We start from the raw sequence: 60,948 nt of genomic DNA, 5'->3' as shown, positions 1-60,948 counted from the left end.
GGATACGAAAAGGGGTACAATAGTTAGACAGGAGCCCGAAGTGATTTTCCTGGGCAGCTCTATTGTGAAGGGGGTAGAATTGCAGGGGGTGGGGAAAGGAAGTATATATAAAGCTGCGTTTGGAGGTGCAAAGATTAGGAACTTGGGGGAGAGGGTAGGCTGCATGAAAGGAAGCAGTAAAGTTAAGGTGGTGGTTGTTCATGTAGGGGGAAATGATGTGGCTGGTAGAGTGGTGGGGAGGGAAGTAGAGGAGGATATGAGGGGGCTAGTGGGCAAGGTGAAGGAGAAGTTCCCTGTAGCCAGAGTTGTGGTCAGTGGGGTACTAGTAAGGAGGGGTATAAACTATGTCAAGGCTGCGGCGGTCAGCGAGGTGTATGAGAGGGTGTGTAGGGACTTGGGAGCCATGTTGGTAGATAGCAGGAAATGGGTGGGGCAGGACTGTGTGGGCAGGGATCAGGTTCACCTAACAGAGAGGGGAAAATGGATGCTAGGAGACCTGCTAGGAAGGGAGACTTCTGGCCATTTGGAAAGGGCAAGGTTTGAGCAGCAGGGAAGAAGATAGCAACTAGATAGTGAGGAAGGTGGAGAGAAGGGGGGTGATTGTGAATATAGAGCCGATAGCAATGCTAGGGAGGAGGTGACAGCTAAAGTCAACAAAACTCAGATTGGTTGGACGGGGAGCGAGGAAGGAGGAAAGAGGGGGGTGGAGTTGGATAGGGCTGCAAGAGTGCTGGAAATCGGGGTTCTAAGGGGAAGGGGCACTCGTATCAGGGCGGAAGGGACAGAGGCGCAAAGGGGAAAATGCCAATATGTAAAAGTCGCAGTTATAAACTGTAGAAGTATATATAAGAAGGTGGAGGAGTTCTGGGGCAGGGTGGAAGCCTATGGGGCGGATATCATTGTAGCGGTGGAGACATGGTTGGACGAGGAAATTAGAGATGGGGAACTGAAGAGAGCACACTTTGAAATATTTAGAAGGGACAGGAACAGGAATGGAGGAGGGGTAATGGTGTGCATGCGAGAGGGACTCTGTGGTAGGGTTGTATGGGTTGGGGGGAGAGCGGAGTTATTGGAGATGCAGTTCCAGGTAGGAGAGAAAAATGTACGGCTGATTGCGGTGTACCGGCCACCAGGGCAAGGGGATGAAGCCATACGGGAGGTGCAGGACAGGTTGGACATGCTAGGGGAAGGCAAGTGGGTGATAGTGGCGGGGGATCTGAACATGCCAGGGGTGGCATGGGAAAAGGGGCCGGAGGGGATGGGGTCAAGGGAACAGAGATGGGCATCTCAACTGGCAAACAGAGGACTGGAGCAGGTGGTGACTGAAAGCACCAGAAAAGGTGCCAGGAGAGGAGAGCAGGATGACGGGAACCTGTTGGATGTGGTACTTGTGAGACCAATGGAGGCGGTCAGGGGAAGTGTGGTAATGGAGGGCATCAGTGATCACAGGATCCCAGTAGTGGAGTTAGACGTGGGCTGGAGGGAGAAAAGGGTAAGGAGGGGAAACGTGGTAAACTGTTGGGGTAAGGCTGATAGAGTGGGGGCAGAGGCATTCCTGAAGGGGGAATACAGTAGATGGGTAGATATAGAGGACCTCGAAGGTAGATGGGCTGCCTTAAGAAATATTCTGCTGCAGATGGCTACACGTTTTGTACCTCAGAGGAGGGTAGGCCAAGGAGGTGACCCTCCCTACTATGGAAGGGAGTTGAAAGTGTTGAAAAGGAAATGTAGGAGGCTGCATGCGAGGGCAAGGAAGCTTGGGGGAGAGGAGATAGAGGCGGAAATGAAGGCGCTTGGGAAGGAACTAGGGAGGAAATCGCGGGAAGCAAGGGATGCTTACATGGAACAGCTGATGGGGGAAGGGGGGACGGTAAATGGGGCGGAGCTCTACAGATACATAAGAAGAGTGAAGGGTGAGGAGGGAATAGGGGTTCTCAGAGGAGGAGGGGGGCAGGAATATACAGAGGACAGGGAAAAGGCAGACTTACTGCAGGAGCAATATCTGGCAGTATTTACAAAGGGGGAGGCATGGGAGGGTAAAGAGGACGACAGTTTAATGGGCAGGAAGGCCTTTGAGCTGCGACTGACAGATGTAATTAAGGTGATCAGGAGGTTGAAAGGGAGAAAGGCAGCTGGGCCAGATGGTATAGGGAATAGTCATTTGAAGTTGGGTGATAGGGAGATTGGGAAGTACCTGTTGGAGGTTTTCAAGCAGTCTCTGGAGGAGGGGAAACTACCAATGGAATGGAAGGAGGCAGTGGTAGTTCCCATCTACAAGGGGGGAAATGATAAGGCGGAGCCAGGAAGTTACAGGCCGGTCAGTTTGACGTCCTGTGTAGGAAAAGTGATGGAGAGGTTGGTAGGAAGGTACGTAAAGGGGGAAATGGAAGATCTGGGGTGGGTGGATAACAGGCAGCATGGATTCAGGATGGGGTTCTCATGCGAGACCCAGATGGCTGGGCTGTTGGAAGACCTGGTGGAAGCGGTGGACGGGGGGAAGCAGATAGATGCAATCTTTATAGATTTTGAAAAGGCGTTTGATAAGGTCCCCCATAGGAGGTTAATGGAAAAGGTTGAGTTGCTGGTGAGGGATGGAAGGGTGGTAAACTGGGTGGGTGATTTCCTGAGGAATAGAAGACAAAGAGTGAGAGTGGGTGAGGAAAGCTCCGAGGAGGGGGAAGTGACGTCGGGGGTGCCACAGGGGAGTGTGCTGGGGCCTCTGTTGTTCACAATTATGATAAACGATCTGGGGGAGGGCATGAAAGCCAGATGGAGGCTATTTGCAGATGACTGTGTAGTGTATGAGGTTGTGGGGGAAGGGGGATGTTTAACAGAGGACTTGATAAGGTTGGAGCAATGGACGGAGAAAAATGGAATGTCCTTGAATGTTGGTAAGACAAAAGTTGTCAGATTTACAAAGAGGAGGAAAGTCACACGAAATGTATATTACTGGAAGGGGCAGGAGATAAGAGAGGCAGCAGGATATAAGTACCTGGGGGTGACACTGAAAAATGACCTAGGATGGGCGGAGCACATAGAGGGGGTGGTCAGGAGGGGAAGGCAGGCGCTGGGGTTGCTTGGTAGGACCCTGCAGGGAGCTGGGAGGAGGACAAAGGAGAAGGCATACTCCACATTGGTCAGGCCAATGTTGGAGTATGCGGCGGCGGTCTGGGACCCCTACCTGGTGACTGAGGTGAAGGAGCTGGAAGGGGTGCAGCGCAGAGCGGCTAGGTGGGTGATGGGAATGTGGAGAAGGAGGGAGGGGCAGGATGGGAAACTGCATAGCCCAACGGAAATGATTAAGGAGTTGGGGTGGGAAACGTTACAGAGGAGAAGAAGAGTGGAAAGGTTGGTCAGGATGTTCAAGGTGCTGAAGGGGGAAGGGGGATGGGGGCAATTGGGAAGCAAAGTACATAGAGGGGAGTACAGAGGACGAAGAGACCACAGATGTAAGCTCCAGAGGGTGTGGAGGCGGACAGAGAGAGGGCGGAACACCTTCCTGGTGAGGACGGGGAGGGAGTGGAATGGGCTGGGGGAGGAAATGGTGGAGGTCAGGGATGGGAGGGAGCTGAGGAGAAAGCTGATGGAGGGGGGGGGGGAGAGGGGAGTGAGTGGGAGTTCTTGCCACCGGGTGAAAGCCCAATTGCAGGTTAAGTAATAATAATAATTACTTAAAAACTTTTGAAACCAATATGACGTCTTTCTGTTCTTAACTCTTCGCTTAAAAATGAAACGTTTATAAGCGCTCTACCTTAATTGTGTTCTATCGTTTTATCTTCACGTTTGGCTTTTTTCTGCTCTTTGAACTGAATGGAGTTTTTTTCTTGTGGTAGTTGTAAATAAACAAGGGAAAAAATGAAATTCTAATTTGGTTTATAGAGCATCTAAGATTATTCAAAAATGTTTAATTGTTGGCTAAGTTTGTTGAGGAATTGTTCATCAAGTAGGTAAAATAATACTATTAGTTTTAAAAATGTTTTTTCTTGGATGACTGAGATCAATGTAATGTTCAATTAGGTATTTTGTTAGGAAAAGATCTTAAGCGAAAAAAAAAAAAAAAATTCTGAAATCGGGTGGTAGAGTTAACAATCTTTGGTATACAAGAAACATGTAATGTTATCAACCTAGCAGCCTACACTATTTTACAGTATTATTAATATAGCTAACCTAACCTGGCTAACCATTGACACGATTTTACATCCATCCGTTCACTAAATTATAAACTCATCTTGGAAATTGATGTAAGTGACCAGAAGGAGGTTGTAACTGTATTAACATAAACAAGACAATGAAAAAATTTTCTGTAATCACATTTTGTTTGACTACAAGGCACCAGATAGCCTATATCACTGTACATTGTTCATTCCACATTCCTGTTTTTTCAATATTTTAAATGTCATTATTCTAAACTAACTAACCGGTCATTTTTCTGGCAGGTAACAAAATACTTAGAATTTTGAAATGCCACCATCACAGCAACAACACTGTACATAAAAAATAAAACACTAAGAATTTTTTCACGTGGAGAAGTTGCTGCTCTGGAAAATTATTGAAGCGTCATCTGAGTGACTTTGTGGCTTTGTAATTACTTTTTATTGTAACACTACTTTTAAACTTAGAATATGTTGTACCGTTATACGAAACTGTAAAATATAGCTTTATATGCAAATATTTGTTTAAAAAAATTGTCCATGTGCTTAAATTTCAGATTTCAAGGTGTATGGGTCCCATATTGCTTCAGTTCGTCAACATCACAGATGTGGACTCAGTGTCATAAGAAATCCTAGAAATATCCAATGCCTTCAGTTGGAACAAGCAAAGCTGGTTAACAAGTTGATACCACTTGTTAAATGCACAAGTGGAATTGAATTTCCACGTGTGCCAGTCAGTAACAAGATCGATATATCAGACGTTTTAGGTATCTGTAAGTCGGGTGTGTATCTTCCCACTGTTGGCAACGAAGTGGAGAAAATTGACAGAATCCCTCCCGATGTTTACGTGGAGGATCCAGACGTGGGGACAGCCCCCGCGAAGCAGGCGGCTCGACTGGTCGTGATCCGGCGCCGGAAGATGAAGAAGCACAAGCTCAGGAAGCTGCGCAAGCGCATGAAGTTCGAGTGGGCCAAAGTGCGGCAGCGCAGGGAGTTCAAGAAGGAGAAGGTGTTCCAGGCAGAGCTGATCGCCCAGATTAAAGAGGCGGAGAAGTTCGACGCGGCGAGCTACGTGGCAGAGAGGCTGGAGAAGGCGACCACCGTCCCGGGGAAGAAGAGGACGCATGTGTACAGACTATCCGACTGAGCAGGAAAGAGAAGCTTTATTTAGTGTGGACTTACTGGAAGCGTGAAATGAAAATGAAGTTAGATTTTTGGGTATGCGTAATCAACTTTCACGTAGTCTACGGGGTGTTTTCAAGTCATGGAACTGACTAAAAAAGTAAGGAAATCGGAGGATTGGTCAAGAAAGTCAAGAAAAACTTCCAAAATAAACAGAAACGGAGCCAGAAATCATGTAATGTTTAATTTGCAGCTGCATTTTGCTAAATTGCATTTTTGTTTTTTGATGCCTTACTTCAGTTTATAGCCATACGTTAAAAATAATTATTTGGAAACTGTCCACTTCAGTAAAGTTGAAGTTTTCTCATTAACTGTTTTAGCTCTGTAGAAAAAAAATCCTCACGTCTCAATGAATGGTGTTAGATCTATTTCATATTAGGTATGTTTAATTTTGCGTAGATACATAATCTGAGCCAGTGATATAAAAGAAAGGTAAGAAAATTTTAGTAAAAGGTCCTAAAAAGTCTTGAAATTGGTTCACAAGTTATTTGTAGACACACTAGTCTACCAGTTTCAATCTAGAGTAAATATGTAGTTGGGCGGTATTAGTGAAAAAAAATGTTAAAAATCTGAAAATACTTTTATTCTATGCTCTTTAACTTCTTCTTTTCATTAAACCCGACGGAGATAAGAAATTCCAAATACTTTAGGAGGTATCGCCGTTCTTATTTTGCAATACAAGACCTGTGCAATCATTCGACTGTTACCATGTTTTTATTTTGCCGTGTGTTCGTGAATGCCTAATTAATTAAAATGGTCGATTAGGTCAGGTCAGTTACATTATAAATACTTTCAAACTAAGCAGACATTAAAAATAATATGAATTAATTTTAATGGTTGTTTAGTTTTAAAGTATTTATAATGTAACTGACCTGACCTAACAAACCATAACAAAGAATGAACAGTAGGAACTCACATAATTTTTTTTTTATTTATTTATTACTTGCGCAACAAAATTCAAATAACAAATAAAACATTAAAATTTGAAACGTTAAAAACTCACCTTAAGTTAGAGGCGGGTACTATTCCTTTGCCATTAGTAGAAAATGATGTAGTCGTTCTTCACCTACGTCGTGGAAAAAAAAAAAAAAAAAAAAAATCTTACTCGCAAACAAGAAACAATTTTAAATGCTGCATGAATGCACAGGTATTGTGATGAAAATTAAAAATTTTGATATCTCCTAAAGTATTTGGAATTTCTTATCTCCACCAGGTTTAATGAAAAGAGGAAGTTAAAGAGCATAGAATAAAAGTATTTTCGGAATTTTAAAATTTTTTTTTAACAAATATTGCTCAACTATGATATTTTAAAATTCGATATCTCCTAAAGTATTTGGAATTTCTTATCTCCGCCGGGTTTAATGAAAAGAGGAAGATAAAGAGCATATAATAAAAGTATTTTCGGATTTTTAACCTTTTATTTTCGCAAATACCTCCCAACTACATATTTACCCAATCCAGTGCAAGCTAAAAAATAATTTTTTAAAAATTCAAAATAAAATTGTGTTTTTTTTTTTTTTTTTTGTTGTAGTGCAAGATGTAGAGAGAGTCCCATGTTGTCAATTGGTAATAAATCTTCATCATACAAGCTATTTTAAAACAGAACATTTAGTTAGTGAATTTGTCAATAAACACAGAAGAAGGTTCAATTTGTGTTTAGAGACTTGAATTCTTTTGTCATCTTGGGACTGATGCTGATTTCCTCAGGAATGTTTGGAGACAAGAGTTTAGTATACGTTAATCAGCTATTCATTTTATGTGATTCACGAAGCCTTAGAAAGAGAAGTCCACAAATTGGCTGCATTCATTTGAAAGTGAAGTGTTACAGTTTATATTTCAACATCGCTAAAACGTGACTAAAAATCCATAGATTGTACTTCGTAATTATTCAGCTTGCAATATTGAAATCATATTTGCTTCCCTGATTTTGTCACTTTCCTAAAAACTGCATGTTAACAACACCCTTTGAATGAAACTGCTTATCATGTAGACACATTGTTATAGTTTTTACTTTTCTGTGAATTATGATCAGAATGTAAGGTAAGATCACTTCAACTTTCAGACAGTAAAAATTGTGTAGTAACGTTTGATGTGTTTCAATCAAGAGTTAGAACAGTAATCATTTACAGCAGTTTCACACATTTTATCACTCTATGGGTGATTTGTTTTAGTTATTTTTTACCTAACTTAACAGGTTTTTCTCAATTCTTAATGACCAAACTTTACAGTTCAAAAACACCTTAAAAAAAAAAATTTCATTCAGGAGATATTTCACATTTTGAATGTTTTCAAATATGCTAATAGTTGTAAATATTTTGAGGATACTGCAAATCTGATTGTACCATTTTTAAAGCGAGTAAGATTAAATGTCAGTCTTTTTTTTTTCCAATCTTTAAGAGTTCAAATAATTATTCTTAATTAAAACAATTGAAAATATCAAAAAATTATATATTGTGAAATTTTTTTTACATTTACTGGATTAAAAAAAAATTACTATTCAAATTCCACAATAACTTCTTTTCCTTTTTAAAATATTTCGATTTCAACCCTTATTTATTACGTTCAATTGTTTTGTCACACTACTAAAACATTATTTTCGTATATGGGTATAGAAATTTAAAAATATGTAGATGGACGTTGTATTAGCTGGCTGGCTGTATTTCAAGAATTTTGGATTTCAATCATGTAATTTTTTCTGTGGGATCAATCCGACAAGAATTGAGTGGTGCTTCTAGCAGTAAAGAGTGAAGTTATATAGTCAGTGTGTTTTACAATACCAAAAATGTATTTATTTAAAATGTAAGCTCATTATATATTCATGAATCACCACGATAGTTGAAGTTGGAAAAGTGCATACCTAAATGAAATGCAGAAGCTGTGAGTGAAGTAGCATGTGGTATGTTATTCCATAGTAACGACCACAGCTGCTCAAACAAAGGCTCGGGCAGCATTTCTGGAGGTGGCCTTTGGCACACAACTGTACAGGAGTGTCTCCAAAAGTGTGTGTTGTGAGAGGCAATTACACAACCATCCGCTCTCCGCCAGAGGCAGTCAGTGAGATGTCTCCTGGCTCATTGCACTGAACGCTGTCATAGCTACGCAGTTTTTTTCCAGCTCAGCTCAGCCCGTATAAGTATCACACACAGGCAGCTACTGCTACACAGCTACCTTTTTGCTGCATTGCCAGAGTCCATTTTTTTTATTACAGAAATTATAAAGGTGATGCACAATTTTTTGATCACAGAAGTTTCATTTTTGTGTTCACAGTGGTTATTCACGTCATGACATTTGGTTACCTACTAGTTGGCGTTTGAATCGTCACTGCACTGTAGTTTCTGTGTATTAATGAAGTTAACACCCATGTTCATTCAAATGAACAAAGCTTACTATATTTGTTGAGGGCGGGCTTCCGTTGGGGGGGGGAGGGGGGGGGGGTTGATGTACCGACCATGGCCGTTAAGCCCGTACCCCGTTTTCGGAGCGCGCACCCTAGCCCAGCCGGAATGAGTCAAGCAAGCGCCCCTGGCGTGACCTCAATTAACTGAATTAAACATCAGGACACGAAACCCCGGGGCTTGACTACGGAAAACAATTCCCAAACGAGGCATTAAGACAAAGTTAATTAATCACAAGCAGTGAGCAAGTGCGTCGTTACTAGCCACAGCGGCTACTGGCCTTGATTAATTGGCCTGTCATAGTGGTCTAGCCAAACTAAGGGAATTCAAACCCAAACAGTGCACGTAGAGACAATTTATAGTTAAATTTACAGTCGCCAACTTGGTGCCACTTTTTAAATTAGTAAATCAATTAAAACAACTGTTAAGCCTTAGGCAACTATTTACCAGGTGCAAAGTTTTAATCAAGCACCTGGAGTATGTTTTTTACTCATCATATAACAAATTAAGTTTTTATAAGTTTTTGGTGCCGACTCACAAAGGAGGTGAAAGTTGCCTCCCTTGAGAAGCGGCCATCTTTCGGCAGTCTCCAACCACTCCGCGCCGGGAACAGACATGTGTCCGTGGGCAGCATTCAAGTTAGTTTCATTGATCATTTTTATTCTGCACTATACCTTCATAACAAATCATATTATTAATTCACCGCTGCCCACGTCGACTCGGCGCATATTTTGCAGAACCGGGCCTATCCCGACCGTCTTCATTGTGATAACGCGCTGCGTATCGGATCACGGAACTTACAGTACTGGCCGACTCCAATGAGTATTTTAATTAAGGACGCCGTGCATAGTGTTGTGTTTTTTTTTTAATTTTGTGACTGTAATTGTGTAATTGCTAGACGCTGCCAAGTGTTGGTGGGAGTTTTGTAGCTGGACTGAACCGCAGAGCGAATGTGTACCGTGTACCCCCGGTGAAGCTCTTAAATTAAACGTTATACTCACAAACTTGTGTACAATCATTTTCGTAGTCTTCCGTCCTCCACACGGCCGAGCGGCCTTCACAGCCAAGAGAAAATCGTTCAGGTTAGCTTTCAAGCCGTGTACCTGGCGGGGCACGCGGGGGCAGAGTACCCACTACCCGACATCAACAGCCTAGCAGCCCGCTAGCCTGGCGCCCCTCCGGACAACAGCATCGCGACGCCCGTAGCACCCGTCAGGTACCCCCCGGGCCTTTCACAGAGGTCGGGTGACGGCAGTACAAGTACATAACTGTTATTAATAAACCAATACTGTTTTACCGTGTATCCAGTTCTTAGTTAATTGCTGTCTTCAGCCATGTAGCCAAGAACCCCCCTGAGAGCTCGCCGGGCATTAAATTCACTTATTCTTATTTACAGACAGCCCAGACGGTGCCAATAACATAATAAATAAATTGTTGAAGTTGCGATCCGGTTGAAGAAAACACCACCAGTGTAATTCGGACACCGTGTAGCCCGTGTGGTTGAAAAAAACTAAATTATATTACGTTACCATGGAGATTTGTGTCGCTTACATTAACGTTTTATATTTATCTCTTTGTACTTGTTTACACTTAAAACATTTATCTTAAATAGTGGAATGGAAAATAAAGAGCAGAATATTACAGAAGAATTAGGTAAGCTTTTAAAAATGTTTCTGTAGAGTATTAATATTAAACGGCAATAGTAATAAGCGTTTGTAAGAAGATTATTTTTTATTTTAACAGGAAATGTGCATTGCTTGAGAATCAGCGTACAAACTTACTTGAATTAAAAATAGTTATTGACGAGACCACTATCATAAGATCGCATCATCACACTGCACAATTTCGGCTATAAACAGAATTGGGTAAATGTAGCCAAACATACTGCATAAATTCATTCCATTTTTGATATTGTTGGCGATACTGGCGTGAAGAACAGCTCCAGCAGAAAACACTGACGCAGTTGCTTCATTGTCTGCCCTCCTAATTCTAGACGAGGTGTAAAAGTAACTAAAAAAAGCCTTCCCGTATGTATTCGTTACTATAAGAATTGGTACTCGTTACTATCGTATCGTTACGTTACTCGTTACTTCTGATACCTCATAACAAGCTATGTTATGTTAGAGCAACGAATCGAGTCGTACCTATTGCGTACGCGTACAGTATGACGTCGCGGCGTCGCAACATTCGTAATTTGTAGAAAACATACTTATACATTACATACTAAACTGTGTAAGGTGCATTTTTTCACTTTTCCGTATTTTGAACCAGGCTTGTGTTTAAGTCATTCCAAATTTAATTTGATTTAATAGGTAAAGTGTAGAACTACATACTACAAAAAATGCGAGTATAATACAGAGGTGCCCCCCCCCCCCCCCAAACACTATGACTCACCCCCCCTAACCTAATGATGCGCCCCCCCCCCCACCGAAATTTTTTATGCCATTTTCTCAATGATTTACTCAATTATTTTATAATATTATACTTTTTTTAGTATTATATTTTATCACATTTTGCATTAATTAAAACTGATTTTCTAATAATAATTTTAGTCATATCAGGTAATATTTCCATCCTGAACCAACAGATGCCAAACTGCTTTTGTTGAGGAAAGTGCGGGGTTGCCAATTTGATTTACAAGATCCCTTTCAATTATCAAAGCACCAGAAACATATTTTCACATTAGAAGCTATAATTATGTAAATAATAAATACATTTTACTCGTCTTTTAACCACCCCCCCCCTGAAATTTTAATGACGCAGTCTGCGTCGTTACCCCCCCCTTGTGGGCACCCATGTATAATACGACAACGAACAAAAGAGCGTTCTCAGATTTTCCTCTGCGCATCCACAGACTTCCCCTACCACAGTTGGAAAGGAGGGGTGGTAAATCAACCTGTCAGGCCTGAGCCCGTCTTACAACACGAACACCAACGGCGTACTTATGCATTTCATTTCATCATTTGACCACAGTGGCAACTAAATTGCGCCTCAGAATTTTTAAATTAGTTTTCCAGATTAATGTCTATGTCCCTCATGGCATAGCATTATTGTTATTGTTTTTCCCATTTTGATGTTTAATTTTAAGATGGTGTTTTGATTGAAGATTCTTGTATTGACTCGTCGTTTAAATCACAAACATTTAAAACTTTTAATATAGGGATATATATAAATTTAAAGGCTCATTCAAATGCATGGCTGAAGAAATTTAGATTCATCAAGTCTAATTTATTGCTTAGGAAGTTAAAAATTATATTTGAGCAAAGATTATACCAAAGTGGTTTAGAATCCATTTTAAATGTAAGTACTGCTTCAAAACATTAAAACAGGCATAGAAAATAACCACTTCGTAGACAAGGAAAAAAAGCTAGCCCACAATTAACATACTCACCTATTCCGAATCACAAAGACTGCTTTCCTCACTGTCCGTATCGCTTGCAATGTCCGTGTCGCTTGGACATCCGACATTTATTATTATTTTATCAATTTCAATGTCAATTCTCCTGTCACTGTTAACATAGTCCACTTCAATATTTTTCACATGCTTGCAACTCTCTTTCCATTTGTCCACAGAATAGCTGCTGAACAATTCCTCACACAATTTTCTTTTATTATCTAGCGATGAAGAGATTCCTTCCCGAATTTTGTTTTTGATGTCTGCCCATACCAGCTCAATCGGATTCATATCAGCATGGTATGGAGGCAGGCGAATGACATCATGGCCACACTCCGTGATTAACGTATCTATTTTAAATTGTTTCTTTACTGGCACACTTTTTACTAAAAGCAGAACACTCGCTTTGGTTATTGTTAAAGAGAATGAAATATTGTTTTTTGCTAGCCAGTTTTGAATGTCTTGTTTTAAGGATGATGCTGTAGGTTTTTTTTTAGCTGTGCATTATGATAAGTGGCGTTGTCCAGAGCTACAACACATTTTTCAGGTAAATTTGGCAGTAATTTACTTTTCACCCACATTGAAAAGTTTTAAAAATTCATATCGTCTTGGTAGTCTCCAGATTTTTGTTTTGACTTAAAATAAGTAAAGCATTCGGAACAAAGCCTTCTTCTCCACCCGCATGAACAATTATTAATCTTGGACCTTTCCTAATGGATTCTGTGACGCCTATTTCCATATCTGACTGCCAACCAGAACTTACGCTATGTGTAGCATGAACATCAGTTTCGTCAACATAAACTACGGTTCTGCCAGCCTCACGTAACTCACGCATTTAGCGCCCTCTCCAAGCAGCTATTTCTGGCTTTTCAATCAAAATCTTTCTCTTTGATTGACACTTTTTCCAGCAAAACCCTAACTTATTCAACAACTTTCGCAAGTATTCCTTGCTACAGTTCAAAACGTTGTCTTCTAGCTGAGGGCGTACCGGTGCTAAGGTTGGAAATACTGGTGGAAACTAATGGGCGCCACCACGTGAGTGGGCATGTGGACCCGGCTGGAAAACTCTAACTCAGGGCGTTACGTGGCCCGTGTGCGGCGAGAAATTAGCCCTCCTGATTTTTACGCAACACCTGTCCCTAACTAAGCCCGCTCTCAGCGTCGGGCACGCTTATAATTACCGCAGTGGGCTGTCAGGGCGTCCCACACGCTGCTGACCAGGTTAAGGACCCACGTGGCCCCCCGAACACAAAAACACGTGACTCAATTAAGTTGGTTTTTATTACTCACGTTACACGCCCTTACACAATCCTCCCTTGATACTGCTATAAAACGCCCGAGGCACAAATCAAATTAGGTGAGGAGGCGAACCACGCACGTGGTCGCCTCGAGTTGCAGACACGTCCGCCCTCGGCCGGCCGGAGAAAGAGACTGGGGAGAGATCAGGGCTTGCGGAAGGCAACATGGCGCCCTTTGCGCCAAACACAATTACCGTTACAACTTAGCTATGGCGTGCCCCGGGTTATTTTTAAAAATAACATAAACTCTTTTACAAAAATTAGTACATTACATCCATGCCCAGACCACCTGTAATAATTACTTATATGATAGAAAATGGTTTAAATGAAGTTGCATGCTAGTTCCTCCGTCGCCCGCTAGGGAGCGTCTTTGTCCGTGTTTGCATGTATTGAATTATAAAACATCATGATTTAATTAAACAAAAGACACTCACATACATAGCCGTCGTGACACTATTTTAGGGCGAAAAGGATTACAATATTTATTAATACCAATTAGGGGTGCGGCGCACTGCAGCTAAGTGCCCTCTTGCCGGGCTAGCAACACACGCACACACAAGCGGGAGGTTTGAACAGATGGTGGTGTTTGGGCGGTGGCATATCGGGCTCAAAGGGGGCCGCAGGCCCGGACGACGTCATAGCAAAGCCTTAGTCAACTTATTTAATGACGGAACTGATTTCCTTACTGTATAAAACTCGTGAATTTTTCTCCGCACGGCACTAAATGTAAAATCGTCTACTTCGATTATTTTCCTATGCTCTGTTTTCTTATCCGTCTATATCGAAAAAGCTAAACTGGTTTTGCTCTTTAATTTCGCCTTACCTTCTGCTAGAATTTGTCTAACTGTTGATACTGAGACACCTGTTGCAGCACTTGTTGTTTTAGCGACATTGTACATCAATTTATACAACTGTTTTTGTTTACTGAGATGTGTTGCAACATTGTAAACAATCTCACGAGCTTGTCCCCGCACTGGCGTGCCAGATTTAATACGTGATTTAAATCCCGACGTAGAAGCCATTACGTAGATCGGTTCGTGTAATACGGACTGCGAGACAGCCGAGCACGAAGGTGTTATCAGCCAGACAGCAGCTCCATTACTAACCCCCTCCACTTCGTGACGCGCTCATCATGTGACCATCTGCTGGCAGTGAGATCTGCGCAGGTTCTTTTCCTTGTTGTCGCACTATAACAAAATGCATTCGTGTGTAACGTTTCGCTACTCGGTACTAGATGGCGCATCCGTTACTCAGTACCGAATACATATGGTTTGCTACAGCTCTAGCTAATTCATTACATAGGTAGTTATTCACAATACGGGAGTAAACAGTAATGGAAGTGTCCCCTTCAACTGAGTACCGTATAGCATTATAGAATATTTGTGCAAAAATGGACGATGGTTTGCATGCATAAAAGTATATTTGCTACTTTTACTCTACAGAGGCACCTTTACATTATATATGCTCTTTATTATGAAATATCAGAATTTTCTTAGCTAACATACTGGCAGACTCTTTGAAGCCATAAGACTAAAATCATGGATATAGAATGTATGCGTATGTGTAGAAAGAATATTTTGAGTCACTCATTAAACTTTTGTTTGCCAGTTTGCAAATATAACTGTCAAAAAAAAAAAGACATGGCAGTTAGTTAGCACATATTAAATCAAACCATTGGAACTAGAAATTTACCTTCTCCAAGATCTCATGTACTAGAATCACACGGAGGCTTCAAATATAAAAACTGAGCACAAACTACTTCAAAATCATAGACATAAGCTAGCATATAGTATCATCATAGAAGGGGCAGAGGAGAGGAGGAATGAATTAATTAAGGTTTTATCCGCTGTTATCATTATTTATCTTGAGAACTCTAACTTGTATATTAAATGAAAATTAGCAAATAAAACATTATCTGCAGCTGTATTAAAGTGCTGTTCTTTAAACATTTTTGAATATTTGTATTATTATACGGTATCCGGCCCACCATAGTTTTCCAGTATGTTGGTACTATGAGTTAGCTAGGTCATGGTCCTTAGTGGAAAAGTCAACGTGGTCCTTAGGCTAAAACGTTTGGAGATTCCTCGTCCAACCCATTCAAAATGTGTAAGCAAAAATATGTATTTGTTTCAATTCACAGCATGCAACCAACTCATATTTAAGTTTTTTTTTTACACATGTCTGTTGTTTCCTCTTACATAAAACCTGGTTTTCTATTTTATTTAGAGGACAGCTCCGATCTAGAGAAGCGCATCATTGAAGCATTTGAAGTTTTCGATCATTCGAGCACAAAAACTGTAGACGTAAGGGAAGTTGGTACCATCATAAGATCACTTGGTAAGTAATTTCTAAACATTTCAATTGAAACATGAAGAATACTATTACCTCAGCACAGAACTTGCATAAGTCTAACCGTAAGTTAAAAATAAAAAAAATAAAAGTTTTAATCAATACAAAAATTGGTTATGGGCTTAACATTAACAAGGTTGTGGTGCATATGAAATGGAAACTAACAATTTTTCAAATAGGCTATATTATGAGTTTTACTATTTTATAAGGTAAAGCATTTTTTTATGCAAAGTTTCTAAAAAAAATGACCTATTTGAAGATTAATTACATGATTACATAAATAATGTGAATGAGTCTTTCAGAACTTGCCAGAGATGCGTAACATCTAACCTCGGTAACGAGCAGATTCATGTGTTCTCATGTTGCAAATACAATTATAATCCGGAACTCGTAGACAAAAAATAACTTGGAATTTAGAATTCTTAAAAATAATGCAGTGCATGATAAATTAAAAGCAATTTGTGTTTTCAACTGCATTTCTTGACTAGAATCACACATTGTTTTTGCACCCATTGCAAGAATTTGTTGCAGAAGCAGCTACCTCGACTATTTGAATCATTCGATTTACAGAGCGAATTTTAAAACTATACAATAAAATGGCCCCAATAAAAGTGAAAATAATAATAATAATAAACCCATCCTTGGACCTGATTTTCGACAAGTAATTTTATTAAAATACTACCCATCTTGGAAAAAAAAAACAAATTTGGTTCGTGCCATCCGCCATAGATGGCAGCATCACTGTTACACATTTCTGTTCCTTGTGACTTCCCTTACATTCACAAAATTACTCCTATCAAATGCCATATACAGAGAGTTAAAATGTTACACAACAAAAAAGAGTGTGGTGTGTAATTTGCAAAATGTTGTGCCATGCAAGGTAGAATATGTACCATTAAAACTTTGTTTCGCAAGATTATTTAAGTATTTAGCACAGTGAAGACCCTCCCTTTAACATAATTCAGTTCTACCATATTGGTGGTGGTGGTGATGGCATTAGACGACAAAATATTGTTTGGGACAAAACACTGCAAATAACTGCCATTCCCACATTACCAACGTAACTTTGTTTACACAGTTGGATGACTGCTGTCGAGGAAAATGCATACAATTGATCAGTGGCGTAGCTAGGATTTGTGTATGGGGGGTGTTAAGAAGCATGGCCCCCCCGTATTAAAGTGGGGGGGGGGGGGGGGGAGTCCTCCCCCGGAAAAATTTGGATTTTAAGGTGTAAAATAGTGCTATTTTAGCAGTTTTCGGTACTTAAATTTAAATGTTATTAATTTTAATATGAAATTTGTTTGAGTGATGAATAAGAAATTAATTAAAGATTTGGTGCTAAGGGGGGGGAGGGTGTTTGAACCCCTAAAAAAAAACCCTGGCTACGCCCCTGCAATTGATACCCACCTTTTTTTCCCCCTTGAAAGGATGCTGCCCGACAGAGGCGGAGATCCAAGAGATTCTGGTTGCCGTTGAGGACCAGGAAACCTCTGGCAGTGTGCAGCTGAAGAAATTCCTACCAGTCATGACACAAATCATCCAAGAGAACAGGTACACAGCTGATACCCTTGTACCAGCAGGTCGGATATTACCTACATTTTGGGTGGTTTTCCCCTGAAAATTTGGCTCACAGGTCCCCACTCAAGAGTAAAAAAAATATTTTTAAAAAAAATTTGTGGAGGCGTACATTTTTTGTACCAAAAGATAAGACAGTCTTTAGGTATTTAAAAAAAATATATATATAAAAAAAACTATTGTTGTTGTTTGCAGGTGTTAAATTTCGAAATTTTTGTTAGGATATAAATTGATTTGTTCAGGAGTACTGGTTCTGGCAAAATTTTATTTCGTATTAAAGGGTCCACGTCTTGATAGCTCGAGCTGCCTCAAAGAAAGGCAGCAGTTCGCAAAGTGTGGCCACACATTAACGGCTCAAATGTATTTGCTTTCATGAAGCACCACAGTGCAGCAACATATTTAGGATGTAGTGTACACGCCCTCTGCCTCTCTTTGTAACTCACCCTGCTGCAGAAGTTAAATTGTCTGGTATTCTTGAAAACACACAGACTTACGGCAATGTCCACCACATTTCTCACTTGCGAAAAATTTGGATTTGACCCTTCTGGAGATCTAACCCGTAACTGACCACTCAGCCACCAACGGCCCCCCATGAGGTGAGACAGTGAACTCGCATTCTGGAAGGCCCAGGTAGAATGCCTGCCTACCCCCTCCATTCTGATTTCCGTTTTCCATGGTTCTCTGTAATCACTCCAGTCAAATCCTGGGGTAATCCCTTGCCCCAGCCAGTGGCTGATTGCTTCAACAATGTTTCATAATCCACCAAAAAAAATAATTTCTTTTATTTATTAAAACAATTCAATGATATTCATATGACGTTCAACATTCAAGCAATTTTTTTTTCCTTATGAATGTTTTGTAAGTACTGTGGCCTGCACAAATATACAAGAATAATTATTTGATAGTCTTTGCAGGGTAAAACAATACAGGCCTTATCAACCACAGAGGTGTTTTTGTGGGAATCTCGGAAGTTTTCATTCCTCTGAAACATTTTTTTAAAAAATTTTTCACCAGAAATAAAGTATTTTAAATATTTGATTGCATTAAAGGGCTCAAGGATTTGCCTGTCCCTTTCCTGATCAGAGGCCACGGTGGTTCATTTGTCGGCACGCTTCTCCCGCAAGGCAATCCGCGGGTGATCCTTGGCGGTTTCAACCCGGACTTTTCACAAGTGGGGGAACGTGGCGGACATCACAGTGAGCCGGTGGATTTAGTTAAGGGCACTTCCATTTCCCCCCCGCCGATCCATTCCGTCATCGCTCCATTCTCATATTTCACCACCATTAACAGAGACCCGAAAAATTCGCGGGTTCATTTCGTGTTATGCTAAAAATTCAAATAATTATACCTTAGTGCTGCTTCTGCAATTGGTTCACTGTTAATCTGGAGTAATGAGGGTCAATTAGAGACCCTCGCTCAAAGAAGTGTTGAATCCCAGACACTCGGTCGAGACGACTCACAAGTCAGCAGCCAATGAACAGATGGCATTTGCCCGAGTGTGTAGAGGAATTTGGAGTCTATCCTGGAGGTCATTGAACCCGCAAAATTTTCCGGGTCTCTAACCATTGATCATCCTTGATGCCCTCGGTGCCGACGAGGCGTTAAGCCTGTTCGTTTGGCTCCGTCCCTCGACGGGGAGCACCGCGGATATCGCAGGCTGCAGCCCGCGTCGCCCGAGAAGCTGCTCAAGGCCTTCGTGACCCTGGACCCGGCGAGGAAGGGCCACCTGACCAAGGAGTTCCTGGGCCGGGCCGTCATGGAGGAAGGGGAGCCCTTCACCCAGGAGGAGGTCGACGAGATGATGGCGGTGGCCATCGACGCCGAGATGGGGAACATACCCTACGAGTACTACATCAACCAGCTCATGGTGAGCACTCCCTTGTTCATCCCATTCAAGTTTCCACATTTTATTGTGAGCAGTGGAGAACACTTTTGACAGGGTTTAGAAAACAGACACACACACTCTCACACTCTCTCTCTCTCTCTCTCTATACATATATATATATATATATATATATATATATATATATATATATATATATATAAACTAGTACATTTTCGACTACACGGTGGACTTTATTAGGAGCAGAGAATACAACATTCAGGGAAAATCCCATTGAAGAAAATTTCCTGCGTAGTAAGTTTAAAAAATTTATCAGTGGACCCAGGGGCGCAACAACAGGGGGGGGGCCAAGGGTATTTTGCCCCCCCTCTGAAACCTTGAAGTGGGGGCAAACGGGGGCAAAGAAAGTGCTGTGTAATCAATTTTTAGATAATAAAACTGCTTAAATAGCACCATTTTCCACCTTGAAATACGAATTTTCCCGGGGAAGGACCCCCGGACCCCCCGCTTCAATAGGGGGGGATCGATGATTCTTTATAATAAGGTATATTGCCCCCCTTATGGAAATTTAGTTGTTGCGCCCCTGAGTGAACCTATACATACATATAAGTTTACCCTTTTAATACGTCTACATTTCTAAGAACTTTGAGAAACTTTTTGAAAGAAGTATACTGTATATGCCCAAACACAGAGAACTCAAAACAAAGAGTAATTTTTTGTCTGTTTTTTTTATTAATGTGTCTCTTTAAGTCTGAACTATTGTTATAATGCATAATTTAGCACCTCATTTGTATAACTTCTATTTCTAAAAATATTTTTAGTATAGCAAGAAGGTGTACTTGCTTTAAGATCACTCACTAAAAAGTAACAAAAAACTGTAGGCATCATTTTAAGTAATTCCATGTACCACTACATGGAATAATTTTTCTACCCATTCCACTTCATTCACCATAATTTCTGCCTTGTAAAAATACTACATTCCAAAATTTCCCCAATTTTCACCTTTGCTGCAAACCATAATTTATTATTGGGCATACCAAGAAACTAGTTCAGAACCCCTATGGTTCTCCTACGGACCTTTTTTTTCCCCTCAACCAAAACTGCAGTGACTTCTGTAACTATAATTACAACCATTTAATAATTTAGTCATGTGTTTGCAGGTTTACTTAGAGCAAAAATGCAATTCTAAAGCAACTATGTATTACGTACTTAGTCGTCATCAGACTAAGTGTTTTTCAAAAAAAGGATTCATGCCTGTAATTTTAAATGTGTTAAAAGTTTTTTCAATTAACATTGGCTCATGAAAGTGTAGACTGTCCATATCTGCCAATTGTCTGTCATACTGTATAGAATTTTGGAAAATCTAGATGTAAAATACAATTGTTAAAACTTACAGCATTATATAAAATAATTTTATTATATTTTTCCACAACACAGTTTCAAGGTTCACATTCACTCAGATTTTTAGCAATATTAAAGTTACATGAAGGATGTATTGTTAATTTTTTATCATTTGAAAATTAATATTCTGAATTTCTATTAATGTGACTGATGAAGATTTATTTTTGTTGGTAAAAATAAAAATGGTAACTATAATAAGTTTTGCAGGTTCGGAATGTTCCCCAATCACAAGCTGATAAAACTGAAAATGAAGATGAAAATGATAAACAGAACTAGCTAGGCGATAGAAAACTAATTGCACACATATAGAAAGTATGTGTTTCAGAAGATGATTGCCAAGTTGAAATATTTAAAAAAAAACCAACACATGACATGAAATAAAGCCTTTTTTATGTTATCATTGTTTTACTAAATGTAGACAATTTCTGGAATTTTTTATTCTGTCATTAACACTGTCATTAATTTAAATATGTGAGTTTATAGTCTATTTATTGACATGTATGCCATGGGACAAGACCTGGTTTTCTTGACTGCAAGCTATTATGACTTGATGTAAGTTTTTGGACATACGCCATTGCTAAGAACTTTTTCTGTTGAAGAAAAACTAATAAATAAAATAAATAAAAATAAAAATACTCAGTCGCACCTGTGTTTCCGTACCATGTGCGTCTCTGCCTGAGGACGGGAGCAGATAGCAGTTCCCGAAACGTCGCTTGTTTCTGTTTAGGTAAAACTATTGTATTTGTTTGTTTTTTCGTTTTGTCATGTTTTTTTGTCTCGCTTCAACTGTTGTGCTGAATTATTTTGGGTTTCAATATTTTTGTGTTGTCATCATTTGTGGGGATTTTTTCGTTCTCTTAGTACATTTTTCTTTGTTTTTTCTTTGTTTGCTGACCATATTCCTGTTTCGGAATATTTTGTGGTGTTCATATCCTTGTTGACAACAGCAATTGTTTGCTTAATTTTGTGTGTTTTTTGTATCTTTTTTTGAGTATTTTTATTTTTATTTTTATTTATTTATTTTATTTATTAGTTTTTCTTCAACAGAAAAAGTTCTTAGCAATGGCGTATGTCCAAAAACTTACATCAAGTCATGCACTCCCATTGCACAAATCTTTTAAAGATAACTGCAAGCTATTATACTTTACTCACTACAGCATTTACCACTATCATCAGCATACCAGCTGCAGCAACAAGTGTGTACCATCAGGACAGCTAAAAAATAAAAATTCTGAATCTTTCCAACCATTTCAAGTTTTTCAGATACTTAGTGACAAATTTCCACAGCACTTCATACTAAGATGACGTACCCTCTTGCCCACTCAGGACCGAGACAGTACAATTTGGACACCCGCTGGACAGCAAAATTTATATAAAATATAAATAAATAAATTTTCTTACAAGGCAAATAAGTGTTCCCTAAAGCAGATGTCCTCAACGTCAACAGCAGAGAATTATCTAGTAAATTTTTTACAAGGAAACCATGTTGGATATTATTCAAAATTAACTGCAAGAAACATAAAAGTTGGCAAAATTGTAATACTGGAAAGGTTTTCTGTTTTTGAACAGGCTCCTACAATTTCAGGTGTCGCACACCCGGCAATACATTGCACCAAGTATGCCAATACTTTAATTAGCGCTAACATAATTTTACTTGAATTATCTATCACCAGAAGTTTTTAAAGAAAATAAATACGTTAAATACACGCAACAAATTGATACTAATATGACAAATGTTTTTCATATTTAGATAGCCCCAACTAAGGCTTATTTGCGAAACACTATAAATGCTACAACTAACGGCCATTAAAAATAATATACAAAATACATATGCGTTAATCATAAAATCCTTCTAAAGTTTATACACTGTTCTCGTGTAACAAAGTTTTAGACCCGGGTCTTAATTTGTTATTTTCCGCTGGCCAAAAGCTGAACATTTTGATTCGCCGATACAATATTTTCAAGGGAGTGGTGGCGCTTCAGTCTTAGTTCAGGCTTAATTAACAGTTACCAAAAATTCCTGTAACTCAATAATTCAAAATCCAAAACAAGGGGTTGCAAAGTTTTACGTCCAGCGTTTGTTAATGTAACTCACAAAAACGACATGAGTCACTGCCAAAAAGGGCCGCCTAGACACAAGTGGCTTTCTGATCGACTTCGCCAGGGGCAAGGTAAAATGCTGGACCTGTTTCACTTCTTTGCATATCGGAGTGATGACATAAGGGGATTAGCCACCCTTAAACCAGCCAGTGAGCTCTTTCTCCAAATGCAGGTTCTTCATAGGCCGTCCCATGAGTTTGCACCATCGCCTGCATAATGACACCCACAATCCAGCGCAAGCGACAGTTCCAGCGGCACACGTTTCTTTTACTCCGCATTAAATCATTTCAAAAGCTGATTACGTCCCCCGGCTAACACACCAGCCAAAGTCTGGTAGACAATTTATAATTCATTCCGCGGAGTGCGTGTAACACTCGGCGGTCAAGTCGCAAGCCATATCCAGCTGCCCTCGCTTGGTGACTCGACAGAGTTCACGTCACCAACCGCCCTAGAGCTCAGCGACGGAACTTCTTTCAATACGTCGTTATAAGCACACTAGCTGTATCCAAACTAACGTCTCTTAAAACAGTTAAAATATTAATTATAAACTAAAATTAAGGCAATTATATTTAAAACTAAAAGCAAATGTAAAAATATTAAACATATCAGCTAAGAATAAAAACTATCTTTCAGTTTGAGTTACCAACTTAACCATTTATGTTACAAAAATAATAAACACTAAAATTAAAATATTAAAATCAAACAAATCTAACCAAATCAAATTTCTATTACAAAAATATCATAAAATAATATTGTCTTTCCAACATCCTGAGGCTGCCACGCCTCAATGATAATTTGACGTGTTTACACTTTTTTCTGTAGGCCTGTGCGAATATCAGTTTTTTTTATTATTTTGAATCAAATATGAATATCAAATTATTTGCGAATATGAATATTGATTTCAAATAGTAAGAATGAGAAATAAAATCCCACTAAAACATTTTTTTCATGCTATGTAACAACTTCTGGAAAATTAGACAAATAATGCTAAAGTGAAAAGGTTGGTTAAGTTACACCAGCTAACAATAATTATAGGAAAATTTTCGTTAAAACATTTAAATTATGAAGTAAAAATTTTTGTTTTCAATTATGCAGCTTCTCTAACGTAACCTCACCAACCATCCTTTTTCATTTCAGTTTCGCTTCACCTTATTTTCCACAACCTGCTACTCTACATATTGATCCAGAAAATTTTTGCGAACTGCTTAATACTGTGAAATCCTTTAAAATCTAGTTTACGAGAGAGTGAATCTTTTTTTTAAATGTTGTATTTCCAAATTAGTGATTGAATGAGCTCTTATTCACACATTTAAATCCTGTTATTCGGCACATGTTTCAATAGTTTACACACATCTACAGTTATATTTGTGGATACAATTTCACTAGGATTGAAAACCCTAACATCCCTAAAGAATTTGGATGATGGATCACTTGCTTTTGAAGCAAGCAATTTTTTGTGTCCATGAGAAGTAGATGCGGTTAACGTGGCTGTCACTTTCCCTTTAGTGACTACTTTTCCACACATTCCAAGCTTTTCTGTCATTTTCGGACCCAAATGACCAGATTCAGCAAGTTCCAACACTTGTTCTATCTTGCGTATGTCACCACGAAGAGCATGACTGCATGGATAGGAAGCTCCTCCCAGATTTTTAACGAGATCTACTACATCCTGACAAGCTTCTTTGACAAACACTGCCTCTGTCTCAATGCACAAGATTTCTTCTTCAGAAGCTGCCAACATGTACTCAACCAACACCTGCATTACTTGTGCTGACAACTTCTTCGGTTTTCATGAACTCCACAATTGTATGGAGATGGTCAGCTATATAGCACACAGAACTGAACCATGATGACCACCGAGTTATGATTGGCATTGGAAAGAGAGAAATATTTTGGGCCTGGATACTTCTCATCAAGAAATGCTCTGAAAAGATGCTTTTGCTTCCTAGTATTCAAGAAAGCGGACTTAACCTTCGATGCAGCATTTTGCAGCTGAGGTAAGTGCTTGGCTAGGACATTTATCGCAAGATTCAACTTATGGGCCCAGCACTGAATAATCAGAACATGGTCTGACAAAATATTTTTCAGAGTTTCAAAACTTTTGACCATATATCTTGCAGAATCAGATACTAGGGCCACAACATCATCATATTCAACTTCATATTTTTTAAGAGATTCTAAAATTGCTCTGGAACAACTTTTAGAATCTGCCGTTTCAAGGTTGTGAACATCAGCCACAACAACTTCAAGAGAAACAGTAGCTTCGATAATTTTAAATAAAACCACAAAAATGCACTGTCACCTTGCATCTGTTGTCTCGTCACAGTACACAGATATGCACTTACCCTTCAGTTCTTTCTTCATTGAAGTTACTCTCTCTTCTTGTAGGGCATGCAAATATTTTTCCTGCAAAACCCTCACACAGGGAATATCACCACTTCAATAAATTCATTAAAGAAATGTTGCAAGTGTTCATTCTCAAGCTTTTCAAGGGGTATGTTAGCACTAAGGAATGTCTCGGTGACTCTTTTTCCCAAATACTCAACTGTCTGTTTCCGCTTTTCGGCACTACTGAAACATATTGCAATTGACATCTGGAGCTGTGCACTTTTTTTATCACGTTCGCTTACACTACTCACATGTTTAACTGATTTTAGATGTTTTTCTACTGAATCTTTTCTCTCCCATGACACTTGACACTTACAGAATTTACACATTATGGGTTTTTTGTCTAGACAATAAAAACCGTCCTTTTTGTACTGAAAAGCCCTGTCTGCTGCACAAACCTTTTGGTTAGGCATTTTCGGCCAACCACCGAAGTTCGAAATTAAGGTTAATATCATAGACACACTTTGAATGTTAACTTACTGAGGTTACATTTAACGTAGGCCTAGTCAATCATTTCACCATTGCATCACATTTATTTAATAAAAAATTAAAAATACTCCAAAAAACCAGGGGAACGGGGAACAAGTTTTCTTTATTTCGTCAATATCAAGTCATGGGCTCTACGCGGTGGGTAATGATTAATGAATGTTTTCATTTACAAGCACGAGTTTAAGAGAATATGTAAACACAAACACTAATAAATTTTGATTTTCAAGGTATTGTAAATTTGTAGAAACCGACGTGATGTAAATTCAAAACACATTAATTAATATACAGCTGTGTTTAATAACTATTAAAGCTCTGGTTCGCAACGTAAATCGAAGGATATAGGTAAACAAGTCAGAAATTCAGTCGGTTTGCTTCTCTTCTATTGGTACTACTGAACTGAAATTTTTTCTTCAAGATGGCTTCGTTTACACAGGTCACACAGTGTTTCGTTTTCGTATTTTTGTTTGTTGACTAACTGTGTGGTACTTACACGTAAAATTCCCAAATTTGCGAGTTGACGCGAAAAATTTGTCCTCACGAAAAATTCATGTCCCTACAAATAGTTTATTATTCATATTTGAAAATTTGAATATTAGCACAGGCATATTTTTTTGTTACTAGCAGAGGTCCCTTAAGATTTTTAAATGTATTAATTTATTGATTAGATGGCATACCCACTTAAATAAATCTATGATCACTGATCCTTTAATCTACAAATCGTTTAATTTTCTTGCGATTTGCCTCTAAATGAACATTGCATGCTCCACTCGCAGAAAGTTACACATAAGTTAGTGTTAATAAATATTTACGACAATGGACAGGTTTGTATAGTTGTATTCTCTGTAATATTTATTCTTATGTTCCACATATCGAAATTAGAAAATTAGAAAAGTAAATTATTTGATTTCCTGAAAGAAACAAATCATGTAGGGCAAATCTCCTGTAAATCAAGTACAAAGTATTGCTAGGAGAAATTTTTTTTTCTTTTAACATTTTGAAATTTTTATTTCATGTACAATTTCTTCCTGTTGCTGGATAATAGTTTGCCTAAAGCAATTGTGTTAGGTAAACCAGTCATAGAAATAGTAATTCAACAGCAAATTTTATTACAAAATATAGTTTTGTATACATATATAAAATATTTAACAAATGATTTACTCTGTGATAGCTGGCGAACTTCTTAGCAAATGCATAAATATTCTGTGGCTTTCAACTTGGCTGCACAAAATTGTTTTAAAGTTTTGAAAATGCAGGCGGAGGGCTCTTTGTTGCTTGTGCCATCATAGCCTTCATGAAGTCCTCACTTTGTAGCATGGTCATGTTCCAATCGAGCTGCAATGAAATGTCACAAGCACGACTGATGTATTTTCTGTTCACAGGTTGACTGAATCAAATGTTGGAGTTCAACATAAACTGCAAGTTTAGCAAACATCAATCATGCTTAAAAGGGTAGTTCCCTTAATTATTCTGCTTTCAATTTACCCTCTTTTATTGCATAATCGTCGCACACGCATAATCATCGCAAAAATATTTTAGGGCGTCAAAATTTGGATTCAAAAAACCTCTTGCGTAAACCTCTCGCAAGATGTTTTTGGTCCCGCTATTAGATTCCGAGCGCTTTGTGTAGGTATCTTTTCCGTATAAAACAATGTAGGTATTTTAAAGTAGAAATCTAATATTTATTCGGAAATTACCTCTTACTAATTTAACGGAAATATGAAGTTATCTGAGGTGTAAATGTTTTTTAAAGACTTTTTAAACGTTATAACCTTTATCTGTTCATCTGCGTCGCCGCGGTGTACCGCTTATAAAAATGTAGCCAGCGCTAGTTGGAGTCATTCATGTTTGGTTATGTTGCACAAACGTAGTCAAATATTGATATCTTGCCGATTGCATGCAACGCATGCTCTCTGTCGAGTGGTGAGTTAACTACGATTTGATGGCCTGCACTCTTTCGTGGTAAGTGTGTACTACGACGATAGTTATGCGTTGGTTCAGGTTCGCATTCACATTTTGTTTTTCTATTTAAAGTTGAAGAAAGGTTTCTGTTGCACAAGTTATTAATTTAAATTGTTCGACGTGCTCTTCTATACTCCACTTTTAAATAAACGTACTTTCCATGAATGGGTTTTGTTTTTATTAATAACTTACCTAACAAATTTTTTTTTTCTTCGCATAAACGTCGCACCCCTACTTTTTAAACTTGATTTTAGTACAAAATGTGCGACGATTATGCGATAAAACACGGCATGTTAGCGCCCATAGATTCATAGTAAAACTATGTATGGATGCTTATAAATGATTTAATAAAATTATTATTTCATGTTTTGAAGAGATTTTACACGAAAAATTGTATTTCAACATGAACTGAAAGGTTGTCAATGTTTGGTACACAAATCAACAGTTTATATGTAGTCTGTCATTAAACCAGTATTTGCACAGAAAATTACCATTCTGAAGTTTTCAAAATTGTACTTGAAATACATATTATTATTTATTAATTCATTTACTGCATGAGTTGGGGATTGATATATGATAATAGCCATAACTCTGCATAACTAAAGATATATAATAGATATAATGATATTAAATTACTAACTGCACAAGTCTACTAGACACTTATGGAGTTGCACTTAGCTTAGTTGTGAAGTTAAACTAGCAGTGAAGCAAATAATATATGTCTACCTAACTGTGGCTTATTCCTATTGTAAAAAAACAACCTAAGTGTCTGAATGAAATACCAAATTACATATGCATTTATGTAGGTGCTATACTTACTATGTGATCCAGTCCCTCCTGTACAGAATGATCTCTTGAGTAAACAATACTTCTCTTCGTTAACTGGACCGCAACTGGACTTTTAGATGCTATTTCTGTAGCCATTGTAATGGCAGCATTCACCACACTGAAGAAACAAGATCATGTTTTTCTCTACCAGCTAATTTCCAAATGTTTCATCGTAAATTACAAAAGCAAAAATTCATATACTGTTATAAACAACATGCATCGGTGTAATTGTAATGTTGACAATTTCAAGAAACGTGAATCAGTAACTTGGGCATGAAGGGGTCACTGACGTAATGGAGGTTTGGAGAGCTAAGTATGGTAATGATAATTTTTTTTTTATATAAATATATAATTACCTGAAGTTTTCAGAGGTAATAAATATATTTTGCTTGTAATAATGGGAGTTTTCTATGGATTTGTCTTTGTGTGATGCACCCTGTTTTCTACTTGCACTATCTTTTACACTAACGAATGAAAGCTGTTTTGATTGCAATCTTTGTTTCAGGAAAAATACTTTAGCTCTCCAACTACGTTAACATTATTTATAAAATTATATACTTCAATTGGTGTTTTTTCTTGAACCCTCTTTTGATACAGAGGCTGGATAGAATTAGTTTGATTTTAGTGTGATGGTAATCACACTATTGCTTATCTTGTTCAATAAAATTTACCTTTGTATGTGTAATAAAAACAAATCCTATTTGTCAGAGATTTTAAATTAGATACAGATAAAAACTATATTTGTGAAGTCAGTTATATTTTTTGCTATGTATGTTTTTGCTTAGAAAAAAAAAGAATCTAAACAACCATACCTGTACTTTATCTTGTTGATGTTTTGTCAGCCCTCAGAGTTTTTGGACTTATGTTATTTTCCATTCTGTTTTTGAATTAAATAATACGTATGCAGGTTATCCGGGAAAGCAAAGTTTTGTCTTGAATGTTGAAACTTTGTAGAGTTTTGCTTTTAGTGAGTGTTGGGTTCAAGTGAGACCGGTCTCAGCGTAGTTCTTTTACCAACATCCCTGACTTCTATAGTTGTTTAGTAATTATCTCTCATGACCGTGGTGTCTATGAGACCGCTTATGGGTTTTTTCAAGCTACAGGAAAGTTACACCTACTGGTTCAAGAAAGGTATATGGATATATACAAAAAAAACTGACCTTTGAATGCATTTTGTTGATACTGATATCTTTTTTTTTAGCTAAAACATTTTTTTTGGCATTACATGGAAGGATAATGTGTCCGTGGTTTGTATGTGCATAACTGTATTGTCAGTGTGTTGTCCACATTATCTGTTTAGTATCACAGTTGGGTTCGTATTTCTGTCACAGTGTCCAAGGTTGTTCTTTGTCTGTATTTACTGTTTTTGTTGCAACTGTCTCACCCACTGTGTTTGTCTGTGCTGTGATATTGTTACCACTAATTCCTTCTACGGAACTAACATCTGACATTGGCTGACTTTGGCTTGTTTTTTGTACGTTTGTGTATTCTGCTTTCCTTGCCCGTTCTTTAGGTTTTGTATATGACGTATAGTGCAAACCAGCAACGGCATATGCCCTACGTAATGACTTAGATCAACCTTACACATTGCAAGAATCATTTTAAGATTGTATTTTTTTGATTTATTGCATATATGTACTATGTACTACCACACGACACTTCTAGTTTTACGTTAGCACACAATACGCAAACACAAAATAAAATATTGTCATATATACAACTATATATGACTAATGAAAATTAAAGCAGAATAGTGAAACATCTAAGGTACTTTCTTGCCAATTTTCCCCATATGTTATACCCAATGCCATGCTAGTATGTCTTAGAAAGCACAGTTCAAGAAAAAAACATTATTTATGTTTGTTACATGCTCAACAACAGTTAGGAAACTTTTGGGGTGGGCATGACATAAAGATACAAAGGACAGTTTCGGCACTACACTACAAGTAGGCAAGTACCGCTCTTAGGAATGAACTAGTAGCAGGTAGGCACCACACACACACATATGTATTGCTTGCTTGTGTTGGTCCCTATCTGCAGATAGTGCCTACCTTTGCCTGTGCGGTATGCATTGGAGCAAAAAAAAAATTGTTCGTGAGTGAAACAACAAATCATGTGCTAACCTCTCTCTGGAATCGCACACTCGGCTGACGAAGCCACACTCCTTGGCTTCGGGCGCCAGCATCTTGCGAGCGGTGTAGCAGAGCTCCCTGGCGAGACTGTCACTCCCCACGACCCTGGGCAGTCTCTGCAGGGTCCCCACGTCTGCGGCCATGCCTGCCAACATCGAACTGGCCTCGTCCCGCTCACCTCGCAGCTCCCGTGCGAGGCACAGCGTGAACAAGCACTCACCGGGCTCCCACGCTCCTACTCTACACCAGGAGCGTACTTCCAAAAATATAACATCACTGTGATGTACTGTCATTTACTAGCACTTTTTTTTTTTGTTTAGGTAATTTGTCAGCAGACACCGCTCTGAAGCGACATTATCACAGAATTATTGATTAAATTTTGTTCTTAAACCAAACGATTATATACAAAATTGAGTATTCTAAAAATTTAAATCCATCACCTGTATGCAAAAATGAACGCTCTTTGCGGAGTTTTTGTATGGCTTCTGATCTGCAGCGGGAATTATTCTCTTTGGAACCATGCGTCCTTTACTTTGAAAAGAGTGTGAAAATTTTATTGTGTGCATGTTGGACTTAGTTAAATAGTTTGGCTTATTTGTTTTGTTTTGCTAATTCTTTACAGAATTATTGAAAAACATTAAGTATATTTTTGTACTAGTTTTATAGTTTTCTTAGTTTTATAATTTTTTTTTAAAAAAGCGGTTTTTCTTAAGAGGATTATTTTTAATGTCATCATCACATGACACATTTTGCATTAACTTGTTACTCGACAGAATAACACGACATTGAAAAATGGTTGCAAGACCTTTCATATAAATTAATGTGTGCATCTGGCTCTCGGATTATCTTCAAAAATGATATCTGGTCCTCGAAAAGAGTGACATTATACATCACTGCTCTTGAAAATTTCCATAAATTCTTCCTGGTTTCCCCCTAACAACGCATCATTATTTTCCAGTCTCCACAATCACACTTGCCTGATAACATTGATTTATGAAACTACAACTACTAGTCAAAACATGTTTAACTTACAAATGACATGTCGAATTGACCATTAAATCTTTTCCTTCCACCCAAAATAGAGTTTTCACTGTTATCATTATCATTTCCATGTCTGTCACAATATATTTTCACATGGATACTGCCAAAATGCTCGAATTTTGGATAAAATTGATCTTCTAATCATGGAACCCAAGCACTTAAACATTAAACTCAATTGGTTTTGCTAAAATATTCACTTACGTATATGTTTTAAGGTAACCAGACTTTGTGGACTGGTGTGTAGTCTTCTCATCGTACATAGGACAACTGTGAGATTTGAGCTGTCATTTATTTGTCTGTCAGTTTAACTTTCAAATATCAAACTTTTAATTGTGTTCAAATGTACGTTGAAAGAATGTTACGGAAGCAGCTAAAGCTAAACAAATAAATAAACTTCAAAAATTTTAAGATAATAAATCTTTCCAGCTATACCTTGCAAACATTTTGGAGGATATAATTTCATCCGTCCACCTGTCGACCGTTAAAGCTTGGTAAACTTTTGACGGATGAAATTTTCCGGACCTTCTGATTGGCTTGAGGTCACGTGATTAACTGACAAGATGCGACGAATCATAGAGCCAGCTCAGGGTGGCCACTCTTCTGGGATAATAAAATTCCTGGTTTTTTCCAGGTTTTTTCAAGGGTGGTTTTTATCAATATTTGCATACAATTTGCATTTTTGTTACACAAAGCACACACAATATGATGTTTTATTGGCGTTAAACAATAGACAACTTAACTATAGGCTTAAAAATTAAATCAATGAACTTGCTTAAAACAAAACCAACCACCAACAAAAAATTTATAATCTCACGTCACAAAAATTACTCGACACCAAAAGCACGTGTTTTGCCTCTCTTGCGTGGCTGGCTAATGCTGTTCTTCCCATCCATGCTACCGATATTGATTTTAACATTACACAAATTGCAAATAGCGTGTGTCCTGCACTTTGGATCTTTCTCCACCCATTAAAACTCTTCCGTATATTTGTCATTGTACGTGGTGACCGAACTCGTTGACATTTTGATAGTCTGCGCCAATTACATGTTAGATTAAAAAATTCAAAACAACGTCCCGCACAACTAAACTTTTAAAAAAACTTGAGAAAAGTATCCGTGATACCATGACGCAACAACATGAGCGCAAACTAGAAACAAATATACATACAAAACTAGTGCTACCAACATGCCGTGCGAGAAATTACTACCACCCTACAACAACATTTTCAGCCAAAATGCTGTTGCTTTTGAATACAGAAACATAATAAGTATGGAAGTCTGAATTGTTAACGGTTTCTTACGTACTACAAAAGTTTTTAAATGCAATATGAACAAATTAACCTTCACAAAATATAGCACACGAGCACACTGTCGTGCTTTGACGGGTGGTGAACGTGCTCATTTAACAGCCGTATGTTATTGCGATCGTTACTTCATAAAAAAATTCCCGGTTCTAATAAAAATTCCTGGTTGATTCCAGGTATTCCTGGTTTTTTTTTTTTTAAAGAAATCCTGGCTATTTCCCGTATTTCCCGATTTCCCGGTTGGCTGGCCACCCTGCAGCTTAACATTAACTGTCTGTAGTGTGAAACACTAAATTTGATCAAAATTTGAAACAATACATTATTGATTGTGATCATGTGAATGGCTTAGATTATAAAAAACATTAAATCAATACTACACAGTTGATTCACTGGTTGTTTCTCTTAAGTTCAATTAATGATGAAAAAACAAAATTATGACTAAAATACAGACTGGTTTGAATACATTAATGGAACACATTAGAATCATCAATTAATAATCAAGTTTAGGAACCAACATTTTGTCCATTTTCCTGTGTTTTCTAGGTTTAGAAAACACCTTTTCATTTTCCCGAGCACCTCCTTTTTACAGATTTTCCCTGTCTATGCAAATTCTGAATTGCTGTTTAGCATAAAATGGGAACAACCATTTTTTACTTACACACAAAAAAAAGTTATTAGGGTACACTTAAGTGGCATTAGCAGATGTTGTAAATACATCACACCTGATGAAACTGATTAACGAAACAATTTGTTTAAGCAACACAACTTTCACCACAAATTAACTAAAAGAGTAATTGAAATTATATAGTTTTTTATCATACAATAATCCCTAGAAAAGATTTAAATTATGAGACCTCTAAAATTATAACTGGCTTTGAATCAAAAAGGCTGATAAAACTAATCTAACAGCAAGTAGTTGATTATAACAGTTAGCAGTATTTTGTTTTAAAGGTAGTACTCTTGAAAATATTACAACCTCCTTTGTTGACTTGGGTGCGCTTCTTGAAATCTAGTCTATAGAAGCGTGTTATCAATAGAAAGGTGAGCAATGGAACATTTTTTCAACAGCACACAGATAGGGCCAAGATTTTATGGTTAATTTTGATAAAACCGAAATAACTCCAAAATGTCAGGCAATACATTATGTAACACCGAAATGAAAGTCCAAGTTGTTAAATAAAAATTAATTTAAACAAAACTTTGCTAAAATTACTAACTTTTTTTTTCAATTTACAGCCAAAATTCAATGGATGACTAAGTTTTAGTAAGAAGTTTGAATCACAATATATGGAACAACACACCTCTCATTACCTTATTTTTACCCAACAAATTCTGATGTGTACTTACTTAAAATGCAAAGAGTCCTTGCAGATTAATTTTCTTTTCTAAGAAATTTTACCTTATGACACTATTATAAACAACTAGCTGCCCGACCCAGCTTCGCACGGCTATACTAATGGAAAAAAATTAAGCCACATCTCCCATTTACAGTAATGGTAAATAAAATAAAAAATCAGTGAAAATTTATTACAATGCTGTATAATGTACCGGGGAGAAAATGAATAGCACCGATGGTTTCCCGACTCGTGCACGCAACGTACAACTGATGTACCCGTACTTCGCTACAGCAGTCTACAGGCAGATCACTCTTGCGCCGCTCATTATACGTGCCCCTCCTTGTGGGTACGCCACTGCCGCGCGATGCCCGTTGCCATGGAGACGCAGAAGGCATGAACAATGCAAAATCCTGTTCTCATGCAGACAAAGTACCCACTGTTGCCTGGTTTTAACCACCCATGGGATATAATTTTCGGAAAATGTCATCCTGCGTAACATAAGGAACATTACTGTCAAGTTTCAAGTCTGTAAAATATATATACTTGAAAAAAAGGGCAATAAAATAACAAATTAAACACAGAGAGAGGAAAAAAAAAAACAATAGTTTAGGTTTGCGATTTAAAGTGATAAAAAGTATTTAAATACTAATTGAACTCTTATGAGGGTACTGATTGCTTTGTTGTTAATATCACACGGGTGCTTTTTACTGGTATGGGAAAATTAAGAATGATAAGGCATCTAGTGCAAGGCAACAATGTTAATAGGCAATAGGAAATAAACTTCTAGCGCCTGCGGCATTGTCAACACACACTTTTTACGTGTACTGCATGTTGTATCTAACCCCCTCCAACGCATTTGATTCTAAATTGGACTTTTATTAAGGATCCCTAATGTTATTGATAATATAATATAGCCTATAGCCTTCCTCGATAAATTTACTATCCAACACTGAAAGAATTTTTCAAATCGGACCAGTGGTTCCTGAGATTAGCACGTTCAAACAAACAAACAAACTCTTCAGCTTTATAATATTAGTATAGATATATATTTTATTTTTGAAATGCAGCTTATATCACACTCAAATATGCATCGTTTTAGTGTGAAAAAAGAGGGGAATACTTTTATCGCTTTTGTATGTTTAATACTGTGTGGTTGTAATATATTTAATAAGTAAACAAAATTCAAAAAACCAGCAACAAAGGAACATTAAATTTTGAAAACTGAAACTGACCTACAAATAAAACCATAGAATCTTGTGTCCACAAACAGTGTGTTCGTGTTACCGAGATGAAGACATGTAAGATGCGTTACCAATGTCGACCTCTTTCACTTGGAACCACGCGTCGCTGGAACACAGTCGGATGTCTGCAGCGACGACCAGATCCACTCCTCCGCCCACACACGCGCTGTGGATGGCGCTGATCACAGGTTTCGGACACTGCCACACAAAATTATGTGCATAAAAATCTACAGGCATAGAAAAAAACCACACACACACTCAAAAAAGAGAAACACAGAAAAAAAAACACATACTCAAAAGAGAGAGGCATAGAAAAAAAACACACACACTCAAAGGAGAGAGACATAGAAAAAAAAACACACTCTCAAAAGAGAGAGAGACAGGAAAAAAAACACACCCACTCAAAAGAGAGACAGAAAAAAAAACCACACTCAAAAGAGACAAAAAAACACACACACTCAAAAGAGACAAAAAAACACACACACTCAAAAGAGACATGGAAAAACACACACTCTACTACGAAATTTTTTTTCTTCATACCTATCCTGTCACCATTCCTCAAAATATTGTACTTTTAATATGTAATTATATAAATCAAATTACAATATGTATTAATCATGGATACTTAGTTCACAAATAAAATGTTTCAACACCATAGTTAATATTTCAAATTTTGTGTAGATTGTTTTATTTTGGACCCTTGAGACCTATATTCGGATTCAAGGGGCATTTTCAAAGTATTCTTCTCTGGATTCGGTTTCGAGAAAATTGAGACTTGACCCATTACTAGTCTTAACAACCTCACCCCACACATTACCTAGGTCTACAGCCAGTAAAATTTTTACCAACCACTTCTAAGGACGTTATGGAGTCTTGGTATAGTTTGATGGTTTTACGCAGAGCATTGCATCGCCTCGCAACATCAGCGTGTTCTTCAAAGGCACTCGTTAATGACGAAGAGTCAGAAAAATCCAGACCTGCAACAAGACAAACAGTCAAGGGGCCCGCCTAGTCAGGGCTTGTATGTGTGTTAGTAAGGCGGGATGATAAGTGTGATGCTCGCTGGTTTTTTGATGGGGTTTTTTCTCCTCCAAGGGCAATGCTCTGAACTGGCACGCAATCTTCTCATTGTGTATACGACAACTATGACATTTAAGTGATAACAGAAAACTATATAACAGAGAAAGGAAGTTAACGGTGTAATGAAACCCCTCGAGTGCTTTCAATAATCTGTACCAGATGTTTCATGCATCAAAATTATTCTGAAAAACCATTTTAACTCATCTAAAAATACAGTTTCAAAACAAAATACGGAAACAGAAAAACTACTCCTTTTCTACCCTCAGAATATTCTTAAAAGCTTTACATCAACAGCCACCACTAGGATATCTTGAACAGTTTTCAAATCACATGAATTTTTTTGAAACTCTGCATACCGTACGTGTGCCCAGGTAGGCTGGGGCCTTTATGCACTTTTGTATTGATCATGTTCTAGAAATGGATTTGATTTGTTTTATAGAGTTTTATGTTGCACTATTTTGAACAGTGGTTTAAAGCTATTGGACTTCCAAGATTATTGTGGGCTTCTAACCACTAAGTATCGACCCAGTGCACTTAAATTTGAGTTGTACCCTGGTGTTGGTATGGAACCTACTACCATCGCCACATACGCATGATGCGAGCTTATTTTTTTTTAACTTCTTAATGGACAGAGGAAAAAAAATTAATGCTTCAAATATTTGTAACAACAAAGGAAATATTCCATTTCCATGCAATATTGGAGCTACAGAAAAGTCTGTTTAAAATTTTAAAGTAAATGGAGTCTACTATACGCAATGTCGTGGATGGCACATGCCAAATTTGTGCCATAATCCTTTACGAGAAACCAAACCATTTTCTTTTTAATTCTTTGCCAAGAATTACTATCAAAATGTATGCTATTCACTTGACATCCTATACATATTTGCTCACATAGTGTAGGGGCAATTCTTACGTTCTGACAAGACTTCGTTCTCAGAAGTATAATTTTTATGCTTTATACAGTGTCATCTATTTACGTCGTACCGATTTACGTAGTTTCGGATTAACGTTGCTAATGTTTGAGTACTCATGTTTCAATTTAAGTTGTCGCCGATTCACAATAACGTCGTTTACAATGACCGTAAATCTTTATTTTAACCAAAACATTGTATATAATTCGTTTATAATTCTTTGTTTCCTTCGGTAGTTAATTTATGCTATGTAGCGTAAGCTACACGTTCACTGCCTTATCTTATCATACATCATGAGGGACGCTTCCTGCTCTTACATACAGTATGTACTATATATCTGTTTTTATATTTCAATCAATAAAGGTAATAAAGCAGCTGGTTAAATAACCATTCTATAAAGCTGAGAAGTACTAGTTGGACTTGTTTCCCACGCTGTCGGTTGTCATTTGCTGATAAAATTGCCCGTTGTCACGTCTGTATGCCAGCGCTTCCGGCCGACCTTGGGCCGTGGTCGGCCGGTGGCATGAAACATGGCTCATTTTGCGTCGTTTCTATTTACATCGCGGTTTTCAGGAACTTAACCCCGACATAAACCGAGGACTTACTGTATTTTGTATTTAATTTTTTTCGAATGAATAACTGAAACCATCCAATTAACTGTCAGATATTTTAATCTCATGAACAGACAAAGTAGACTGGTGAATAGGTATACAGTGTAAAATAAAATGAAAGAATAACAGGCTGCTAGACAACAAAATTTACAGTGAAAAATTGGCAGCAATGTAAATGCTCACAGGCCGGCACATATCCGTACTTGTAGAAAAACACACACACAATAATACAAATTTATTACGGACTTGTTTAAGCAATGTTTCACTAGATGTCCTAGATTCCTCGGGCAACAAAAAACAGCAGGCAAATAACTGTGTTTTCTTTCAGTGTGCGCCTTTCTAAAAGTCTCCCCTGTGAGTACTTGCGCAAGTCAAATTTTCACCTTTAAAAATATTTAATTAGAATAAATTATTCCCCAAACATAATTCATGAGTTATTTTCTTAATAAATAAAAGGGACTATAAACCAAAGGCCTATGCTATTAAATGCCATTTAAAAATAACAGTGCCACAGAATGTTCAAATCAAACGTAAATCAATTCACTGATTAGGGTGACAATTTTAGTTTTGAGTACAATGTTTAAAGACAGTTACTAATATATAATATTAAAAACTTTTTCTTAAAAAATTAAGTTTTGAAAATGTATACAATAATAAACAAATTCAAAAAAATTAGGCTGAAATTCCATTCTTTTTATATTATCTTGAAATTATATGGCTGTATAGCAAACTTTGAAAAAAAAAAAAAAAAAAAAAAAAAACCTCTAATAAATAATATAATTACCTGCAGTGAAAATCTTTCCTGCTCCAGACAAAACAATAACTCTGCAATCCGGGTTGTCACCAAGGGCAGTAAAACATTTCCCAATATCACTGAATAAAAAAAAACTACAATTCACTACAAATCACAACTTTAAACACAAACATAACCTATGAGAGTAATGACTGCAGACAATTTTTATGGGTAACATGTAAACGTTTGGTAAAAGTTTGATGGGTAGCTGCAAAGCTGCAAAGGTGTAGAGGGAAATTTTTTTGACGTGATAACATCTTATAAATTGATGAACGCCGGTTGCACGCACGTAAAAGCATGACTCATTGTCACGTTCTGCCTGATCCGAGTGTGCAAGAACCGGCCAACCACCATGCGAGAAAATCTTATATAATATCAAACAAGTTAAGGCGGGCTTTTTAACTAATTGTTCATAATTATATATAGACAAATTATTTAAATTAAATTTGCAAAAACTGTAAATAATATTTGAAAATTAAAAAGTATGCAATTGTTCATCAATGCTTTCTTATGACGTTATCACGTAAAATTATCATCCATAAACCGACTTTACAGACAACCCCCTTGTTTATATATTTGTTTCTTGTATTTGCAAGAAAAAAAAAAAAGCCAATCAGCTCCTGTTAAAGTTAATCTGACAGATGAAATCAAGAACGAAGTTCGAAACCTGCCACAACGCTGTGTCTGTCTTCTACGATACCACGTCGTAACATCTGAAACAAAATGTCGCATTTGCATGCCACATTACACTAAGGGTTGCATATTTTGTATATCACTCTGACATCGTCCTGGGCTATGCCCTTCTGAGCCCCGATGTGTCACCAACTCCCTCCTCGCCCGCCAAAGTGCATGCGTGCATGTTTGTGTGTATATATACACACACACACATACACAAACATAAAGTTTTCCATTAAACAATTTTTTACGTTTACGATTATCAACCAAGTTTTATAGTCACACTTTTGCAAGTGCAAGAGGGCCCCTCAGTGAGGAACTGCTTGAATCCGAGGGGAAGGGGGAGGGGTGGGCCCCCCTTCCCCCCTCCCCTGATTCTACACCCATGCCTACCATTATCAAAGACTCAACAAAATAAATAAATAAATTGTAGCTTTTGTAAACGACTGATAAACTTAGCCTTCATAAAAGTAAAAGACAACTTACCACCACATTGCCCTGTTCATCGCATTTAGTTTTTCTGGCCTGTTGAGTTCGACATGGAACACAAATGGCCTTGTCTCTTTTACGGACAGAGTTTCAAAATTCAACTCTTTGCTTATATTTGAGCAATTTCTGGCCCTTAGCAACAAGTCTGTTTCTGAAACACAAAAAAAAAAAAAAAAAAAAAAAAAAAAGTAATAGCTAAGAGGCTTTATCATAATAAGCTGTAAATCATGAACTGAAGATGAGAACTTATTGAATTATCCATAAAAAATTATTTCCTTATTATTGCTGAGTAACTTTAGATTAATGTATAAATACATTTTTGTATGTATTTTATGTATTTGGAATAACATCCCATTTTTACTGTATGCATGTTCTTATGGAAAGCAAGTAAATAAATGATCATTTTTGGAACAAGTATTCAACACTCCAACAATTTTTTTTACAACTTTCAGAATTAACTAAGTGATTCTGGTTTAAGGACTACAGAGTGTAGCTGCTTTTCCAAAAGCAATTAAATTACCTGACAAAAAAATTTTTATATCTAAAATTAATAATTTATTATTTCCTTTTGGTGCAGTACTTTGTTATGAATAAATTAATTTTTATTTTCAGAATGATTTTGTTATTCATAACTTTATCGTTATCGCTATGTATACATGCAACACATTGATGCAATATGTCATTCATGTCTGTGGTCTTGTGGTGAATAACCAACAAAGGTATAAATCCCAATGACAGCAATTATTTAAGATATTTTCAACATTCATGGCAATTGTGGAGTTCAGGGCTTATCTAAAAAAATTAAAATATGTCCAATGAAATGGTTAGGGTATTAGTGATTTTGGGTAATTGTTTACTGTACTGACTTTTACAAATGAAGTTGAACTTAACATTAAAATATGTATTTACCATACAAATAGTAGTTGAAAAGTCCGTTATTCGGCTTTCCGAAAGTTCAACATAGCTTATCTCTTATTTTAAAAATTAAAATTAATTTAATTAATGAACATTTCAGGTGAACAGATGTACCTGCACTGTTATAGTACATACAAAAGGTGTCAAATTATTAACAATAATGTAATATATTTTTATTTTGTGTATTTATTTTACTTACTTTTCATTGCTGCAATTCCTTGACCTGATATTTTTCTCAATATGGACATATTCAACCTGAAATACAAAACAACTGGACGCGTACTCAACTACTTACTGGGTCGGATTAATTCTTATAAAATAAATGCATAATCTTATTGCGGCTTCGCTTGTTTCTTTGAATGTATATGCTAGGGTTAAAGGTTATTTATTTATTTTCATAAAATTGAAGCTAGCTTTCGATACTGCTGGATATCACTAATTAGCATAGGCAATTTGTTTCACACCCCTGAATATTTATTTTCGTGTAACATAAATATTATCATTTTATAGTTGTACTCATAGATAACTAAAATAGAAAAATTTCAGCAAGCATTTTTGTAACATCCATGGAGTTAGGAAGTGTCAGGAGACGGCATTCAAGGCACGCTGACACGTGGTTAAAGTCACTTTTTAACCTTGCCATTGCCATATTGTTCCGCTCAAAACATCGCAGAAATTATATTTGATAACAACAGATGTTGGTTAGTAAGTATGAATTTGAATATCTGCAATTAAAAATAGTCACTTTCATTTAAAAAAAATAGTTATTTAAAACTGTCTGCACAATGATAACACAACACTCCAACCAATTTTTTTGGGCATCTGCGTCTAAACAATATAGCACAACAATTAACTGAAGGAATATACGACTTCACACACTTACCATGTAATAATAACCCCTAAGGGTTACATCAATCGATACCCCGGATCGTAATCTGACGAAGACTGCCGGAAGGTAATGGCACGGTGGAGTGGAGAGAAATAAACAAATGTTCAAGGTAGAGGTGGGTCGAAAAGTATCAACCTGATACTTTGTCACTGATACGCGCCTGTATCAGGAACGGCAAACGAGTACACTTGAAAAGTAACAAGTACTTTAGTATCAGTTCAGAATTCGCCTGGAACAACACCACGGCCAATGTGCGCAGAACCCGATCGCAGATGACGGTCACTTGGGCGGAGCTTGTGAAAGGGGGAGGGAGCAGGAACGACGAATAAGGGATAAAGAAGGGAAATAATGTAGGGGAGGAAGCGCAGGGGAAGGCGTTGAAGGAGAGGCGCAAAGCGAAATTGTTACGAGTCGTCCCAAGGCCTCCGAAGCTATAACTACATGCAGCCCTATAGATTGATAGATTCATCCTTCTGTCATCACAGTGGTTGCATCTCTTCAGTGCTTATTGCCCGCGACTCTTTTTGGAAACTATCTCGCCACGACTAACTTAAGGGATGTGATCCCTAGAGTCCGGGAGTGATATTAATATATATATATATATATATATATATATATGTTTTCTAGTCGCTTTTGTCAAGACTACTAGCTAATCTCGTATCACGTCTCGCACGTGGCTACCGCGGGCACTCGTGCAGATTCTTCATCCCCCCCCCCCCCCCTTCCATAATGGTAAGTGGAAAATTCCACGCCCTTTTGCCTATTGTAGCCTCTCTTCTTAACTTTTGCCCTAACTTCTCGATTCTTGTTGTTTCACCACATAATTTCTACTCTTGACCATTGGACCTTCTTTTTATTTTGATTCCAGTGAGGTCCAAGAAATGTTCCCAGCGAAGGTGTAAGAGTGCAGGGTTTTCTCCGGCTCAAGCCCATCCCAGAATTTAATCAAATGTAGGCCTTTCCCTCTGGAAGGGATTCTACGAGTCTCTCTTGCTTCTAGTCACCTCCAGTGAACAGTCAACGATCTGAATTTGTTAAATCAAATTATATATAGTCCCACACTGGTTGGGCTAACAAATGTTTCACTTTCATAAATCATTAAATTATTTTAGTTTTTAGAAACTTTGAGTATGACTTGTCTTAAGTTGATCAAAGGAAAATGTTAAATTTTATTTCATGCACAATTATTAATATGTTTGTAATATATTGATAAATTTTGACGGGCGGGGCCCCCACTACTTAAATTGAAGATGTGTATTTGACAATTTCTGTAACAATCAAAAGAAAATAATGAACACTATGATTAACAATAAAAAGGGTAAGCTCTAAGCAAACTTCCTCGTTTTTATTTATTACTTAAAAAACGATCCATTTTCTACTTTCTATTATGAGAAGTTCATTTTTTTAAGGTTTTCCCTTGTGTACCTCTGAATATATTGTTGTGTGTCTTTCGCCCACTAAAAGCAGCTTCCAGGGCCTTTTATAATAAAATTAATATAAATGTTTATTTAACTACACAAGGGCAGTAATACTGTTAATAGATGACAATGGAACAGAAGTTGCACTGAAACCAAATACACTGGAGACCAATAGCTGACAGCTCCAAGATTTTTGTGTGAAAACCTAGCGTTGTCGTCACGTCAGTCCGATAGATGACCGAAGGTATACCCAGGTTGAACAACGAATCTGTTTAATACACGTGGTACCAACATTATGACAACGTAAAATAACTTTCTTTTGTCGTATTTCTTTTTCATTACACAGTTTTATGGTAGAGAATAAACAACCATCAGTGCTACAAGTTTCTCAAAAAAACGAAGTTAGTCTTGTTTATGCGCCAGATAATATAAATATGTAATTTAACAATTTTATCTTTGAAATACCATAAATATATGGTCGCACCTCTTGTCGCTGAGTTATTTTCCACATCACACTTTTGCCTGTGTTGTTAGAATAGAGTGGTCCGGTGTTGGTCTCTTGTGTACATGTTGAAACCACCTTATGTAGAATGTTTTCTCTGGTTGGATCACGAACCACAGCGCCCCGGAAAGAGTCGTTAAATTCTGGGTGGTGGGGGGGGGGGAGGAGGGGAGGGAGAAACCGCGGGAACCGCGAGCGGCAGAATAGCCGCTTTCTCGCAGCGGCAACCGCAGTACGATGTCGCTGTGCCCGCCGCAAAACAGCGCAGCGAACGGAACACACAAACCACGGTGGCTCCATCCCTTCCCAACTTCCCTCGAAACGGGACAATCAGAATCCAAACGGGAGAAATTCCGAAACCGATATCAATCTCTGAATTAAATCACTTTCCAGCACTATCGTCCTACGGGGGGCTGTTTTGTTTTCCTTTTCGAACTCCGATGCAAGACAAATTTGTGTAACGTTACAATTTTACCACCAAAATTTCAGCAGGGTCTTACTTATTTTCCTACACAATCGCCAAAACGATCGAGGCATTTGTCATATCGCAACACAAGCTTCTCGATGAAGTTGGCCGCCAGTGAATAGAGATACAGGGCCAGCGCCTGGAACTCCGTCTCCCTCACGACACCGCTGTGAGGCGGGTGGACTAGTATTGCGGCACATTCTGCCTCCCACTATTCGCAAAAAATCTTGCGAAGGTTCTTGACGCGGGACAGTGACGTCGGAGAGGAATGTCGCCCATTAGGAGCACTGGATACTGAATCTGCCAACACAAGCGTCTGTTTTAAACGCGTACATGATGAAAGATTTTAAAGCTACGAGGGGATATAGGCGGCATAACTCGGCATATTCTAAAGCCTAACGACAGCAGATATCAATAACAAACGAATTGCACTCCAAACCTAAAGTTCGGTAAGATGCGATAATGTATTGAAGTTTACTATATATTTTCTTTACTCAAATAATCAAAAAGTTTATAATGGGTAATGAAATGTAAAACAACCTAAGAAAAAGTCAAAAGTTAAGACTTTAACGTTGAAATACTAAACTTCAACTACCAAAGCAGTTTTTTAATTGTATATTATTGAAAGCAAGTAGGTTCTGGTGAATGCTGTTTTTTTCCAACGCCCAAGATTGTATTAGAGACAGAGAGAGAGAGAGAGAAAGAAAGAGAGAGAAACCATAAAATATTAGAGATTAGTAAACAGAAACCGAGAAAGCCAACGGAGGAAGCGACAACTCGATGAAAGACGCGAATGAAAAGGTTATTAAACTGCAAAATTGGAAAGCATTATTAAAAACCGTCTAATTTCTTCTTCTTTCTGGCATTATGATATTTGTTAATAATCGGTTTGACGCAAGTAATCTCTCATAAATTCCACGTGCGTTCAATAAAAAAAAACAGCATCCGTGTGGCGTAAAAAAAAAACCTTTACGCGCCGACCCATGGTTGGAAAATGACAAATGTACAACATTTAATAAATATAAATCATGTTATGTACATTTAATTTTGCCGTTACCTTCATCCGATTATTTTTAATTTCCCCCTCCACCCCCCTCCTGAAGCTGTTGACGCGAATTCGTCCCTGAGGCTTTGAACGCGAAATGTTTTTCCAACAACCACGGGCGAGAGTGTTCTGCTTGTCCGAAGTTACGCTATTCGCGGCAGTTTTTCACGTACTGGTTGGACAGATGTTTGCGGTGTTTCCCTTCACCCCCCCCCCCCACTACCCCTGTAAACAAACACCGTATGTCCCCCGCGCCACTGGCGTGTAGCATAACTTCGCCGTGCCGAAAATAACATACAACCACGAACGAAACACGACATTGACGGCAAATTGAAAAGCCCGGAGCCTTGTGGAAGGGGGGGGGGGGGGGGTTTGGCAGGATGTTTTTTGTTTTTGGTAGCCATTTAAACGCTGTTCAGCATCAGAAATTTCTCTTTCCGTGAAATGTGGGCGTGCATTGAGCTAACAACCAACTTTTTTACTCGCCATTCCGTAATCCACTCAAACGTCAGTCAAACAACGGAGCAAAAAAAAATATATATATATATCAACAAAAACAATTTTTTTTTAAATTCATTCAGTCACTAAAACTAATTTTGGTTATTATAATTATATACATATAATATTTTAAAACTGTGATAAAAATAAATTAATTTTAAAGTCTTGAGTTTATTTTACTCAGAAACTGCTAAAATTCTAGATGGTCTGAGTAGTTTTTGTTTATTTATTTTTAAATGAAAGGAAACTAAAAGTTTATATATATATATATATATATATATATATATATATATATATGAAAAGTAATAGAAAGAAGAGGAAAGGAAATAAAAGAAAATGACAGTAAAAGAGAAGAAACGAGATTTTAGAAGAATATATCAAGACGAGGAAACGAGATGATGTACAGAAAACAGGAATGCAATGAGATTTAAAAAAAAAACAGGAACAAAATGAGTTTTATTTACATGGTAAAGGAAATTTTGAGTTATTTTATGTTTACTTGGGTTGTGTTCAGTTTCTAAACTAAAAGAAAGGAGAAGAATATTCGTCGAATCCGTTGTAAGTCTGTGTCTATGACTGTTTTTACAGTGTTAATTTATTGTTTAAAAGTTCGGAACCTTTAAAAACTGTTAAAGTGTTGTACTGTCCGGGCATCGAACTAGACCCGAACAGCTCAAACATCTACGCTTGAACACAGACGAACGAGGGAGCGGAGCTGGATCCGGTAAACGGGGATTACTATGTTCTGTTTAAAATGTCTATTCGTTAGGATGGAGTCATTAAGAAAATGAAAGAAGAGAGAAACGCACGCTTAAAATCAGATGTCTTAAATGTTCTGCTACAAATGGCTATTCTTTAGGACAGAGTCACTTGGTCCTTATTTTAACTTATTAAAAAAAATACGTTATACAGTGTTCGTTGTTCATTCTTTCGTTTTTGAACAAATTACTTAAATTTAAAGTTTTTTTAACTTTTGAGTTCATACAACATAGAAAGCGTGTTTTTAGTCTTTTTTTAATATAATTTTATTTATGCAATGCTCAACTGTGATAATATCAACAGTCATTCTTTTACATTTTGAGAAAAAAATATATTACTAAGTATTTTTTAAGGGTGTAGTTTCTTATATTTTATTTCTTTTTTTAGTTTGAGTTTTTGACTATGATTTAAGTTAAATTATTATATTTTAAATAGTTTTATCAATGCAATAGGTGATTTTTTAATGGTTGTAAGAAGCTTAAAAATCGAGTTACATTTCAGTTTTAGCATGAACCGAGATCCTGATATCAAGTAGAATATAGTTTTGAATTAGCATTTGTATGTAGCTTTAGTTGCAAAACTCTTAATTTTTGGGACAGAATTCATAAATCACACACACAAAAAACATAATTATGGAAGTTTAAATTTCTTAGACTTCTGGAAAAACCAACATTTTTTTTGATATCATGGTCTATTTTTTAAAACTAAAGAGCTTTACGATACACAAATGATTCGTTTTAAAAACGTTATACAATACGATTTAATTCTTTATTGTCATTATAGAGTTGAAATAAATAGTTAATATAATTTAACAAACACTTCTTGAATCGATAGAAACCATTTTAAAAAACACACATTAATATTTCTCATGATATTAATGCAATATAAATTATTAGGGCCATTCATATTTCGCGAAAAGATTCCGGGACAAGCTGAAAGTTAAAACACTGTAGCATCGTCTGTGTTTCGTGTTATGGGTGAGATTCTTTCAGGTACATGGCGATTGTTTAAACACCAATCACAGTGGTTCATTGCGGAAGCAAACGCGTCCCGAGTGGCTCAGCCAACTAAGGCAACTACTTCTCTCGCAGACAGCCGCCAATCACAAGGCAGAAACAGCTGGTGCGCGTATACCTTGTTGCAGTCTAATAGGCGTTCAGCTTTATTCGCGAAAAGTGCCTGCCCCTAATTATTATTAGAGATTGGAAAAATTCGCGATTTCAATTACCTGAAGAATAGACTCCATGATCCTCTATGCACGCGGGAAAATTAAATTTGCTCATTGGCTACTGACTCGTGACACCTGTTAACTGGAACGCTCGTGATTTGATACTTATTTTGTTAAAGGTTTTTCATTGGCCGAGTTTCATTCAGATAAACTGTGGTCCAGTCACTGATGCAGTTAAAAGGCAAACCTTTTTTGGATTCTAGACTATCGCGAAATGAATCCGCGAATTTTTCCGGTCTCTAATTTTTATGAAGAAAAAAAAATTGAAACGTATTATTTAAGAATACTACCCTCGTTAAAGAAGACGTATTTTCAGTAATAAACGACAGACAAAAAAAATGCCTAGTCCTGGAAGAGGGGTGAATCCAAGATGGCTACCCCTTTGGGAATAAGGCGGGGCAGTCGAGGAACGAAAGAGGACCCGGATGTGTATCTGTGACTGGGGGGGAAGGGGGGCGGAACTCGCCATGTGGCGTGCCACGGAGATACTTGGACCGACGAGCGATGAGGCGACCTCCTCCTCCTCCTCTTCTTCCCTGCAGTACACTTTCATGCGGTGTTCCCGAAGTCTGTTCTCCACCGACCGCGCGTTCCATTCCACCTCCCACCTCCCCTACACCCCCTTCTCTCTTTCATGGAGGTGTGTGCTACACATATACATTCTAGCAACTTGTTTTCATAGAATCTATTTGTAATATTTATACATTTTTATTTATTTATTCACGCACAAAATTCATGATTATGTCAGTTTACAATTTGTCGTCTTTATAGAGAATACAAAATATATAAACAACTTAAGTAAATATTTAAAACGTTCGCTAACACTATTAAAAATAGAAATAATACACCCAAAAATGAGGTTAAACTATCGTGAAACATTTAAGTATGTTTAGTTTCTTAAAAAAAATACTTAAAGCAACTTTAATGTATAAATTATAACACGTATCATGAAATATATTTGGTCATAATCCAGAGTGATGTCTTTAGGTAGAAAGGAGTCTGGTACATGATTCCACAGACGGCTCGCCTGATGACTAAAACATTTTGTAGCACTACAACTGGAGCAGTAATCACGTAGGATACAACTAGAGCAGTAATCACGTAGGATACAACTGGAGCAGTAATCACGTAGGATACAACTAGAGCAGTAATCACGTAGGATACAACTAGAGCAGTAATCACGTAGGATACAACTAGAGCAGTAATCACGTAGGATACAACCGGAGCAGTAATCACTTTGTATACAACTGGAGCAGTAATCACGTAGGATACAACTAGAGCAGTAATCACGTAGGATACAACTAGAGCAGTAATCACGTAGGATACAACTAGAGCAGTAATCACGTAGGATACAACCGGAGCAGTAATCACTTTGTATACAACTGGAGCAGTAATCACGTAGGATACAACTAGAGCAGTAATCACGTAGGATACAACTAGAGCAGTAATCACGTAGGATACAACTAGAGCAGTAATCACGTAGGATACAACTAGAGCAGTAATCACGTAGGATACAACTAGAGCAGTAATCACGTAGGATACAACTAGAGCAGTAATCACGTAGGATACAACTAGAGCAGTAATCACGTAGGATACAACTAGAGCGGTAATCACGTAGCATACAACTAGAGCGGTAATCACCGCAGTATACAACCGGAGCAGTAATCACGTAGTATGCTTGTGGAGCAATAATCACGTAGTATACAACTGGAGCAGTAATCACGTCCTAATATACAACTGGAGCAGTAATCATGTAGTATACAACTGGGGCGGTAATCACGCAGTATACAACTGGATCAGTAATTATGTAGAATACAAGTGGAGCAGTAATCACGCAGTATACAACCGGAGCAGTAATAACGTAGTATACTTGTGGAGCAGTAATAACGTAGTAGTCAATTAATATTTGTTGCACAAACCCGACAGAGAAAAAGAAAACACGTCACCGATATTCGGTATTAACTCAACTTACGCGTATGTTATATGCAGCGAGGAAGCGAGCATTTCAAAGTTTCACGTGAGAGGGATTAGTCGACACGGAAACTGGCTAAATTTTTCAAATAAACTAACTACAAGAACTACGCATTTTCTGTTCTTTCTGTTTATTTTATTGCTCCGATCGGCGGGTGTGTGTTTTCCCATCCGTAAAATCTTTACTCACCTCTGTTTGCACGAAGAAGTGCCTAGTTCCAGGAGTTGTAGGTATGATTACAGCAAAAATTGTTTCTTGCGTGATACGCAGAAACAAATCCGTTTCAGGTGGTTGTAACAAGAGGTGTGCTTTTTTTTTCATTAGATCATAAACAACAATAAAACATTATCAAATATTCATACCTAGGGACAAGATTTTATGGTGAATTGCGATAAAACAGAAATACCTAACATCGAAATGTGTGTCAGTTCACCGTATAACATGATATACTGTTCACTCTGTTAAATAAAACCGAATTTTAACAATGTTTCAACTCAAATCACTAAAATTGTATTGAATAAAAACCAAAATTAAATAAGTATTATTATTTTATTATTTAGGTAGTTACTAACAAAATATTCTGACTTAAAGTAATTTAAAAAATCACTTATTACCTTAATTGATAATTCACCTTTTCTAACCTAGCTTAAATATTCTGTTACATGATAGAAACACAGAAATTTGCCGAATTTTTTGTTGTTTTAAATAATAATGTGGCTTTTACCAATAGCAAACGATACTATTTTGTTGAAAAACGTATTAAGTAAAATTTTAAAAATAGTGTATTGAATAAGATGCTATATTCATAAAATAAATATAATTTTTCAAAATAAAACCAGTAAAACCAAAATTTTACATTTGGAAAACTTTATTGAGCTGGAAATAAAAGCACAATTGTGTCTCTATCCATAAAATTGGACAGGCAAAAAAATATTTTTGCTGCGATAAGCGGGTGCTAGCCACTATTATTTTGATGAAGGGATGTTATTTAATGTTTTCTATTAGAACGAATATACCCTACAGAATAACAAATTATTCTCGGAATAATTATCAAATGGTATGGGTCTTTTGCACGGATAACTTTTTTGATCAGATTTTCAAGGATGGATTATCGCCCCTAGAAACTTAGCTAAGCTGTAAGTGGTCTGAATAAATTATGTTCCAATTCACACAAAGAATCGCCTCCCGAAATGTTTCGGATCAGTTTTTCCCAAACAACCTGTACCTAAACTACAGTTAATGATATATTTTATATATAGCTTGAACCTGTAGACACACATTACACATTTCCTATACCGCGAATAAATTTGTTTTAGTAAGAAAAAACCACCAGCTCATTCGGGCATCGATACCAAGACCGTTGGCCTAAAAAATAATAATATGGTCGTACCGAAAACTGAGTTTGTGTTTTAAAAAGTAATAAAAATTAAAATAAAAAAAAATTGGTTGTCTGTAAAGTCGGTTTACGGACGATAGTTTGACGTGACAACGTCATAACAAAACATTGATTTAATGATTGCATACTTTTATGAATAAAATTGAATCATTTTTATTTTAATAATAAAATAAAAAATACTTGAGATTACACTAGTAATCAGATTTTTAAAATGCAAGAATAATTAACCTTCATTGCCGAAATTGTTTTTGTAATAAGCAATGAAAACCACATTAAATTTTCACTTCACTTTATAAACAGTCGAGTGGAAGAGAGATAGATGCGGCGCAAGCGTATATTGAGCGTAACGGGACACGGCGTAACGGGACACAGTGTAACGGAACAATGTGCGTAACGGGACACTTTTTTCGTGCGTGCAGCCGGCGTTCGTCGATTTATTAGACGTTGTCACGTCAAAATTAAATAAAAAAAATTGCACGTGTGTTTCATCGGAGACCTGTACCATTCCTTCGCTAGCACGGGGCCCAGATTTTGATTTTCTGGGCATCCTGTTGCTGCATGGTGCTGGTATCGCACGCTGCTGGGTCGGTAAAAGGGGGGGGGGGAGGGAAAGGAAGGGGGGGGGGGAGATTGGGGAAGGCGTTCTTATCTGGTCGGGCCCCATAACGGCAGCACGCGTCCTTCCTCGCAGCCCTCCGCGGAAATGGAAAGTGTTTTAAGAGCAGCGGCGAAGCACGCACGTGCAAGGTTGCGAAACCATACCGAGCTTAGGAGGGAGCCTCCCTAAATTATTCTTATCTTAAACCTTATTATTTTTGCCAGTTACTTGGAATTCATCCCATTTATATAACCATTCTTGATACGTTATGGATAGAGACCGGAAAAATTCACGGGTTCAATGACCTCCAGGATAGACTCCAATATCCTCTCCACGCTCGGGCAAATGCCACCTGTTCATTGGCTGCTGACTTGTAGGTCGTCTCGACTGGGTGGCCTGTGATTCGACACTTCTACGAGTGAGGGTCTCTAAGTTGGCCCTCAGTCCTCCAGATTAACAGTGAACCAATGGCAGAAGCAGCACTAAGGTATAATTATTTGAATTTTAGCATAACACGAAATGAATCCGCGAATTTTTCAGGTCTCTAGTTATGGACGGTTTCATCAATATATATAATGTATTAAAAATGAACGGAAATTATCATTTCTACTTCAGCACCTACTCACGTGGACATACTGTGTTTAACTATCCGACTGTGCGTATTCTTTGTAGTAAAGCAGTTTAATTTTTAGAATTTAATTCATGAATCATTTTGAAATTTTGTGATTACTGAGACCTAGAAACATTTCACCCCAGGATTTTGGTGAGACTCAATTTTTTTTTTTTTAAGAGATGTATCAAATAAATCCTAAAATTTACGCATATTTATGATACGACTACGTGCTAACTCTTGATTAAAGACTCTACGCCATATTAATATATGGTCCCAGTTCAGGATAGAGTTGAAATATAAATTGGGTTTTGTATGTTTTTAAATAAACTTTTGTTGAACTGATAAAAACCATTTGTAAACAATAAAATATAATTAGTTTATATTTTAAATTTAAATCATTAATAAACATCGATTTTAAAAAGATAAATAATATAGGAATTTACTAATATAGGAATTTACCTCTTCAATATGAGTTAAATTAGAATCTATTAAAAAAACTATGTTTAATCCCCCAATGAGGTTTGATAGACTTTTTTTATCGTTTTAAATTAATAACAATGATTATATTTTGGGGAAGAATACTTAAAACGTAGAAAAACCATCGCTATAAAAACTTAACTAATTTTGGATCAAGTACCTTAAATATTAATGGCATACGAAATTAAGTTCCTAATTTATTACGGATGTAGAAATATTTTATAAAATAATTAAAGTTATATTACAGTGTTAACTTATGCGAGAGAAAATGCAAGTATGTAACTATATTCACGAGTATATCATGTCTGGACTTCTTGCAGTACAGTTTTAAAATATGAAAAATATGATGATAGCTCACAGCATTTTACCACTTATCATTACACAACAAGCTTTTTTATGTCAGCTTAAGATAGCAGAAGATTTCATTAAGTAATCTAACTATAGTCTTAAAGTGAGATGGTAATTGTAGCTACGCGTGGATTATGCAAGCTGCAGAAATTACAAAAATATTCCGTATATTTGTAGGCAAACGTAGAGATGATGTTCGTTTTTCACAACACTACGAAACAAGTTTCCTGTCTGCTTAGAGGTTACTACAAAAATGAATATTGCATTCAGTGTGACTGCAATAGATAATGGCACCAAACAAAATAATGCTAGAAACTAAATTTAAAAAATATATATAACTCTAAGACTACGACACTTTTTGAATTTTGGTTTTCTGATTCAGAACAGTAATTTACCAGCCTATCAACTGTTCTCAGCTTGACTTTAATTTATGGAACACTCTGTATACAGCCCAACCACCTGCCAGCTCTCAGTTGATCCCCAGTCCTAAAGATGCCTGCTGCAATGCAGAGCGAAACGTTGGTAACCACGCTACCACTGCAACCCTACTCAACCTCTAGAGCCAAGAGTGTTTTATAATCCGCAAAGTTTTTTTAAAACTATGCTTCAAGTGAATCTGCGCTACGCTGACTCCTAACGAAGTGAGATCCGCACAACTAAGAACTTGAAGAACTAAAGACATACTGTATTTTGAAACAGAAATATTTTCGAAAATTAATTTATTTTTTGGTTTGCTATGGTTACAATTTAGTTTTCTAGTTATCTCGCGTTGTGTTCCAGTAAATCTTACCTCGCTTAACTTATTTTAGTTACCGTTACATGTTAAATAAATAGGAGTTTGTTATATACATCACGGGTGCAGCGGAATTGTTTACTTTGGAACTACGGGTTTTTGCAGAACCTTTCTTACTTCATCGTATGTCTTCATATTGTAAAATTGGGTTGCATTGGGGGAGAGGGTAGGGGGAGGAATGGGGGATTACGAGTGAAACGTGGCAGCGAAACAGGGATTAATCACGTGACAGGCAGCGTTATTAAAACTGTTACCTCCCCTCCCCCCTCCCTGCTTACCCACATGGACATGCAGACAGCTGCGAGGGCAATCAATCTTCGTTGGCACCCGTGGAGCAAGGTGAGAGCGTGGTTGGCAGCAATGCGCGTGGAAACGGAACAGCCGTTATTTTAGATTCGCCAGGAGCACAAACCTCTGCGCTCCAAAAAAATATTGGTTGTCTGTAAAGTCGGTTTACGGACGATAGTTCAACGTTACAACGTCATAACAAAACATTGATGAAATGGTTGCATACTTTTTATGAATAAAATTGAATCGTTTTTATTTTAATAATAAAAGAATAAATACTTGAAATTATACTAGTAATCAGATTTTTAAAATGCAAGAATAATTAACATTTATTGCCGAAATTGTTGTTGTAATAAGCAATAAAAACTACATTAACTTTTCACTTCACTTTATAAACAGTCGACGAAACAGTTCACATGTAGATGACTTGTAATTAATTTTAAAAACTGGTGTTTAGCTATAAAATTTAAATATAATCATGAACAAGTTTTCATATAAATAAACTGTAATCAAATATATATCATCAATTATATGAATCACCATAATTTTTTAGTCAATTGTAACATAACCTATTATTAATGCACTCGCCGACAGCGTAACGGTACACAGCGTAACGGAACAATGAGCGTAACGGGACTCTTTTTCGTGGGTGCAGCTGGCGTTCATCGATTTATTAAACGTTGTCACGTCAAAAAAAAAAAAACTTTGACCAATAACAAAGTTGGGTTGAAACAACACCATTTATAGATTATTTAAAAAAAAAAAAAAAAAACAATTGTACGGACATTTACGCCGGGTTTTCAATCAGTTGGCACGATGTCATTTTCCGAAACGTCGTAATCTGTTTTCGTCACAGGACTCATGTGTTCATCCGTGCTGTCGTCTATCTGTTTAGTCTCTTCGCTGGGTTCGTCCGTGCTGGATTATTTTTGTTCGACTAAATTCCTTCCGCAGAGGCTGCTGTACCATTTGAAATCAGCTGATGTTGGCTTATTCTCCGTATGTTTATGAATTATTATTTTTTTTGTTTTCCATTCTTTAGGTTTCTTAAGTGCAGACAGGCAATAATGGCGTACGTTATTTTTAATTAAAATTGCCCGTTTCAGAAATCGTTCAAAGAACGAACATCATTCAGGGTTGCAAAGTCTTGCAGGATACCACCCGAAAATATCAAATAAATAGAACTGTGCTTTTTTTAATTTTTAATTTAAAGCTTGCTCCACGATCATGCTTAAACCACAATAGCGCGACTGCGGCTAAGCAATGAACACGACGGTCCTCTCTATTAGAAAGATTTTCCATTCCCATCGCGTCGTTACTGAAATGAGCGACAGAACATTGTTTTTTCGAAGGATTGCTGGACTGTTTCACTAGTAACACCATTATTGTTTGTGTATTTTAAAAAATGTATTTTTTAGTAAGTTTATCTGCGTAATAATTATTGAACTGTGTTTACGAACGGCGGTTTTCCCGATTGAATGTTGAGTTTACATTAAAAAATACTTCTCTTAAACATGTCGCTTGAAAAAAAAAACCGTAAACATTTTTGGCCGTCGTACGTTCGGTACGTATGCACAATATGGCAAAGAAAAATATGTTTACATATAATTGTTCGTCGCGCGGGTGAAAGCTGCAGCGTCACAATATGGCGAAATTTCGCTGTCACATCGCGTTCTTCACGTTGCGTCCGACGCGGACAGTTGATTTAAAATTATTGATGTGTAACATTTGGTTGCCGTAATTTCATGAGTGCGTCAGAAAATCGAGGAACTGAAATGAGTAACAAACCACGGTGCTGCCATCTATGGCGAATGGCGCGAACCAAACTTCACAAAGACAAATGGGAACTTTATAGCATTGACTATTTAGTGAATCTGAAAACGATGGACAGTATTTCAATAAACAAATTTTTCGAAAATCAGATTCAAAGCAGGGGTTTAGTATTTTTTAAAAGTCTTTTTTCGCTTTTATCGGAGCCGTTTCATTGTACAGTTTTAAATTTCTGTATGCGAAAGGAAATTATTCAATGATCGACTTAGCTGCTCCCAACAGCGAATTCTAGTGGCAGATGCGGAAACTGCGTGTGATTCCCGTTCAGAAATGTAGTTGAGAACACATTTTGAGTATATTCATTACGCTCAGCATTATTTTATAGAAATAATTATACGTTAAATCTGGTGTCGGAGTTAAGTTTTATAAGTGTATTTTCAACATGATGACACGTTAATGCGTCCGTTACCGAGGTTGGATGTTACACATCACAGGCGAATACTAAAAGACTCACTCTCATGTTTATTTATTTATTTATTTTTTGTTTTCGTTATTTTGCAACATAGTGACGAAGGCCGGCGAGAAACACAGGGCTTGTAATCTATTCTCTCTGCGGAAACTTGATACAGTTGTGACGAAAACACAACACCAAAATACTCAGTGTGTATGTGTGTGTGTGTCCCGAGGAACACGAGACACATAGGCTACTGTGTGAGTAGGTGTGGTGGTGCTTGCTTTGAGACTACCTAAAACACATTCTATTACTAGAAAGAGACAGGAAAAATTCACGATTTCAATGACCTGTAGGATATACTCCATGATCTTCTATGCACGCGGGAAAATTACGTTTGCTCATTGGCTACTGACTCGTGTCACCTGTTAGTTGGGACACTAGTGATTCGATACTTCTTTTGTTGAAAGTTTATCATTGGCCGAGTGTCATTCAGATAAACTGTGGCCCAATCACTGATGCGGTAAAAAGTCAAACGTATTTCGATTCTAGCCTATCGCGAAATGAATCCGCGAATTTTTCCGGTCTCTATCTATTACATTTCTGCTGGGTAGCGTTAAACGTTAATACTTTAAATTACAATGATTTTATTGCGTTAGATAACTGAAAATAGGCATTCAGAAGTGTGGAGACTATCGATCAAGTAACGGTTGAACGAAGAATATTTTTTCATCTTGCTGAGGACCATGCCTGCCCTGGTGTGCTCAAGCTATCCGAGAGGGGTCTGTTCCAGAAAAGAATTCAATAATTCGCCGAAGGCGGATGATTACCTCTGTATTCCGCATTTTGTTTTAAAACGGAATTTTTACAAGAGCGAAAATGCTTATTTTTTTTGACGTGACAATGTCTAATAAATCGATGAACGCCGGCTGCACGCACGAAAAAGTGTCCCGTTACGCACATTGTCCGGTTACGCTGTCTTCCGTTACGCTCATTGTACGTTTGCGCCGCATATATCTCTCTTCCACTTGATTGGCCTATGCGTCCGAGGAGAAGAAAGACAGCGGCAGCACACAACTTACATCTACACGTGAACTGTTTCGTCGACTGTTTATAAAGTGAAGCGAAAAGTTAATGTGGTTTTCATTTCTTAATACAAAAACAATTTCGGCAATAAAGGTTAATTATTCTTGCATTTTAAAAATCTGATTACTAGTATAATTTCAAGTATTTATTCTTTTATTATTAAAATTAAAATTATTCAATTTTATTCATAAAGTATGGAATCATTTCATCAATGTTTTGTTATGACGTTGTCACGTTAAACTATCGTCCGTAAACCGACTTTACAGACAACCAATTTTTTTAGAATAATTTTTAGGCAGGAAACCCTCCGGAAGAGAGCCTTCAAAGCACCCGAAGGTGCTTTATCCTTCGTTTCTCCTCCGTACAATGTTATGATTACAGCTCAAATTACACTTCTTCCCTATGCACTACGAGAAGACTGCGCGCCAGTCCAGAGGCGACACCGCGCTAGAAGCACCAGCGAGCGTCACGCTTTATCATCCAGAATTCGCCAACACAAATAATACACCCCTAACTTGGATACTAACTATTTTTAAGCTTTTTTTTTAAACAGTACTACCAGTTTGAACTGCAAAGTTTACGTGAACTAGAAAATGATACGAAGTAAATACATGTTTTGACGTGAATACATCTTTAAAATTGCTTCCATAGTGGGAGGAAATAATTTAAAAAAAGCGAATGATAACAAAATCGAGGGATATTTGGTGTTGCAGCTACATATATATCATCTCCATCAAAAATCTAATTACATCACTGGATAGCTAAAGGATCAAATAAATTCGTTACGCTAAGTGAGGACTGTGACGCATCGCGCGCGGTGGAGGGGGTAAGCGCCGCCATTTTGAGGTCATTTTTACTGCGTTTCGAGATTTCAAATTAGTGTAACTTTTGACTCGGAGAAGCTACGACGTTCACCAGCTCTCATCGAAATATATCGATTGCACGTAAAAAAAAAATTAGTGTGAAATAGTTACAATGAATATATATGGTGTTAAAATAAAATAAAAAACAGCGTATTTTATATTTTGTGTAGAAAATATTTATCTGTTACGTGCAGGTATTGACGTACAACACACGGCCGTGTCCATGACACAGCCACACCCCGTTTTTCTTCTTCTTGATAATCCGCTCGAGTTGAACCATCTCAATTATTCACGTACGTGCAGGGATGTATAGGAAAGAGGGCTGAGCGCACGTGACCCCACAGGCCTGTGTGTTTCGACGCGGATGGCTGGACCCTTTGTGCCGCCGCGTGACAATACAGGGGATGAAACAAAACACACACACACACACACCTCCGCTTCCCACAATCGCGCGGCCAAAACAAATTAATTCTTTTTTCTCTTTTTCGAATCATCGTTTTATCACAAATAATAAAAAAAAAGAAGGGGAGGGTTTTTGAAAATTTGATCATGTACGCGAGCGATGCGAGCCGCATGACAAAGAGGTCACGTGTACCAACCCCTAGTCAATAAAAAAAAAAATAGAAACAAAGCCGGATAAACTCGTTATCTGCTTTTGTTCAGTGGAATAACGAGTTCCACTTACACATGTAAATTCCTTTGTTTTTGTTTTTTTATCGTCAGTCGTTCTCCGGCACGTGAGGGATTCAGGCTGCACTCAGAAAAATTTGTTTTTTACGTTTACAAAAGATTCCTCTGAAAACCAGTTGCCAAGAAATAGATTGTAACACTAAAAGAAAAAAATATTACACCTTTGTACAACACATGGCTATTTTTGCATATATATATATATATATATATATATATATATATATATATATGAAAAGCGTTTCTCGAAATAATGCTGAGCATTTATTATCGAAATTGGCGCTTTTTTTTAAACCACGGAAAAATATAATCGAACATTTAATAACTGGAATTTTATTTCGTTTTACCATGCTTACTAATGTGCGCACTTAATACTTAAAAGCTAGTCAGGGAATGGTTTAAAAAAAACTTTAACTATTGGAGGTACTGGGACAACACAAAGGATAAATGCCCGGGTAAGAATCCGAACCCAGTATTACTGCGAACACTATTTTGTAATGGTACTGTTGTTTTCGTGTAAATGTACAAATTTACAATTAGCTAAAATTTTACATAAATATTTCTGTTCCATTAAAAAAATTATTTACAGTGCAGTTTTCACGCCCGTGACATCGTAGTCTCGAACTAGAATGTTATGAGTGTGTGTGTGTGTGAGAGAGAGAGAGAGAGAGAGCGTGTGTGTATGATATATTTCCTAAAACGCTTAGAAAATAAATAATATTAACAGCATTACAAGATGTCATACGTAAGTATATAATCGTATTATGGTTTCAGATGACCAATTAGATTTTTTAAAATGTTTTAACAGATTAAAAAAGTCTTTTAAAACTTATTTTAACTTCAAATGATTTTAAGACGAGTACGTAGGATTTTTTTTTGCAAAGAATGGGCATTATATTTAAGGCAGGGTTGCTAAGTAACTAAATTGTTACACACTGTATTACAGATAAGGCACCTGACTAATAATCATCCTATTAGTAATGTCATATAAAGGTCATAAATTCTCATTTTGGTGAAAAAATAGACTTGTTATTTATCTTGACAAAATGTATAACTTTGCAAAATTTTGTTTAAAATAATGGCCTGGGCTTTTCTGCATTTATTAAAGCAGCTCTCTCTCTCTCTCTCTCTCTCTCTCTCTCTCTCTCTCTCTGTAATTAATTTTAAAAACTGGCGTTTAGCTATAAAGTTTAAATATAATTATGAACAAGTTTTCATATAAATAAACTGTAATCAAATATCTATCATCAATTATCACTATCACTATAATTTTTTAGTCAATTGTAACATATCCTATTATTACTGCACTCGCCGACAGCGTAACGGAACACAACGAAACGGGACACAGCGTAACGGAACAATGAGCGTAACGGGACACAGAGTAACGGAACAATGTGCGTTACGGGACACTTTTTCGTGCGTGCAGTCGGCGTTCATCGATTTATTAGACGTTGTCACGTCAAAAATATGCAAATTATCAGTGAAGACTATGTATTTGAGTAGGAAGCCACATCGTCCAGGGCTACTAAAGTAGGCCCACATTCCAGTGTGTTATTATCAAAGTATTGAAAGTTTTTGGTTTTTAATACACGTGTTCAAATTTAACTTTATTTTTTTCGAGATAGTTTTTACCTCCGTTGAAAAACAATTTCTGTATACACCACTGACTCGTGGATACAGCAGAAACGGCGCATGCGCGTTTGACTTTCAAACCGTTAAATTTCCGTTGTGTGACTCGCACTCAAAATTTCATTGCATTTCCGCTGCATGCATACTAAGATTTACTGACTCAACACACCTAAAGAGGCGTAACTTAAAAAAAAAAAAAAATTATCCATCCTTGATTAACGCCCTCTTTCGCAATTGCGAGCTCGCTTATTTTCGACATAGTTAGGAGTTTCCGAGCGTGACACAGTTTAAT

The 60,948-nt window shown here is 37.3% G+C and overlaps 3 protein-coding genes across 4 annotated transcripts; 2 read left to right on the top strand and 1 right to left on the bottom strand.

The window, feature by feature from the left end:
• Positions 1 to 3,819: 3,819 nt before the first annotated feature.
• LOC134538680 (uncharacterized) lies at positions 3,820 to 8,724 on the top strand. The gene is made up of 2 exons (XM_063380099.1): positions 3,820 to 3,943; positions 4,709 to 8,724. The coding sequence occupies exons 1-2, from the start codon at positions 3,901 to 3,903 to the stop codon at positions 5,296 to 5,298; spliced, it is 633 nt and encodes a 210-aa protein (XP_063236169.1). The 5' UTR covers positions 3,820 to 3,900; the 3' UTR covers positions 5,299 to 8,724.
• Positions 8,725 to 10,266: 1,542 nt separating this feature from the next.
• LOC134538679 (dynein regulatory complex protein 8-like) lies at positions 10,267 to 30,476 on the top strand. 2 transcript variants are annotated; one of them, XM_063380098.1, is made up of 5 exons: positions 10,267 to 10,381; positions 15,647 to 15,757; positions 17,197 to 17,320; positions 19,001 to 19,211; positions 26,945 to 30,476. In XM_063380098.1, exons 1-5 carry the CDS (start codon positions 10,345 to 10,347, stop codon positions 26,951 to 26,953), a joined length of 492 nt encoding a protein of 163 aa, XP_063236168.1. In that variant the 5' UTR covers positions 10,267 to 10,344; the 3' UTR covers positions 26,954 to 30,476. The 2 variants fall into 2 exon arrangements, with proteins under 2 accessions (XP_063236168.1, XP_063236167.1); XM_063380097.1 differs by lacking the exon at positions 26,945 to 30,476 and adding an exon at positions 20,796 to 21,056.
• On the bottom strand, positions 26,649 to 41,415 carry LOC134538678 (delta(3,5)-Delta(2,4)-dienoyl-CoA isomerase, mitochondrial). Its single transcript, XM_063380096.1, has 8 exons — positions 41,080 to 41,415; positions 39,963 to 40,116; positions 38,793 to 38,881; positions 36,256 to 36,383; positions 35,478 to 35,604; positions 30,476 to 30,629; positions 28,344 to 28,470; positions 26,649 to 26,897 (listed from the first exon to the last, which is right to left on the bottom strand). Exons 1-8 carry the CDS (start codon positions 41,126 to 41,128, stop codon positions 26,799 to 26,801), a joined length of 927 nt encoding a protein of 308 aa, XP_063236166.1. The 5' UTR covers positions 41,129 to 41,415; the 3' UTR covers positions 26,649 to 26,798.
• Positions 41,416 to 60,948: the final 19,533 nt, after the last annotated feature.

This window comes from Bacillus rossius, chromosome 14 (genome assembly GCF_032445375.1).
Source record: "Bacillus rossius redtenbacheri isolate Brsri chromosome 14, Brsri_v3, whole genome shotgun sequence".
Taxonomy (NCBI): Eukaryota; Metazoa; Arthropoda; class Insecta; order Phasmatodea; family Bacillidae; genus Bacillus; species Bacillus rossius.
Note: the sequence above shows the minus strand (reverse complement) of the source record. Positions and strands in the feature narration are given on the sequence as shown.

Excerpts from the sequence above, each read along its gene's own strand:
- LOC134538678 (XM_063380096.1), bottom strand. The coding sequence starts at position 41,128 with ATGTCCATATTGAGAAAAATATCAGGTCAAGGAATTGCAGCAATGAAA. Across the intron at positions 40,117-41,079 it reads AGGAATTGCAGCAATGAAAA|AAACAGACTTGTTGCTAAGG; the intron begins GTAAGTAAAATA and ends TTTGTGTTTCAG. Across the intron at positions 26,898-28,343 it reads AGGAGGGACTGGATCACATA|CTCGATTGGAACATGACCAT; the intron begins GTAAGTATAGCA and ends ATTTCATTGCAG.
- LOC134538680 (XM_063380099.1), top strand. The coding sequence starts at position 3,901 with ATGTTTAATTGTTGGCTAAGTTTGTTGAGGAATTGTTCATCAA. Across the intron at positions 3,944-4,708 it reads GTTGAGGAATTGTTCATCAA|ATTTCAAGGTGTATGGGTCC; the intron begins GTAGGTAAAATA and ends CTTAAATTTCAG.
- LOC134538679 (XM_063380097.1), top strand. The coding sequence starts at position 10,345 with ATGGAAAATAAAGAGCAGAATATTACAGAAGAATTAG. Across the intron at positions 15,758-17,196 it reads TACCATCATAAGATCACTTG|GATGCTGCCCGACAGAGGCG; the intron begins GTAAGTAATTTC and ends CCCCCTTGAAAG. Across the intron at positions 19,212-20,795 it reads ACTACATCAACCAGCTCATG|GTTCGGAATGTTCCCCAATC; the intron begins GTGAGCACTCCC and ends TAAGTTTTGCAG.